This window comes from Mus musculus, chromosome 5, assembly GCF_000001635.26.
Source record: "Mus musculus strain C57BL/6J chromosome 5, GRCm38.p6 C57BL/6J".
NCBI classification, from domain to species: Eukaryota; Metazoa; Chordata; class Mammalia; order Rodentia; family Muridae; genus Mus; species Mus musculus.
In genome coordinates, this window is record NC_000071.6 from 104,130,590 (window position 1) to 104,191,322 (window position 60,733).

At 43.1% G+C, this 60,733-nt stretch overlaps 1 protein-coding gene and 1 pseudogene across 1 annotated transcript; one reads left to right on the plus strand and one right to left on the minus strand.

Annotated features, from left to right (window-relative positions):
• On the minus strand, nt 13,965-15,711 carry Gm3157 (predicted gene 3157; annotated as a pseudogene).
• Dspp (dentin sialophosphoprotein) lies at nt 40,114-49,538 on the plus strand. Its single transcript, NM_010080.3, has 5 exons — nt 40,114-40,179; nt 43,419-43,494; nt 44,307-44,393; nt 44,548-45,489; nt 46,270-49,538. The coding sequence occupies exons 2-5, from the start codon at nt 43,438-43,440 to the stop codon at nt 48,019-48,021; spliced, it is 2,838 nt and encodes a 945-aa protein (NP_034210.2). The 5' UTR covers nt 40,114-40,179; nt 43,419-43,437; the 3' UTR covers nt 48,022-49,538.
• Nucleotides 49,539-60,733: the final 11,195 nt, after the last annotated feature.

A 60,733-nucleotide genomic window follows, 5' to 3' on the forward strand; every position in this document is an offset into this window, starting at 1 on the left:
ATTACAAAAACAAAAAACAAAACAAAACAAAAAGCTGAGATTTCCTGCCTTCCTTCCTCAGCATGCAAGGGGTCATTGCTGCTACAGTTGCTGACTTAAGTTTCATTTAAAAAAAAAAAATCAAATCCCATTTAATTAGTGTATAAATTATCTCATCTTTACCACATGGTAAAATATGTATGTCAGAAATTATTTTAAGTTCTCTTATGATTTACTATTAAATGTTGGAATAATATATCTACTTTATTTTATTTTGTTACACAGTTTGTGTGTATGTTTTCAGGTGTGAGCGTGCATCCATCTGGTCAACCTCACGTCTTGATTTCCCAGGAGCCACCTACCTTGTGTTGCAAGACAAAGCCTCTTACTGAGATCTGGTGCTTACCAATTTAGGCTAGGCTGGCTGGCCACCAAGCCCCAGGGATCTTTCTGTATCTGCCTGGCTTTGTATGTGGGGGAATGAACTCAGGTCTTCAGGATTATTTGGCAAGTACTTTGTTGCATGATCCAACTCCCCGCTGTTCTATATACCCGGGCCAGGTAAAACTGTCTCATGTTGGAAGCAGCCCCAAGGAAGTTCAAATCCCTGTCTTAGGTAAGGGCTCCTCAACTCAGCACACCTGCCAATACTATTTCTACTAACGTGCTTAGAATACTTGGCACAGAGTAGGGCTACACCCATACCTGTCCTGCACTTGATGAATTGGCTCAGAAGAAGCAGGCCATCCATTGCCCCCTTGGTGTCCCACCCTGGGCTGGGTCCTGTATCTTAGCAGAATGCCATTTTCTTTTCTCCCTGGTTCCCCACTTTCTGTTCTGTGTTGTGATCATATGTACAGAGGAACTCTCTGACATACCAGGTGCTTTCAAATAGGGATTGTTTCTTACAGAATTCTGACCCCTCGCATTGGCAAACACTTAAATCTATCAAATTTTTTCTTCCCCCACATCATTTCTTCCTGATTAATGAAAATGTTCACGATCTTTGGTTAACTGTGTTACATATCACCAGATTTTTAAAACGATCTGAAATCATGAAAGGAGAAAGAATGCACAGTTCCCCTGCCTGGAGACTTAGGTAAACACACTTGCTTTCTCATTTGCTCCCATGTACAGGACACTGTTTGCAAGCAGCCACAAGAGGGAGGTATGAGCCTCTGTCAGCCCTAAGGAGTGAGTTGGACCTTGGCATCCCTGGCATCCTTTCATCAGAGTGAGTAGGGGAAGTTCAACCCTGAACCAAGAGCGTTCACTGTGTTGATCCCACCGTCTCTAGCTAAGGATGAGCAGGGTCTGAACTCTCCTCACTCACAGAGAATATGACCTCCCATTCTTCATTGTCCAGCAAGCCTATCCTGACTGGAAAGTTAATTTACAAAGAGCTTGAAGGACATGTGGTCCCAGCTTTTCTGTTATTTTCCGTTTGCATTAAGTCGGAATTCTGAAGAAGATCTCCTGTCTTTGGAACCTTAGAATTCCTCATTCTGAACTTTGACTTGGCATTCATCAATCCAGAATTGTGTGTGTGTGTGTGTGTGTGTGTGTGTGAGAGAGAGAGAGAGAGAGAGAGAGAGAGAGAGAGAGAGAGAGAGAGAAGACAGGATGTGTAAGTGAAGCTTTTGTATTCCAAGTTGCAGCACATGCAGACTGTACCTGAAACCAAATGAAGATACATTTCACACATCACCACTACCACCAGCACCAGCACTACCACCATCATCACCATCACCACCACCACTAGGCTCCCTCAGGCACATGGGTGTCATTCATGGCTGCAGGTATGCTGTTCTAGGCTGGTGAGTCCATGGACCCCTGAGGTCGCCTGGGCTTGCTCAGATGGAGGCTCTGGTCATTGTTTCTCCAGAGAATCAGCATCTTAAGAGAGTCTCTTTGCCAGGCGGTAGTGGCACACGCCTTTAATCCCAGCACTTGGGAGGTAGAGGCAGGCGGATTTCTGAGTTCGAGGCCAGCCTGGTCTACAGAGTAAGTTCCAGGACAGCCAGGGCTACACAGAGAAACCCTGTCTTGAAAAACAAACAAACAAACAACAAACAAAAAACAAAAAAGAGAGTCTCTTCAGAGAGAAGTTTACTGGTATTTAAAACTACAGCTCTGTCTTCTGGTCCTGTGAATGCTTCAAGCCAACAGCCTCTTTAAAAACCACATCAGGAATGAACAGGACTCGAGGCCAATGAGGCAGCACTTTGTGGTCTTACTGGGTCAGGAGGCTTTGTGCTGTGAGGTCTGCATGTGCTGGTAAGGGGCTACTGGAGGTGTGTCTGGGCTCACGAGTTCTGGCCCTCATCTGCTATCTCTGCTTTTGGCATTGAGTTGATTCCAGACCATAAAGGAAACAACTCACAGTGAGCTGATACCTCTTACCTTCCCGAGGTCTGGAAAGAGCCCAGAGTCCTTACGCACTGTGGCATCACAGTTTCTTTTACTAAAAGAGGGAAAAGGAGGAAAGCAGAAGTGAGCTGGAGATACCAGGTAGAAACTGATGGGTAGAGTTGCCAAAGTTTCCTTGTAGCGTGGGAAACACACCAGACACGTCTCAGCCATAGGACTCTCTACTCTTGAACTCTCTCTGTACTGTGTATGAATGCAACCCTGATTTTTCCATCTTTTTTTCCTGCCTTGGGGCAGAATTTTTTTTTCCTATGAGGCCCCAATAACCCTGTGCTTTTTCTTCTCTTATCTCAAGGGTGAGTGAACTGTGACCTAGAAACACCTGTATCTGCAACTAAAGGCTTCCCAGAACAAAACCACACTTCTATCTTTACATCTTGGACAAGACCGTGGAGTTGAAAGATTATTCGGTCCACAAAGTCTAAAATGTTTCCCATTCTCTATTCATAGTGAATTCCCAGTGTCTTTCTGTTCTGGTTTTAGTTTCACTCATGACTGTGCGCTGTAGACATTTATAATTGTAATCACATCCATCCACTTATCTATATATATATTTCTTGAGACAGGGTTTTAATGTATCCCAGTATCGCCTCAAACTTACTATGTACCCGAGGCTGGCCTTGACCCCAGATCCCCTGCCTCTGCGTCCCGAGGGTTGAGGTTATAGGAGGGTACTGCTATGTTTGGGTATTCTTATTTTTACTAAAGATTTCTTCAAGGTCAGAGATTTTGTTCATTCATCAGGATATTACAGGGGGTGACTGTGCCAGCTCCCCTCAAGTATCCACTGAATGTATAAATGCTGATCAAATGAGTATGCAGAGCTCCACAAACTCTGTAAGTTATGGTCACAGTCATGTCAGCTAAAACTTTCAGAAGGGGAAGGGTGTGCAGGACAGAAGTACACATCCTTGTCCCCATACGTGACTCACATGTGACTCACAAGCGACTGCTTGCACCCCACACTCAGCAGGAAGCACAGCCACAGCTTGGTCTCTGAGCCTTATATACCCACTTACCCCTGCTGGACACCTACGTAGTCCCAAAATTATCCCCAGAGGAAAGGACTTTTTCACAAAAGTAAACATCCTTTTAGCCGTGAAACTTTTGGCTTTTGTTAGGGAAGGTCTATTTTCATGTTCAGACTCAGGGGTACCTATTTTTACACTACAGCCAGACAAGACTTAATTACGGAGTCAAATAGGCAGGTGTGTCTCTGCACTATGACTCTATTTCACAAGAGACAGGAAGGAATAGCTTACCTTTTGTCTAAGGGTGGGGGAGGCATCCAGTCGGTTTGCACAGTAAGAATTGTCCCATAGGGGTTAGAACTCTTAATTATCGAGACCTGATTAATATTAAGTAGTTCCTTATCTGTGTAAAACATTTATGTGGTCGCTGCAAAAACATGGAAGGTGGAGAGTGGCTTATCAGAATTCTGAAACTTAGCTTTTATTTGTTCACTAGATCTTTTTTTTTAATTTTAATTTTTAAAAATTTTATTAGATATTTTCTTTATTTACATTTCAAATGTTATCCCCTTTCTTAGTTTCCCCTCTGAAAATCCCCTATACTCTTTCCCCTCCCCCTGCTCCCCAACCCACCCACTCCTGCTTCCTGGCCCAGACATTCCCCTATACTGGAGCATAGAGCCTTCACAGAACCAAGGGCTTCGCCTCCCATTGATGACTAGGCTATCCTCAGCTACATATGCAACTAGAGCCATTAGTCTCTCCGTGTGTTTTCTTTGATTGGTGGTTTAGTCCCAGGGAGCTCTGGGGTTACTGGTTAGTTCATGTTGTTCTTCCTAGGGGGCTGCAAACCCCTTCAGCTTCTTGGGTACTTTCTCTAACTCCTTCATTGGGGACCCTGTGCTCCATCTAATGGATGACTGTGAGCATCCACTTCTGTATTAGTCAGGCACTGGCAGAGCCTCTCAGGAGACAGCTATATCAGTCTCCTGTCAGCAAGCTCTTGTTGGCATCTGCAATAGTGTCTGGTTTTGATGGTTGTTTATGGGATGGATCCCCAGGTAAGGCAGTCTCTGGATGGTCATGCCTTCAGTCTCTGCTCCAAACTTTGTCTCTGTAACTCCTTCCATGGGTGTTTTATTCCCCTTTCTAAGAAGGATCAAAGTGTCCACACTTTGGTCTTCCTTCTTCTTGAGTTTCATGTGTTTTGCAAGTATCTTGTGTATTCTGACCTTCTGAGCTAATATCCACTTATCAGTGAGTGCATATCATGTGTGTTGTTTTGTGATTGGGTTACCTCAGTTAGGATGATACCATCCAGATCCATTTATTTGTCTAAGAATTTCATGAATTCATTGTTTTTAATAGCTGAGCAGTACTCTATTGTGTAAATGTATCATATTTTCTGTATTCATTCCTCTGTTGAGGGACATCTGGGTTCTTTCCAGCTTCTTGCTATTATAAGGCTGCTATGAACATAGTGGAGCATGCGTCCTTATTACATGTTGGGGCATCTTCTGGGAATACGCCCAGAAGTGGTATTGCTGGATCTTCCTGTAGAATTATGTCCAATTTTCTGAGGAACCGCCAAACTGATTTCCAGAGTGGTTGTACCAGCTTGCAAACCCACCAGCAATGCAAGAGTGTTCCTCTTTCGCCACATCCTCGCCAGCATCTGCTGTCACCTGAGTTTTTGTTTGTTTGTTTGTTTGTTGGTTGTTTTGATACAGGGTTTCTCTGTGTAGCCCTGGCTGTCCTGGAACTCACTCGGTAGACCAGGCTGGCCTCGAACTCAGAAATCCACGTGCCTCTGCCCCCCAAGTGCTGGGATTAAAGGCATGTGCCACCACTGCTGTGCTCTGAGTTTTTTTTTTTTTTAGTTAGGTATTTTCCTCATTTACATTTCAAATGCTATCCCAAAAGTCCCCCATACCCCCTCTCCCACTTCCCTACCCACCCACTCCCACTTCTTGGCCCTGGTGTTCCCCTGTACTGGGGCATATAAAGTTTGCACCACCAATGGGCCTCTCTTTCCACTGATGGCTGACTAGGCCATCTTCTGATACATATGCAGCTAGAGACACGAGCTCCGGGGGTACTGGTTAGTTCATATTGTTGTTCCACCTATAGGGTTGAGACCCCTTTAGCTCCTTGGGTACTTTCTCTAGCTCCTCCATTGGGGGCCCTGTGTTCCATCCAGTAGCTGACTGTGAGCATCCACTTCTGTGTTTGCCAAGCACTGGCATAGCCTCACAAGAGACAGCTATATCAGGGTCCTTTCAGCAAAATCTTGTTGGTGTATGCAAGGGTGTCTGCGTTTGGAGGCTGATTATGGGATGGATCCCCGAGTGCGGCAGTCTCTAGATGGTCCATCCTTTCGTCTCAGCTCCAAACTTTGTCTCTGTAACTCCTTCCATGAGTGTTTTGTTCCCAATTCTAAGAAGGGGCAATGTGACCATACTTTGGTCTTTGTTTTTGAGTTTCATGTGTTTCGCAACTTGTAACTTGGGTATTCTAAGTTTCTGGGTTAATATCCACTTATCAGTGAGTGCATATCATGTGAGTTATTTTGTGATTGGGTTACTCAGGATGATGCCCTCCAGGTCCATCCATTTGCCTAGGGATTTTATAAATTCATTCTTTTTAATAGCAGAGTAGTACTCCATTGTGTAGATGTACCACATTTTCTGTATCCATTCCTCTGTTGAGGGACATCTGGGTTCTTTCCAGCTTCTGGCTATTATAAATAAGGCTGCTATGAACATAGTAGAGCATGTGTCCTTCTTACCGGTTGGAACATCTGGATAAATGCCCAGGAGAGGTATTGCTGGATCCTCTGCTATGTCCAATTTTCTGAGGAATCGCCAGACTGATTTCCAGAGTAGTTGTACAAGCTTGCAATCCCACCCACAATGGAGGAGTGTTCCTCTTTCTCCACATCCTCACCAGCATCTGCTGTCACCTGAATTTTTGATCTTAGCCATTCTGACTGGTGTGAGGTGGAATCTCAGGGTTGTTTTGATTTGCATTTCCCTGATGATTAAGGATGTTGAACATTTTTTTTTCTGTATTCCTCAGTTGAGAATTCTTTGTTTCGCTCTGTACCCCATGTTTTAATAGGGTTATTTGATTTTCTGGAGTCCAACTTCTTGAGTTCTTTATATATATTGGATATTAGCCCCCTGTCTGATTTGGGATTGGTAAAGATCTTTTCCCAATCTGTTGGTTGACATTTTGTCTTATTGACAGAAGCTTTGCAATTTTATGAGGTCCCATTTGTCGATTCTTGATCTTACAGCACAAGTCATTAGCCATCCTACCCTTGATCACTAAGTGAGAAAATGCCTTACAGCCTGGAGGCATTTCCTCAACTGAAGCTCCTTTCTCTGTGATAACTCCAGCTTGTGTCAAGTTTACACAAAACCATCCAGTATAGAGACTATTAATGACTGTTTGTATTTCTTTAGGACTGTTTAGATCATTAATCTGATCCTGATTTATCTTTGGTACCTGTTATCTGTCTAGAAAATTGTCCATTTCATCCAGGTTTTCCAGTTGTGTTGAGTATAGGCTTTTGTAGCAGGATCTGATGATTTTTTTTTGGATTTCCTCAGATTCTGTTGTTATGTCTCCCTTGTCCACTAGATCTTGTTGCCAGTCTAGTTGTGGTTTCATGAGCTCAGATATGTCACCCTCCACAGAGTTCGTGTTTAAAAATTAATTGGATATCATTGGCTCTCCCTACAAAGTTATTGTTTCCTGTTTGTCATGTATTTATTTTTGTGTCTATGAATGTATAACTGTGGTGTATGTGGGTAGTATACACACACACACACACACACACACACACACACACACACACGTGGGTGCACATGCCTGTACACAAATGGGGAGGCCAGAGAAAGGTGTCCAGTGTCTTCCCCCATCACCCTCTGCCTGTTTACTCTGAGGGAGAGTCTTGCTGAACATGGAGATTGCTGTTGTCAGCTAGGCTGGCAGGCAGAGGCCCCCGTCAGTCTTTCTGTCTTTGCTGGAGTCAGAGGCATGCAGGGGTATAGCTGCTTGGTTATGTGGGTGCTGTGATCACTTGGATCTTCCTGCTTGTGCAGTAAGTGCTCTTAACCACTGAGCCAGCTCCCAGCCCCAGTTGGCTGCTTCTGAGATTGTGAATGAACTAAGGCCAGTGTGCTGTGCCGCAGCAGGGCCATCCGTGACTGTGGGGCCCCAACGAGGGTGACCTGTATTTATCAAAGTCTGGAGAATTTTTGGCTGGTTTTCCCAGGAAGATCTGGCAGCATCTATGTGGGTAGAGATGTTTATCCGTTTTTCCGGCTTGAGTACCCCTCACACAGCCCCACCCCAGCCCTAGGCTGAGAACCTTTGCCCCATGACTAAGCCAGCACTTTCCTCTCCAGCCCCTTGCTCGCTTGCTTGCTCCTTGCCTTGGTGAAGCCGTCATAGATGTCCCAGGATTCACGGGAAGAGACAGGGCCACAGAGCCATGTGAGACCCCGAAGCACTACTCAGCTGGCAGAAGAGTCTCATCCCTGTTTGTTACTTGGAACTGTGTCTACAAACTGCACAGTTGGATTTCTGAGCTGTTGCTTGTAAATGACACACATAGCACACGTGTGTCAGCTGCACTTCAGTAGCTCATAGAGGGTCTCAGAATGTAAGGCTGCAGGAATCCACTGTGCCACACTGGCTGTTCTTGGCCATTTTATTAGAGCGTGCCAGCTTCTCTCTATGGTTTGTTTCTCAGCATTTTTGGCTTATTCTTAAAGAATCCCTGTTTCATCTTCTGATTTTTTTTTTTTTTTTTGCCCCTGGAATTCATTACATTCAATGTTCTATCAGCTAACTTTTAATTAACCAATTAAAAAATTACCTATGTATTTGTCCGTGTGAGGGTATGATGCATGTATGGGCTCATGTTTGTAAGTGCATGTGCGCATGTGCACATATGGCTGCTACATAAATGGAAGATATAATTGATGACCGTAAAGAGTTGGATGCTCTTCTTATTAGCGTAAAGGCAAACACCATCTCACCCTGGCTGTATCTTGTTGTGCGGTTATATGCCCTTCTGTACAGGTGGTTAGTAGGTAAGGGGAGGTGAGATGTTAGGGCAGACTCTTCAGCTGTGGGGAAGTCATTTTAGGGGGGATACACTCTGTGTGATGAAAACACTTGAGATATCATTGGCCCTCCCTACAAAGTTATTGTTTAAACTGTATGTGCCTCTCCAGTATGTGTGTGTGTGTGCCCTGCCCCAACATAATACACAAACACTCTCACACACACTGACACACAATTGACACACACACTGACATACTCACACACACTGACACACATTCACACACATGCATACACTCACACACACACTCTGATGCACATACAAACTGACACATACACTGACACACACTGGCACACATATACACACTGACACACATTCACACACATGCATACACTCACATACTCATACACACATGCTGACACACATATACACTGGCACTCACACACACACACACTCCCCCAACACTAACACATACACACATACACACACACAAACACACACACTCTCCCCCCCACACTAACACATACACACATACACATACACACATACACTCACACACACAAACATTGATACACACCCACACACATATCACACACTGACACACACACACACTGATATACTCACACACACTGACACACATTCACACACATGTATACACTCACACACTCACACACACACACTGATGCACATTCAAACTGACACATACACTGACACACTGGCACACACACACAAACATTGACACACACCCACACACTGACACACACATAATGACAAACACTGACACACACACACTGACACACGCACATCCTTTCTACTGGCCTACAAGACACTGGTCCAGGGTCTTGCTGACCCCATCTTCAGCTATTCCCCACATTGCCACCACTCATTTGCTCTTGTGCACATGTTGCTTCCTCGTGGATCCTCAAACCCTTCACAGCCCCTCATCTAAGGCCTTTCTACAGCTCTCCCCCTCTGCTTCACCTCTTCTCTCAGCCACATGCACGTTAGCCTTTAGTCTTTCCCCAATATTGTTTTTTTAGTGACGTTCCTTCTGATTGCACTATTAAAGCTGCAAGACACGAATGTTCCTTCTCTCCTCGGCTCCTTCATTCTAAACTCTGTGCCCAACTCCACCCCATCTCTCTACATAGTACTAACGAGCTTCAAACACACTAGACAACGTAATCATTTGTACTGTATTGCTTACCTTCTGCCTGACCCCACTAGAATGTAAACTTCTCAAGATGAGGATTGTTGTCTGTTTCCTTTCTGATGTCTTAAGAACCTGATATACTGCCTAGGTCATCTTAAGCATTGAGAATAAGCAAATGAGCTGGTTGAGCTTAAGCAGGGACTGAGGCACGGGGACGACAACCATGAAGAGGAAAGCTTGTGGATGTCACCAAGCTGGTTCAGAAGGGACACAGTGATGGTGTTGACAGTACAGAATACACTTTATAATATTTTTCTAAGATTTGCCCCCCTGACAAGTGTCCAGAGTGTGGGAACATGCCTGGACATCGGGAGCTCCTTCTAAGTGATTGAGGATGTGTGCATATCACAGACATAGCAAGAAGACAGGCAGGTATTGTGATAGTTTGGCTAAGAAACTTCCCGCTACTCCTTATTTCTTATGCCTTCCACCTCCGCATACTCACCCCATGTGCCAGTACCTGCAGCATGGCATTTGGTTTTATTTTTATAGTCAGACAAAGATGACAGACTCAGGATATCTCTAGGTACAATCTTAAATACCTCTCAGGGCCACATGGAGACAAAACAACATTTTTACCAGACAGCGGACAAAGATGACTCACCAGACAGAACAAATGTAGTTCTGCAGCCTTCTCCCCACTCCAGAGCCCTCCACCCTCATCCCATGGTTCATGGTGGTTGAGTTGTTTTAATTTTATATTGCAGGGTGCTCTTGTTGAATTAGAAGGCAGAATAGAAAGATTGTTAGAAGATGAAACAGAATCTTGCTGGTTTATGCTGTTCTCCACTGTCTATAGTACTTTTTGTCTATATAGGTCTGGGCCTTGGCTCTGTTTTAGGCTGTGGGAAAGGCTTAAGACTGCCTGGGTTAAAAACTGCTCTTTATCCCTTACTGGCTGACTGTATGACTTAAGCAAAGTTATTGAATTTTAAAAATCCAATTTCCTGTCTGTGAATGTACCACAAGGCTGTTATGAGAATGAAGCAGGCTCACCCACATGGAAAGCCTCTAGTGGGAAGGGAGGTAATGACATGCTCCGCTCAGTAGGTACAGGAAGACCACATACACCAAAAGTGTGACCCTACTGTTTCCTTGCCGGACACTTCACTTCCCTGTTTTATTGTTGTTGCTGTTTTGTTTTGTTTTGAGGCAGGGTCTCATATCTCATCCTTCTTATTTTCCAAAGAGGTGAATGCCTTGCCACGTAGAGTTCTTACAAGTCTCCAGTAGAAAAGTTTAGATTTAAAACTCAGGAGAGACTTGGTGCCTGAAACTGAGCAACAGAAGAACATTATTTTTCTTTTCATTTTGGTAAAATATCCATAATATAAAATGTGCCATCTTAATCCCCCAGTATTGTTTTAAGTGTACACATTATAGTGTTGAGCCCCCAACAGCCTCGTTCAGGGCTCATGAAGTAGACTTTATCCACATAGTAAGCAGTGGCCCAGCCTTCCCACATGCCAGTCCCTGTTGTGTTGGCTACTCAATACACACTGTGTAGAAGCACCAGAGTGTATCTTCCTGTGTTGCTAATCTCATAGCTTAGTGTCCTTAAAGTTTATCTATGTCACAGTGTTTCTCAGATTCCCTCTCTTTAAGGCTAATAACTCCATTGTCTGCATAGACCACGTGTTGCTTGTCTACTCATCTGTTGAAGGATCCTTGGGTTGTTACCAGATTTAAACTGTTGTGAACAAGTCCACTACATACAAATTTTGAGAACTTATTTTCAAATACTTTGGTTATTTGTCTGGAAATGGAGTAGAGACACTACACAATGATTCAACTTTAACGTTTCAAGTGGCTATCACGTTTGCCACAGTGGCTGCACCTTTTCACACTCACACGAAAGATGTTCAACAATTCCAATTCTTCTTGACACTTGGCGTTTCCTGTTTGTTTGTTTGTTTTTAAATAACAGCCATGTTAATGAATATAACTCAGTAAGTTCTATCATGCTCACCCCCAACTGCAGTTGCTACCTTATAGCAGCCATGGCCACGTCCTGATGTCAGCTAGGCAGTGTGAGTGTCAAAAACACCAAGATCATGGCACCTGCTTCCTTTTCCTTCATCAGCCTCCCGTTCATGGCTGCACACTCTTCCCTCCTGTGGAGATTATTTTTCAGGTTCACTTGCAGCAAGCTATGCCTTCATAACCAGCAGTCGCCTTTTGAGCTATATCCTCATCCTTAAAAGAAATGTGAAATACACACTTCTGTCCCTTAGGGTATACTGCCTACGATGCAGTTGAGGTGGAGGGTGCTGGAGCCGATGTTTAAGACCCAGTCATGAAAGGGGCATGATGTGGATGGCAGGGGCACCTCATCAACCTCTCACCGCCGTTCCAGACTTCCTGCTCAGGATTAAAATAAAGCTCTGCCTTAATTATTAGTCACTGCACTTTGAGATCTCTTAGCCTGTAACATATGGGATTGAGTCAGTTCAATAAAAAATGCCATTTTTGTCAGCCACAAAAATAAAGGAAGAGGATTTCAGACGTCCTGAGTGTAGTGAAGGCATTTTCAGGAAGGAACACCGCCTTCCCAGGCAGATCTCTTGCATCAGGAGCCAGTTCAGGCTGGAACTTCTGAGCCTTTCCCGTCTTCCTCTTCTTTGTGCCACAGAGCAGGAGTGGCTTGCAGCTATACACAATGCTGTTAGTTGCTGGAGCTTTTTTTTTCCCGACACAGGGTTTCTCTGTGTAGCCCTGGCTTTCCTGGAACTCACTCTGTAGACCAGGGTGGCCTTGAACTCAGAAATCCACCTGTCTCTGTCTCCCAAGTGCTGAGATTAAAGGCATACGCACTACTGCCCGGCCGCTGGAGCTCTTTGGAGTTAGTGTTTAGGTACTATTTTTCACACTGTGATAACTTTAATAATTACCAGTGTGATTACTGATATATCTGTTCTCAGTTCACAGTGAGATGATGAAGACATCAAAGCATTAAAGACTCTAAAAAGATTGGAGTGAAAGCTATCTATGTAATCAACCCAGGAAGTGGCACGCTCAAGACCTGTGTATTGCTTTTGTTTGTTTGTTTTTAAACAAGGAATCTGTCTCTGTTTCTGCCCCCACCCCCTCTTCCTTTGGGCTATGAGACTACGGTACTGGTTAGTTATTTATAAGTTATCAGGTGGTATCCAGCTCCATCAGTATGGACCTAAAGCACCCTGTGTTGCTTTAAAATGCTGTTGATGGATATCAATTCACAGAAGTCGAAGGACAAAGGTTTGTGTTGCAATTCTATTTCCCAAAGGAAGGGAATTAAAGGTGAGTCTTTTTCTTCCCAGCAGTCATAGGCCAAGACTGAGTTCATCATCTGGACTAAGTAAGACTTTGACTCATCAAGGGAGTCTAAAGACAAGGATGCTCTCAGCAGGCCAGCCTTGCTTCATAAAGACTCCTGTGAGAAAACCACACACCCTACACTTTCCTTTGGTAAACATCCACCCTGCTGTTTGGGTTGTCAGGAAGACCGGGGAAGTCAGAGGAAATAGGTTCCCCTCTGTGGGCAGCTTTGTGCCATATTGTTATATTCGATGTTCTAGCTTAAAGAGCGGTCTCTTGGGAGTTTACAGTGGTTAATGCGCATGTATTCTTTGGTTCTTAGATCAATATATAAAATAGTTTATGAATTGTTAAAGCTGAAATCAGATCATTGGCCATTGATCATAATATAAGCCATGGGGGACATTCAATTTGAATTATACTATTTGTGAGTTTACATGAACCCTCTGTGAATCATGTTTTATAAGTACTGTTTTTAATGTCTACATGTGCTCATTTATATGCTTATATTCAGTAGCACATGTGTGCATGTGTATATACATGTGCGTAAGGACAACTGGATGACCTCTTTAGGAATTCTGTCCACCTTTTTTGAGATAGTGTCTTTTATTGACCTGGAGCTGATGAATTAGGCTAAGCTGGCTGGCCAGGGAGTCCCAGGGAGTCTCCTGTCTCTGCATCCCTAGCACGGGGACCGCAGGCACCTGGCACCATGCCTGGATTTGTTATGTGGCTTCTGGGGTTAGGTCTTCAAACAGTAAAGGCAAGTGCTTTACTGACTGGACCAGCCCCTCAGTTAGCACTGGAGAACAAAGGTCTTCGAACTAAAGTACAATGTGTGAGACTTGAATTTACAAATGCCTTTTGATGCATGGGATTCCAAAAGGGACATTGTGTCTCCAAGCTTAACGTTTTTCTCAGGGCTGAAGTTAACGTGTAACACCCACGTAACTTTCCCTGCTTCGGTTGCTTCTCTGCACTTGCAACACTGCATGGTTGAGATAGGAATCTCTGTATTTAGGAGGGAGTTCTAGGTTCTCCTGAGGGGAGACGGGTTGCTGCTAGTTGTACCTACTCTGTTGGTGACCAGGAGGAAAGTCAGCTCCCTGCCTAATGTGTCACAGCATCAGGACGCTTCAGTAGCACCCTGTCACAAACTCAGTGCTCCACCTCCTCACAGACATCCTTGTGTCTTTATCTTTCCTCGGGCTTCAGCTCTCTTACAAGCTCCAGCTGCTGCTTCTGTGTCTCTGACTTTAGGATTGAGAGTTACATCCTACCGAGGGCAGCAGGTCCTATACTTGTTCTGATCTCCCAACAACCAACTTTCTTCTTGAATATAAGCAACTTCTTGACGTCTAAGAAGACTGTTCTCCTAGTTGCCTATTAACATAGCATTCTTTCTCCTTTTATATGAGCAAAAAGACTTCATTAGAAGAAGAAAAAAATCCTCAGCTGGAATTCTGTGCTTCTTGCCCCCCACAGAATGGTTTACTGTTCTAAACAATATTCTCACTGTAGCCTGTATTGAGCAATTAATATGGTATTCTCCTTCTAGTTCCACCAAGGGCACTATGAGGAGGGACCTTCCATAGCCATTGGGAAATGTAAGAATGTATTGCTTGTCACTCTGACATAACCCTGTCCTGTGGTGTACACCCCAGTGACATCAAAGAAATTTTGATTTAGTCCACATAGGAGTGTTAAAATTGTTTTATTGTTAAATTGTATTTTTTATTAGATTGTATTTTAAAATATTGTATTTTATTATTAAATATTAAATTGCATGTTCTCGCTAAGACACTGGGCAAATAGGAATGATGGTGGAAACCCCCTCAGCCATAATGATACTGTTTGTGGGAACACAGAGATCCAGTCTTCCTGCGGCGTGCTATGCGTCTTTGTGTCGTGTGGTGATGTCCACTGACACTAAAAAGCATCCCTCAAATGGGACTTACGGCTTTTTGGTCACTGATCCTTTCCTCCCTGACAGTCTGAGAGGTTCCACTTTACAGACTGAACTCCGACTCTGGGGGGGTGCTTCTGGTCACTGATGCCCTGGAAGGAGTCCAGATGTCCAAAACATCAGCATGCCTTTCTACAAGAGCACTTTCAGAGTAAACGTGGAAGAACACCCATAGTGAGATGAATGCAGTGTCTACCGCACGACAAGAAGCCCGACTCATGAGGAGAACCCGTGAGGTGCTTGACTGTGCACTTGTCTTCCTCCCTGACCCCGCCTCCCCATAAACTCTGCTGCCCTGTGACTCGCTTGGTTCAGTGAACACAGGTGACTCCGTGACTCTGTGCTTTGTGGGTGACTTAGATTAATCCTAAACCACTGTCTGTCAAGACCTAAGAAGATCAGAAGAATCTAGGTAGCTCTTTAAGGATGAGCCACATCCACAGGACTTAGCATCATAGGAGCCTTCCCCATGGAAAGGGCAGAATTCTGGGCCTGGATTTGGAGATAGACTGACACAGCTGAGAGAATGATTTGGAGACAGAATGACCCTGCTGCAAAAAAAGACTGTTCTCCTGGGGTGAATGTCACTGTCTGAGCTGTTTGATGTTGGGGTCCATCCCCTGATGTCCTAAGGTAGTCAGTGTGGGGTGGGGCAGCTAGTTGCTGCCCTGACTTACACTGGCAAGTGTGTTTTAAGGTAGGAAAGTCAGGGAAGATATTGTGCTGACCACAGGTTCCAAGGGACCCAGCTGAAGAATTGTGTGTACAGGATTAATAGAATTTACAACTCCCATTTGCATGTTTTCTGCTTTCATTGTGGTTGTCAGCAGCCTTCAGCAGTGCAGTGCAGTACTTGATGGATTCTCTGATGCCATTTGTCTGAGAGGTTCAGTCTCTTCTTTCTTCTCCTCATCTCCATTGGTTTTTTTTTTCAAAAGATTTATTTATTTATTATATGTAAGTACACTGTAGCTGTCTTAAGACACTCCAGAAGAGGGCATCAGATCTCATTACGGGTGGTTATGAGCCACCATGTGGTTGCTGGGATTTGAACTTCGAACCTTCGGAAGAGCAGTCGGGTGCTCTTACCCACTGAGCCATCTCACCAGCCCATCTCCATAGTTTTGAGGCTTGTCCTCAGGAAGCTTTATTTGTTCCGTCAATATTTGCAGGTAAATATCATTCTCTGTAAGGTTATTATCAAGCCTGGTGCACTGGGAACAAATCTGGAATTCAAACCATGGAGGGCACTTGTTCTCCTGTGCAGGTGCAGCAGTGAATGGGGACCTGAAGGCTGGGAGCTGGGGGTGGGTGTGGTCAGGGCAGGGAGAGGCTCTTCCAGACCTTCGGCCTCCACCCCAAGCCCCTGCTCTCTGTGTCTTCTGGGGAGGGAGTAGGGGCAGCTTCAAAGTATCCCTTCTCCCTCAACTGCAGAGAAGGCCTAGTTAGCACTTTTTAAATTATTAAAAATAGTTCTCAGTCTTATACAGGACACACAAATAAGGGGAGAGAGCATCTTAACCAGGATTACCCCTCTAATGTGTATTAGCACATTTAAAATACCGAGAATTTTATTTTATTTTATTTTTTTTTTATTTTATTTTTTTTTCCATTTTTTATTAGGTATTTAACTCATTTACATTTCCAATGCTATACCAAAAGTCCCCCATATCCACCCACCCCCACTCCCCTGCCCACCCACTCCCCCTTTTTGGCCCTGGTGTTCCCCTGTACTGGGGCATATAAAGTTTGCAAGTCCAATGGGCCTCTCTTTCCAGTGATGGCCGACTAGGCCATCTTTTGATATATATGCAGCTAGAGTCAAGAGCTCCGGGGTACTAGTTAGTTCATAATGTTGTTCCACCTATAGGGTTGCAGATCCCTTTAGCTCCTTGGCTACTTTCTCTAGCTCCTCCATTGGGAGCCCTATGATCCATCCATTAGCTGACTGTGAGCATCCACTTCTGTGTTTGCTAGGCCCCGGCATAGTCTCACAAGAGACAGCTACATCTGGGTCCTTTCAATAAAATCTTGCTAGTGTATGCAATGGTGTCAGCGTTTGGATGCTGATTATGGGGTGGATCCCTGGATATGGCAGTCTCTACATGGTCCATCCTTTCATCTCAGCTCCAAACTTTGTCTCTGTAACTCCTTCCATGGGTGTTTTGTTCCCAAATCTAAGGAGGGGCATAGTGTCCACACTTCAGTCTTCATTCTTCTTGAGTTTCATGTGTTTAGCAAATTATATCTTTTATCTTGGGTATCCTAGGTTTGGGGCTAATATCCACTTATCAGTGAATACATATTGTGTGAGTTTCTTTGTGAATGTGTTACCTCACTCAGGATGATGCCCTCCAGGTCCATCCATTTGGCTAGGAATTTCATAAATTCATTCTTTTTAATAGCTGAGTAGTACTCCATTGTGTAGATGTACCACATTTTCTGTATCCATTCCTCTGTTGAGGGGCATCTAGGTTCTTTCCAGCTTCTGGCTATTATAAATAAGGCTGCTATGAACATAGTGGAGCATGTGTCCTTCTTACCTGTTGGGGCATCTTCTGGATATATGCCCAGGAGAGGTATTGCTGGATCCTCCGGTAGTACTATGTCCAGTTTTCTGAGGAACCGCCAGACTGATTTCCAGAGTAATACCGAGAATTTTAAATGCTGTCAGTCAAAGGCATTCTGTGTTTCTGGGTGAGATGTAGTATCTCATAATGTGGTATCTTCTAAGGAAATCAATTGTGTATAATTGCCAGATAGTATAGCAAGAAAAGTTTTGGGCATTTACCCTGGAGAAATGAAAGTTTATTTATGTTCAAAGAACAACTGGATAGTCTGTCAGCTTTATTTGTAACAGCCTGAGTCTTTCAAAAGGTAACTAAAGAAACTGTGGTAAATTTATACAATGTAATATTGTATGATTTATTTATTTATTTAAATGACTTATTTATTTTGATGAAGAGTTATAACATCTAAGGAAAGTGGTTATAGTTACTTATTTAATTTAAAAATTATAATTATCATCTATCAACTATTTATTTATTGATCTATCAATCAATCAATCTATCTATCATCTGTCTGTCTGCTATCTATCATTTATCAGTCTGTCTATCTATCTATCTATCTATCTATCTATCTATCTATCTATATATCTATCATCTGTCTGTCTACCCATCCTCTATCTATCTATCTATCTATCTATCTATCTATCTATCTATCTATCGACAGAATCTTTGTATGTAACCCAGGATGGCCTTAAATTCATAATCTTCTTGTCTTGCTTTCCAAGTGCTGGGATTACAGGCTCTGTCGCCATGACTGGCTTAGTCACAGTGTAGATGTGGTATCAGGATGGGCTTCTTTCTTATGAGGTTGCAATGCTAGCATATAGTTTGCTCCACTGCAAGAGAATGGAAATGTTGGGTTTGTCTTAGAAGTCACGGAGAAGCAGCAGTTTGCTCGGGCAGCAGGGACTCTTTTCTCCATGCCAGGGACCTTGGACATCCTGGTCCATGCAGGACATAGAGCTATGTGCTTGTCTAAGTATATTATTGTTATTAACATAATTATTTTTACCTGGGCTCTGGTAGAAAAAAGAAGTCATCCATGAAGCTATATAGTTTATCCCAGCTCCAGATCAGTGGCAAATGTACCACTTTTCCAAATACTCACACCTCTTCCTGCTTCCCAGACTCCACTCTATTCTGTTCTTCTGAGCCATTTTGAACCTGTTTTGGGGGTTGTCAGCCATCCTGTGTAGACACTTTCCTTTTGCAAACACTTTTCTGATCTGATGGGATCTGTGTTCATAGACAAGCAGTGTGAACCCCTTACTCTCTCCTAGCCAGCCAGCCTCTTTACCCAGAGCACAATAGGTCTCCTCTTCCGGTGACTGAGCCTCTGTGGTGTCTAGGCAGGGCCTCTGAGTAATTACAGCGTTGACCTGTGGTCTTCTTTCAGGAAATGCCAAGTACTACTTGCCCTAGTGTGTTCCAGCTGACTTTGTTCAAGGGACAACAGGAAACAGACGCCCAATAAGGACATCCGGGAGCCGCTGCTGCTAGCTTGGGACAACGTCAAGGTCAACAGAATACCTTTGAACACTTCCACTGCCCTCCATAAATCCTCTGGAAGTGCAGGGTCAGGAGAGACCTGGGCATGCACTGTGATGGGGCCCTACTGAATCAGCCCGCACAGGAGAGGGTTGGACTCCTCTACTGACTGTCCTCTGACTCCGCCGGTGTTTCTTCAGCTCTTTTGAGCTACTATCTTACTGCCAGTTCCCCTGCGAAATTCTTTAGAGAGAAAGAACTCTCTGCTTTTATAATTTATTTGAGAGAACAATAGCTTTGTTAGCTTCTGGCCAGCAATAGATTTCTAAAGCCACAACTCAATAGCTAGAATCCAACGTACTGGTTGCCGAAACTCAACTCTTCTTCGAAGTGTTAAATTCTGATGTGTAAGCAGAGCGAGAGGAGAGGAAGTGGGGGCAGGTGGGACAGGATCTTCTCAGGTGTCATGACGGGCTATTTCTCTTGGCATCTCCTCCTGTCTTCCCCTGGCAAGAGGAATTTTGCTACAGTGTGAAAGAAGCCATAGCCATGGAGCATTAAGTGACCATTAAAACCCCCGAAACTAGAGCTCATCCAAGTGATTTTTAGTGATTTTGATAAATTAATGTCATGTGAGGGAAAGAAATGGAAGAGAAGGTGATTGCTGAGCAAAGCATCCAAAGTCACTTCCTTTCATCTGCAAGGTCACCTTCAGCAGGGTCTTTAAGTATGTCAGCCGAGGCGAAAGGGAGCCCGTGCTTCACACATCTTCTCTGCCTGGCCCACGGCTACTCTATGGCCTTGGCTGGGTGCTACCATGAGTCACTGAGGGTAAAGGCTGACTGATGTCAACTTCTAAGTGGGTTTGTCTAGCTGGTTGCTTGGCACCCCAGTGTTTTGATGCTTCTAGTGGCTGTTGACCTGCATGGCAAGCACTTCCTACTTCCCATGTTCTTTTAACTCCTCTTTCCAATGTATCGTTTTTCCTGAGAGTGGGAACATTTCTTTTTATACCGGTGCTCTGCCCTCACCTCAGTTACTGTGTCCCAGAACCTTAGAATGTGATCTGCGGAGATAGTACCTTTGCAGACACAGTTGGCCCAATATCTAGAGAAGCACTAGAACACATTGAATATTGAAGAGCAGAGGACCCAAAAGGACACAGAGAAGTCACGTGATGGTAGAGAAAGAGATGAGTCCCTACATCAAGATTCTCAAGAATCACTAGAGTCCTGGAATGTCTCCATCTCAGGCTACAGTGAGAACCAACTCTTCTGCCCCCTTTGTTTCAGACATCTACGATCCTGGATATCACACTAGTAAAATCCAGGCCACACACCTGTTGACCATTTATGTGTCAGCTCTTGGAAGTGAGGGTGGTCTCTGCTCAGCTGGACAAGGGGCTGCTACTTCTGTTTGTGCATATTCCAGACAATATCACTTTCCTTGTCACACAAAGTGGGTATCAGACATTTACCCGGAGGAATTGCCCTCAATATTACCCTTAAAGGATCCCCCTGAACTTTTAACGAGGTCAACCCTACTGAGAAGAGGTGAGACTGAACAAGTTGATTTACAGACTAATAAGAAAAGTTTATAGAAACAAATGAAGACACAGACAAAAGCCATAAGGATAGCTGTATGAGAACTTTTGCTTCTTTAAAAAACACAGAGATAGGAATGGCTTTTTTTTTTAAATTCCAGGTGTGGCGACATGGGGCTGCTTCAGATTGACCACAGCAGCTGATTATGATTTGCCTCATGCTCTAACAGGGGTGTAATTTGGCCAGTTGCAAATACTTTCTGCAATTATGTGATATTTGGAATTCTGGGAACTTTTTAGAGGATATATAAATTCTAGGACCCCGAGAGGGGGGTTGGTTGGTTGTTGTTGCTGTTGGTTGCTGATGGCTGTTGTGTTGCTGTTGGGTGCTGATGGCTGCTGTTGGCCACAGTTTGTTCAGTAGTTGTGTGCAAAAAAGGAAAAGGTAGAGGAAGATGTTAGATACCCTGACAGTGAAGCTTGAACTTGCCCCAAAGAACTTGATGCCCTAATCAACAGGAAGTAGTTTAGTAATAATGTCAGTCCCTTTCTCATCTTTCTTCCCTCTCCCATCTAGAGTTAGAGGGTTAAAAGGGTGAAAAAAAATGGACAAGGGTGGAATAAAGGAGAACCGACAAAGTATCAAAAGACTAGCCACAGATTGCTGCTTCACAGAAGAGGTAAGACATGGCCAGCCAACTTGGAGAGAGACATACAGTGTCACCAGCGACCAGGAAATGAAGACATCAATCAGTATCACAGTGAAACACTATTTCAAACCCAACCACACGTTGCAAATGCCTAGTATGGCCAGCTGCAGAGGCAACTCAGCACTTAAGAAATCTGTCACTCTTGCAGAGGACCTGGGATTCAATTCCCAGCAATCACATGGTTTTGGCAGCCATCTGTAACTCCAGTTCTACGGGATCCAGTGCTCGCTTCTGATCTGTGGGGCTCCATGCACACACATAGTTCACAGACATACATGCAGGGAGAATACTTATACATATAAAATAAATACATCTAAATATTTAAAAAGCATCTATTCCCATGGAATATTGAAAAGACGGTAGATTGATGGATTAACATACTTCTGGCAGGGTTCAAACCTTTTAAAAATAATTTGGTAGTGTTTCATAAACTGGAAGTTGATTATTTACTGTATAGTAAGTAATTCTATGTTTAAGTGTGTATTGTGCTGGAGGTGGTGAGAAAGAAAGAAGGGAAAGAATAAAGAAAGAAGGAAGAAGGAAAGAAAGAAGAAAATCTCCAGCTTTTTATGCACCATTACACTAGGAAGCATACACAAAAATTTCCATAGAGATGTTCTTTTTTATTTGAAATAGCAACAATTTTGAAAAAGTAAGTCCAGTTGCATAGTGCCAAGGGAGCAGATAAATTACAGAAGATTTATATAATGAGTTATCTTACTGTAAAGACAATAGGCAAATATAATTAAATATTAAGAATATAATTTGAGTGAAGTAAAGCATCCAGGAGTTAGGGAGATGGCTCAGGAGATAAAACACACACTATGTAAATGTGAAGACTAGAGTGTGGGACCCCAGAACCCACATAGAAGGTGGGTGTGGTGTTCTGCTTGCTGTCCCGGGAAAGCAGAACAAGATGGTTAGCCAGACCAGTCCAAGCAGAAAGTTCTAGTTCAGTGTGAGACTCTGTCTCAATATAAGGTGAAGAGAAGAGAAGAGAAGAGAAGAGAAGAGAAGGGAAGGGAAGGGAAGGGAAGGGAAGGGAAGGGAAGGGAAGGGAAGGGAAGAGAAGAGAAGAGATCCTTGGGCCTGTACACGCACCTGCACTAACATGCACCCACACACACGTGAACAGGATATGCACACACCCCATACACATACATGTATACAAAAGGTACAACCTCAAAATTACATACACCACTTCTGTAAGAAATCTATAGGTACTCAAACTATCCAATATACTTTCTGAAATTGTTATACAATGCCAAAATAGTATTTTTAAAAAGCAAAGAGAAGAGTAAGACAAATTGTGGGATAGTGGTCACTTTTAGTTGCAAGAGGCTGGACATAAGGCAGTGAAGACAATTTGGGCAGATGTTAAAAATTGCCAACATTTCCTGTTGTGTGCATGGATATTTGCTATTGAAAGAATGATATAAAAGGTATTAAATTAGAGATAAAAGAAAACCATGGGCAAACAAAAAACGAGGTTGTGTTTTTTGGTTGGTGACCCAGCATTGTGATTAATCAGAATGTAGGCACTAGGCAGGAGAAACACGATTATTGGGGTTTTGATTATACAAAGGAGTTTCTTGATGAATCAGTACCAGGAGGAAGGCAGGGTCAGGTTGTACAATAGAGAGAGACAGACTTGGGGGTGAGAGGAAGAGACAGGAATGCTAGGGAGTTACACAACTGGTCTGTGAAGAAAAGCTTATTCCCTTTGTGGGGTCCAGGAGCCTGGGGGCTGGACTGTTTCCTGTTCTGAGCTCTGATGTAGACAGCTTCTGGTGTCCAAAAATCCCACGCTAAAACTTCAGCCTGAGAATAAGACAGTGGATTGCATAAATACAAACAACAGCAGTTTGTCCACTCAATCCTGTGGCCATTACACACCCAATTAGTGAGCATCTGTACCGTGAAAGAGCAGCACCAGTGGAAGGTTAGCAGGAAGCAACAACAAAGATGATCTGCGTGGAAATAAAATATAACCTTGAAGATGAGCCTGAAGGTCATGGTCAAAAGTGAAGCCAGGAAGAGGAGACAGAGACAGCCATGTCATGTGACCTTGGTTTGGGTCTGCAGTGGAGAGAGGTAGTGTATGCTCAGGGGAGCCTGTGCTCCATTTCCACCCTCTTCTGGGACAGAGACATTTGGGGCAGCACACTTTAGCAGTCTGGAACAGTGGCAGTGACCCTTGTGGTGATAAGGAAAAACATCTGATTTTCTATACCACACTATGTATCCAGGATTCTTGGGATGTAGTACATTATATGGGACAGAATAGTCTACCCTTTCTCATTGTCTCAGTCAGGGTTTCTACTGCTGCACAAAACATCATGACCAAGAAGCAAGTTGGGGAGGAAAGGGTTTATTCAGCTTACACTTTCCACATTCCTGTTTATCACCAAAGGAAGTCAGGACTGGAACTCAAGCAGGACCGGAAGCAGGAGCTGATGCAGAGGCCATGGAGGGATGTTACTTACTGGCTTGCTTCCCCTGGCTTGCTCAGCATGCTCTCTTACAGAACCAAGACTGCCAGCCCAGAGATGGTACTATCCACAAGGGGACCTCACCCTTGATCACTGATTGAGAAAATGTCTTACAGCTGGACCTCATGGAGGCATTTCCCCAACTGAAGCTCTTTTCTCTGTGATAACTCCATCACTAATGTTTCCGGTTAAAGTGCTTTGGATTTCAAGGTCATCCATGTTAATGATAATCAGGTCATGGGTGCTAGAAGAAAAGATAATTCACTGTGACTTAAAAGGAGATACAGAAGGTCTGGACCCAACTAGCCCAGGTTTAATTATGGCTGAATCTAAATGCCATATAGAACGTGTCCTTGTGTTTCCAGATGATCCAGGGAACAAAGACCTCCAAGTAGGGGCTCATCCACTCTTGGAGGAGTTACCAGAAAGCTGAACTTAAGCGTTCCGGGAACACTTAAGAAGAATTTGGTCCCACAACACTGTTGTCCTTGTGACAGTTCCTTGTGACAGTTCCTTCTGAAAGTTCAAACTATTTCCAGTGAAACAATGCAGGGTTTTTTTTTTTTTTTTTAATCTTAAGTCGCTCCTCCTCTTTCTAAAACTATTTTAGTATTTCCAGGATTTGACCTTCCTCCAACATCATTTCTTGAAAGCAGGGAGGGAGGAAGGGAGGGAGGGAGGGAGAGAGGGCTCATGAAACATACAATTTCTCTATGGGGACATTTTCTCTTCAAGTCCCATAACAACCTTAAGGGCACCAGCAAGGAGTCTGTTCACAAGAAACACTTTACTCTCCTTCCACTCAAACTGGTTTGCCTGGTGTCCTCGGTTTTGACACTTGGAAGCTGCTCATGACTACAGGGACGCCTGGGGATGCATGCTAACCTAGTGTATACAATTAAAATAGTGCCACCCAGGGCCACTTAATCAATTTGATTCACTGTGTGTGATGATGTAGCCTTGGAACGTATGTGGCCCCAGGTCAACATCTCTGGCCTCATAGGTGATGGCTTTCAGCATGGATCATGGAGCTTTGCAATCGGATGCGTGCCTTGCTCCCACACAGACACTTGAAATCATAATACTTGGTGTTCCAGGAGTACTATCATTCTGCCAAGGTAACAGATCAATAAAATGATTCGTACTAAAATTCTGCTATATCCATAGATCAGTGTCTCACTCAGCCATCCTCCAAGAAACTTCCTTTTGCAGTATGTGGGGACTAACACAGAGACCCACAAGGGGACAATGTGCAGAGAACGAGTGACTTTGGAACATTCAGTTTTAAATAGGACGTCTCCATCAAACCCTGCCTGCAGAAGAGGAGGAAAAAAGATGGTAAGAGCCAAAGGGGGTGAATGACCCCAAGGAAACACCCTCGTCCAGACACAATAAGACTGATACACACATGAGCTCACAGAGACTGTGGAAGCACGCACAGGGCCTGTGCAGGCTCAAGTCAGGATGGGGTCCCAGTGTTGAGACAGGAAAGTGGACATGGGCTCCCATCCCTAAAAATGAAACCATCCTCAATTGACATCCAATTGCAAAGAAGAGTTAGTGGTCTCCAGTGGACAGTGGAGTCTCACTGGGTATATTAACCACATTTAAGGGGTGGCCCCATGCCCAGAAGAGGATGGCCAACACAAAGCAAACTCTACGACACTTTTGTGAATGTTTTGTGTCATATTGTCTTCTCTGGGCATTGTTGTCTTACTGATATTTTGCCTGGTACAATGGTTTCTGCTATTATAACTTCTGCTCTTGTGTTTTATGGGCTTTTTCTTCTTCTCCCCCTCCTCTTCTTTTTTCTTCTTCTTCCCCCTCCTCCTCTTCTTTCCCCCTTCCTTCTCTTTCTCCCCTCTTCTTCCTTCCTTCCTTTTCCTCCTCCTTCTCCGCCCCCTCCTCCCCTTCTCCTTCCCCTCCTCTCCCTCTTCCCCCTCCTCTCCCCTCCTTCTCCTCCTCCTCATCTTCCTCCCCCTCCTCTTCCTCAAGCTCACGTCAAAGCAGAAAGTTAACCAGTGATAGAGTTGGAATCAAAGCCCTCTGTGCTAGTCCAGCTTTCAGAATATCCTCACTTCTATCCTTAATCAGAATTAGTATTATACCTCAACCCCAAAGCACACCCAGATTTAAAATGCCCTTACTGTGTGTGATGCTCTGCTATGAGAAAAGTACACTTTAGGACCTGGAATATGGTGAGAAAACTGAAAAAGCTATATTCTTTAGTTCTATTTTATTCTTTTAACTTTTTATCCTATTGAAAATAGGTTTTTTTTCATGCAATATATTCTGATTAGTGTCCCCTCCTCCAGCTCTTTCCAGTTCTTTCCCACCTGCACTCCCCTCCCCTCCTGATACACATCCTTTCTGTCTCTCACTAGAAAACAAGCAGGCATCTAAGGAATAATAAGAAAATAAGATAACATTGATAACCTCTGATGATGACTGGTCACTGCCCTAACCTATAAGTGTGGTTCCGTGTTTCTGCCTCACCATGGGGTGCGCTCAGGGAGGAAAAACACAGAGGTGGTAAACTATATTCCATTCTCTCTGTTGGGATGCCAGGCTCATGGGACACCAACTCACCACTCAAGGGAGACAAAACACAGCCTAAGGTAGGGGCCCCAGCCCATGTTTCTCTGGGTGAGAAGTTGCACGGGTTGTGGTGGAGACTGTGGTTCAAGCTCCTGGGTACCCAGACGCTGCTGGGAACCAGGAAGAGTTGAGAATGGGGCTCAGGACCTGAGATGAGCCGGGGCAGCATGAGTTCAGCTTACCTCAGGGTGAGTGTCAGGAATGAGAAGAGGCCTTTTGCAGGAGACTTAGGCTTCCCCTGACAGCAGTGGTCAGAGAGAGAGAGAGAGAGAGAGAGAGAGAGAGAGAGAGAGAGAGAGAGAGAGAGAGAATGGGAGATAGAAAGAGAGAGAGAGAGAGCTTGCTTGTCCAAACTGTTTATTCATGGCAGAAAAGATGCATATACTTGACTCAGGGTGAACCCCCTTGGGGGCCATCTAGAAACCTCATTAGCATGGAGAACTCTAAGTTTCTATGCTACATGACAAGTTGTCATGGCCCTCTTAGTGGGGTGTTGTGGTCACATACTCCAGGACAGGAATCTGGTCAGGAGCTATTAAATTCCTGCTGGGGTTCTGAACATTTGCTTCTACCTTAACCAGCTCTTCTGTCTGGTGGCACGGTCCACTGCCCCACATATAACTATAGCAGATGTTCTTCAGAGTCACTTTATTGCTATGTTCCTTCATCAAAACAGACGTATTTGGTTTCTCCTAGGTTCCCTAGGCTATCTAATCTCAGGTGCTTGGTTACTTAAGCAGTTGGTGGAGTGCACCGTAAGTCAGATCAGATGTTGGTTGGTTACTCCCCAAAGCTTTGCTCTACCATTGCGCTAGCATATCCTGCAGGCAGGATGCCATTATAGATAACGGGTTTGTGTAGTGGGGTTGGCGTTTGCCTTTCTCTTGTGTAGTGTGCAGATAGAGTACTCTCGGTACCATGAGTACTAACTAGCTTGAAGGGATGAAGGCCCTAGAGAGGCATCACTTCGGCTGCTCTATGTTCCATGAGCTGTGTAACTGTTGCATTCAGCAATAGGGCCTTATCGGTTTGTGGAAAGCAGCCAACAGTTTTGGAACTAGCCTGGGTGGTTTGAGGTTTCCCATGGAACTTGATTAGATTTGATCCATTCCCTCTGCTGGGAACTTCATTTGGCGATGAGAGATGTCCAGGTGGGGCTCTGTTTCCCCTGTTAATTTCACTTAGTAAACCTCATAGGTGTATATTTTAGGAAGCGTCTTCTGTATTAGATTTCCAGATGACCTCTCAAAATGGCTGCTGGTTTTGTCTAATCCTCCCTGTAGCCTCTCTCCTATTTTATTCTTCCCCCTTCCTCCTTGTCTTATCCTCCTGTTCTAGGCCCTACCTCTAATCAATCCATAACTATATATTCTATTTCCCCTTCCTGCAGAGATCCCTCCCCCCCTCTCCATTATATTCTTTAAAATCCACTAACATTGATTTTATAGCTTATTCATGGCTTGTGACTCAGTTTGAAAAACTCCGGATGTTCTGTTCCCCTTGCTTTGCTGCTTCTGGCTCGCTGTGGAGGGAACCGTCTTTTCATTGCTGTCCAAAAGTCCTCTTCCTTGTTCTGCCAAGACCTTGCATGCCAAATTCAAGGAGACTTTGTCCTGGTTAGCTCTGCTTATTTAAATTTATAATGGCTCAAACAGAAGTCTGTGACCTGATTTCTACCGTGGTCTTAAGTCATTCAAGGTCCTCTTTCCCCATCTTTCTTCCTGACCACATCCCCAGGAGTAGGGAGATAGACCTGTTACATCGAAGCCTGTCATTTTCTGAACTGATGGGTGGTTTGCTGTCTGACAAGACTCCAAGGCCATGCCTGTAAGAGGCAAATGTAGATGAGTGATCCACTGATTTGCATTTGGCTTAGGACCTACTCTGAGTGGGTGTGTTGTGTGGGAGAAGTGGTGGAGTTGGGCTCTGTATCATTTACCCTGGCAGTGCTCCAGAGTGAGCCTGGGTGGGCTGCCATTGCTAACTCACTGGGGGATGTCATGACATTGCCATAGAGACCATCTGTGTCGCCTATCCACGGTCTTCTTTGGGTAGTGGTACATAAGTACTTCAAGTTCCTAGCCCACAGTGCTGTTACCTCTTGAGCTCAGAAATCCCATGGGTCTGTTAGTGGTGGTGGTAGCATTTGCTAGCTGTCATCACAGATTTAGTCTTTTAGGTTAATGGTATCACATGCTTTCTCTTATTGTATTCTCACAGCAGCCCAGGCAATGCTGTTGATAACATTTCACCCTGGCTGGCTTGCAGGTGTCTTTTATTTAGTATGTTCTTTATAAGGGTATGAGAATTAGAGAACAAGAGAAGAAAGGAAGTGGTAGAGATGAAATTCACAGACAGACAGACTGACAGACACACACTCATACACACACATACTTACACACACACATACTTAAACACACTCATACACACATACAACACACTCACTCATGCACTCACACACTACACAAACATAAACACTCACACATACTTACAGCCCCCACATATACACTTACACACTCATAAACATACCGCACACAATCACATACACTTACACACACCCCACACATTCACACATACTTACTTACACATTACACAAACACAGACACTCACACATACTTACACACACAGTCACATGCATACTCACACATACACCACACACACACATGCACACACTTGTACATACACCATTCACACAGTTAAACATACTCAATCATACATACACAGTCACACACACATACGTACACACTTGCACATACACTCACACACTACACAAACTCAGACACACACATACACTTACACACACTGACACACACTTACACACATAGAAACAACACTCCCCCCCCACCACCACCACCACGGGAGTTTCAGTGTCCAAGTCACAGCTGCCCTGTTTCCTTCTGTTTTGGGATTTGATTGTCTTGGTGCTGTCAACCTCTGTTGTAGCCCAAATTATGACAACTTTAAATTATAGAATCATGTCTTTGCTTTTTCCCTTTCAAAAGATGACTGAGTTTGGGCTTCAGATCTGGGCTTGTTCTGTGAAAACAGGAGGACTCGGATTCTGGATACAAAGTCTTTTATTTCTTGTTGGGTAACTGGGTCTTAAGATTAGTGCACACACAAAACACCTAGGAAGCATTTTAAAGTGAGATTTCCTGGCCATCAGGAAAAATGTATTTAATATGTCAACAGACTAGTCTTGAACTCATGACCTTCCTCTTTCAGACTCCCGAGTGTTGATATTATAGGTGCACGACACCACACCTTGCCCTGAAGTCATATTTTTTAACACATTTATATCTAGTGGTTTGAGTAAAGTAAGTCATGTTACAAAAATGCTCACCGAAGGGATTATAAGGTATATGGAAAAGTAGCCCACAGACGCAATGTTCATACTCAGGAGACTGGAGCAGGAGGATCATGGATGACAGCAGCCCGATATGTATTGATTTCTGTTCCAGCCTGGGATACATAATGGAAACTCTGTCTTAAGAAGGAAAGGCAACAGTGTAATAAATAACCTTAGGTGATGAATCGAACAGGGTTAGAAAGGGATGGCCACAGTGATGATGCAATCAAGATAGAAGTTCTTTGCTTTTGTGTGCTGATGAACATATAGGCTTGGAGCCTTTTGGGAGGACATGTTCTCTTACTTGAGGGCTCCCTGAGGTTTCTTTACTTCCTCTGGTGTGGGGTTGACATGTGACTAGGTTCAGATCAATGGGATGTAACAAAAGCCCTTCTAGAATGATTGCAAGAGTTCTTACTACAGTGTTTCATGAGACGTGTCTTCCTCTCTCTTTCTTCTAGACAGATGAAGCCAGGAGGCGGTGAAGCTCGAAGATTGTGAAACCAAGTGAAGATAGCCTGGGGGTTTGAACCACTGCCTAGAGAAGAGCAACTTGGCTTGCACTGAATTGTAACATGAGCAACAATCAGTCCCCTTATGCTAAGCCACTGAAAACTGAGGAGTTATTTATTTTGGTTACAAAGTTTATCCTATGTCCATAAATACAATGTTATGGCTGTGATGGGAATTTCCCATTTGCTACAGTAGAAGACCTGAATTGTTACTTCAACCCACCTGTAGCCAGACTCTGGGCAGTCAGGCCATTTCTTCTTTAAACAAATAGTGGAGGAGAACTTCCTAATCAAAGGCCTCTTGAAAAGTTTTAAAAATCTATGAAACCTTCCCCCACACCCCCCCCCTTTTTTTTTTTCTAAATCTAAAAAAGGTTTCTGGCCTTATTGCCTCAAGCTTAATCACAAATCAAGAGTTTTAATTTCTAGGATCTGAAGTCTCTCAAATGTTAGGAAGAGAAACGATGTCCAGGAACTGATTTGAATATTCACTAGCTTTGTGCATTTGATGAGAAAAACAAGGTTGGAAGATAATGGAAACCTCAAGAACTGTAGCTGACACTGAGAAAATTCCTTAAGATGGTAACCATTAAGCTGTTCCCCATCCCCTCACACAAACATCTAGCTCTGACTTTTTTTTTTCCACCATTAAAAAACCCGATTTTCTATATATAGTGGAGTAGATTATTCCAGTGTTTCCCAGTTGCCTGCTATGACTGATCACAAGACCAGGGTCAGGAGGGGAAACCATGATGGCCAGAATCCAACAGATGAAGTAGACACTGCCAAAGTCAACAAGCAAAGCTCTCCCATCTCATAAGTGTCATTTCTGGTGTGCAAACACCCAGCATTTGTTCTTGTTATTGAAATAATCATGTTCTGTAGAGCCCATTGGACACTGAATCATTGCACCAAGAAGAAATACAGTCAAGTTCATGCTAGTTTATGCTTGTGATGATCTGCATTAATCAATCAAGATAACACTTGTTTATGTGCATTTCTGTTTATTATGTACTATTGATCCATTAACATTGAACTCGAACCCAAAACTCCATAACTCACTCAAGCCTGAATGGATTTTATCCAATACATATACTTCTCTGTAATTATAGCACAATCTTCTCATGTTTTTGAGTCAGTGGATAATACTCCAGCTCTATGCGTGGGCCTGTTAGACAGTCAACTCACCAGAGAAGTTCAAACCTCCACACCCACCGACCCACACACTTAAAAAGTGGTACTTAGTAGACAGACACAACAAAGGGACATTGGGCCCCACCGACAATGCTGACGTACTGTTTAGTATGGCTGTGAGTCCCGTGGAGAAGTAGCTGTATTAGGTAAGATTAGAATTCATGTAAGAGATCTGAAATAAGCTGGTGTTTTCCTCCTTTAGGATCATCGGTGTTGGGAGCCCAATATCTGACCGCTCTGTGTGTAGGCATGTTCTCAGTCAATGGTACATCATGACATGTACTCTAAACTTGCACTTAAAAAAGTAACAAGTATTCAAAACATAGCACTTCTGACAATGGGAACATAAGTGTGCCTATGACATGTCTATATATAAGTAGTATCAGATTGTGGTATTCAACTCATTTCTTATTGTGGCTTATGACTCTAGTGCATGCTGGGAAAGTACTGTACCAACTGAGGCGAGTCCCCAGCCTACTCGGGCTTATGATTTATTTACAAAAGGAAGTTGGAAAGACCCTGCTGTAATGTCTCTATATTTATTCTGGTTTTATAAATCACTTTTTTTGTTTAATATTCATCATGTATTACTGTTGTTCCCTGTATGTGTGAGGCTGATAATAAAATCTCTTTTCCTGATTTTGGAAAAAAGGATAAAAGCAAGTTTTCCAATTGCTGCGTCAGAGCTGATTTCATGTATGTGTTTAGATCACATGCCTTGTTAATGCCAGCTGAAAGTCAGCGAGAATATGAGATTATTTTCTTTTAATGTCTTTCCTATCTTTCCTATCAAACAGATTGGAGACTGAGATGTGGCCATGGTTAAAAGCAGAAAGGTTTATGGCTTTTAGCAAATATACACATTGACACTTAACAGAAGTAAAGAAAAATCTTGCAAACTATGTAAAGTCTGTCAAAACAGAGGTAATGAGTATATAACATGGAGGGATTGGGGATTCAGCTCCATGGTGGAGTGCATACATAAGACTCTGGCTTCTCTATAACGAGAGAGAGAGAGAGAGAGAGAGAGAGAGAGAGAGAGAGAGAGAGAAGTAGTGAAGAAAAGATGATGAATGGCAGGGATTTCTTTAAGAGCAAAGACAAGGTGGATTTAACCTTAATCTTTGTCCTTCATGGAGTCTAGCATAAATTTTGGCCATGCATTTGCTGATTAGATAATGGTTTACAATGCGTGGTATAACCAGGCTCACGAGAGTTCCACTATAACCTAGAGCAGCAGCTCAGGTGACGTCCAGCGATGCTCATACCAAGCACAAGACCACTGGTGATCTTCAGATGTATCACTGTCATTTCCTCACAGAAAAAAAATCACCCAAGGACCACCTAAAAGCTGCCTCATATCTGCTGACAGAACCCAGCACTCAACCACCATGTTTAGCAAATAAAAACACCAAATGCCCAGTTAAATGTGGACAGCTTCTAATTGCCTATGCTTATAAACACTGAAGTAAAAGAAAAATATTTCATGAGATGCAGTTAAGTGAAAATTTTATATATATATATATATATATATATTACATCTATATTACATATATACATACATACACACATATATAAACCTATACATACATATATGTACATATATTATAAATACTGAATTATGTAACTACTCCTTTAGCTCCATTTCCCTAATGATTTGGTTCTCCTTGCATCTACTTGTTTTACAGAATTCACTCAGAAATTCTGTGGCAGTCACATGTGTATTTAATTTGTAGTATAGTATGCTTTGAACGGTGTCAGAGCTGATTCTTTTGTCTGTTGAATATGCGCTAATGAAAACCAGCTCTCAGTATTAGCATCCACAGTGACCAGGAATCTATACGAAGTCAACAACTCTAAGGGCCCTTCCAGTTTGGTTTGTCGGAGAGCATCATTCACAGTTCACAGCATCACCTGCTCTCCTGCTCTGCATAACTGTTTCTCTTTGCTTGCTCTGTGACTTCAGAGTATATGCACTGACCAGAGCCTCGTTATCTCTGTTATTTCCAACACATGATGGTCTTGGTGTTTATAGCATGAAGGTGAAAGACGAATCTTCCAAAAGCTGAAACAGCTCTACCAGGTGTAGCTAGGACGGTAAGAGTCACCACTGCTCTTTTTGTGAGCCAGGGTGTCCATTAACAATATACTTGACACTGAAAAATATTTTTTCTCCCTAAATTTTTTTGTTAAAGCTTTTGGTCACGGTTGTTAAAGACTCGAGCATTTCTGCCATGATTCTGATCTGTTTATTATAGCGTTGCTCTGAGTTACTCCATATAAGCAAAGCTTTTTTTCCAGGCACGTCCTGCCCAGAGAGGCTACATGTCACAATCAGCGTTTGGCTCCATTCTGAGCATTACACAGAAGCAGGATGCTCTGCACTTTGCTAAACATGTAAAGAACACCACGTGTCCAGCACTGCCCATGAGCAACGTGCTGATCAATTCCCTTATTACTAAAAGTAAAAAGGGTCTTGTCCTATAAATTTATCAGAGGAGACTGGGATCAGATGAGGGCACAGCCACATTAAAACCATAGCAAGGAAACCAGGCCCAAGAAAACTTACTGAACATACAGACTGTGAAGGGTGAAACACCCTAAGACTATGAGCATACATGGAGGGTGTAACACCCTCAGACTATGAACATACAGGATTCCAGAAACACTGTTACCTGGACACCATAAAGAGGGGATGCTGAACATTGCTATTTGGAAGGCTCCACTGCTCTGTAATCTGAGTACCTGTTGCATACTTCAAGAGACTGAACCCAGAGACCTTGCAACTGCACCAGGGGCTTCTGCTTGCCTCAGTTTGTGCTGATGATATGGCCATTTGAATAGATGTCCGACGGTCTACCTGCCACACACTGTGAAGCCCGCTTGACAAGCCGAGAAGCCTAAAAGCCACCCATGAGGCAAAGAATTTCACAGAAACTCACCTCCTGGAGTTTTGGCGTTATCATTTACCCATATACTCATACCCTATTCCCAAGTTAGTCTGGTGTATGGAAAAATTCTGTTATAGTTAAGTCTCCCTGGTGTTCCAAGGTCCCAGAAGCTGAGCTTAAAATCCTGTAAGAATGCAGTAAGGAAGTTACCTATTCAGTAACTAATTGAGCATTACAAAAGACAGAGCCAGTAGCTCAGAGCTGGTCTGCAAAATATTTACCAAGGACAGTAGCAAATCTCACCCAAACAAGGGAATAATAGAGCTAGGGAATCCCACTGAGACAGAGATCTTCTCTACAGCTAGGTATAGCAAGCTTCACATTAGAAGCAAGTTGGTAAATTCTTCTGACAAATGGAGATTCTCCAGATACTTAAAAGTTACACTCATAGAAGAATTTAGCAAGGCCTAGGAGATAGGGGGTGTGTGATATTGCATTATTCATGAGGCCTGCCAAGAGCAGAACCCCCTGGTGCTAGCCTTCACAAGGTTCAAAGGTATAGCACTAGAGTGTGAAATCCTTACCTGTCACTAAGCTGACCCTAGGCAGGACTGCTTTATCTTTACTGTAAACATTTACCTGGTTCCTGTAAGTCCCTTTGTAGTCATTCCTTTGTTTTGTATCAGGTAACTTCAATGTACCTTGCCTGCTGTGACTTCCGACCCTTGTATGTTCTGTACTATATAAGACTGGTGTTCACTTTGTGAGAATACATTCAGATTCTACACAATCTCGCATGCTTATCTGTCTGTCACCTGCCGATGCCTTGTCCACCTGCCCCAGAGACTCGTTCCATGCAGACAAAGGGACCCAGAGGGTCTGCGGCTTATTTAAAGAACTGCCAACCTTCATCATTGAGACTAGAAAGCCCTAAATCTGCAGATGAATGGCAGATTAGGGATGAAGTTCACTAATGCTGTGGAAGAAAGTCTACTTTGAATTTGGATTTATATTTCTCTTTAGCAATGCTTTTTAAAACCTTAGTTTTGACTTCTCAGTTTTCAAGATTTGAAATGGGGTGGTCTTGGATAAATGGTAATTATTGTCTTCCAGGAACTTTATTGAAGAATAATGAACATAGCAAAGTGTATAAGCTGATATGTCACACACACAGACACACATACCTTCCCCCCCACATGCACATATGCACACATGCATGCACATATGCACACACATATGTACACATATACATATGCACACACAATGCACATATGCACACACACATGTACACATATATGCACACGTATGCACACACATACACATATGCACACACATACACATATGCACACACACACATCAGCAAAATGAAGATAATGATAAAACACTTCTGGTGGTCCTTAAAATTCTTTTCCTCCTCACTATACTTGACACTAGACAACCACTGATCTTCTTTCTGTCATTATGTATGTAAGGTGCAGTGGGTGGAATTTTTAAGATATCTGAGTGGCCCTTACCCTTGGATAACACTGCATTTGAGTATGAGAGGCACTTGTAAAAATGATGTGTTCTTTCCACAGTTCATCACATTAAATGGCAAAGTTTGCAGGTATAATTGAACTTTAAATAAGGAATTAATTGGGTGAGTTTCATTCATCCAAACAAACCATGAAATACCTTCCCCTTGTTTCTTCTGAAAAGCTGCCTTGCTATTCCTTTAAAATTACAGGAATTACAGAAAAATTACAGAAAAATTTTTGTAGTCATTTTTTCATATCTTCCTAGATTTTAATCACCACTGTATGGAATCTAAAGATAAGTTTCGGGAGAGTTGACTTCACAACGTCAAGTCTTGCAGCCCATTCTCCTGTGTAGGCAGTCTTTAATTTACCTCAGCAGCATTTGTAGTTTTCAGCGTTTAAGTTCTCAATTTTCTCACTATATCTTTTATTAATTTGGAATTGAAAATGTATTGAAAACCAGACAGAGATGGCTCATTCCTTTAACCCCACACCTAGGAGGCAGAGGCAGGTGGATCTCTGTGAATTTGAGGGCCGTCTGATTGACAGCGCAAGGTCCAGGACAGCCAGGGATACACAATCCTGTCTCAAAAAACAAAACAAACCAAAACAAAAAAACCCACCACCACCAACAAAAAAAAACCAAGACAAAATAAAAGAGTATTTAATTTTTCGATTACTCATTGTTAGCACATAGCAATAAAATACTGTTTTCCTACAGAATTGCACCCTGCAAAGTGTTATTATTGTTACTATATAGGGACTCTTGTCTCTTGTAGATCCCATGGGGTTTTCCTCATAGTTACTGTGTTGCCACAGAGCGAAGGCAGTTTTCCTGTCTTTCCAAGAAGAGCCCTTTTTATTTTTTTTCTTGCCTCAGAAGCTGGCGAGTTATTAGTCAATATTATTGAATAATATTGACTATTCAGATTCAATAACAGATACCCTTGTCCTAGGGGGAAGGCATCCCATACTTCAGCATGAAGTGTAATGTTTGTTTGTGCCATAGTGTTATTTGTTTGTAATTGGATCTTGCTATGTACAACCTAGGCTGTCTTTGAACTCACAATCTTCCTGATTGGTCATCTCTGTGTTGGGATTATAGGCATGCATCACCAAACTTGGCTTATTTATTGATTTATTTGGAAAGTTGTCCCTGGGTCTGTTTAGATCCCTTTGTTTTCTGTGTCCATTCACTGATACTCTTTTAGTTCACCACAAATTACATTATTTTCTAAATGTTAAGCTTATGTTGCATGATCAGAATAAATTAGTTTGCCCATTGGGAATTAATTTACTAAAAGTTTGTTTAAAATTTGACATTTATGATGACATTGGTCAAGAGTACTTTGATCTGTGACGTTGCAGTAGGCAGTCGTAGAATGACTGTGTGCTCTCCCTTTCTGTCTCCAGGATCTCTTTATGTCATTCAGTCTGTGTTTGGAGTTTTTAGAACTGTGTTGTGGAAGTGTTTTTTATCATTGTCTTCACCATGACATTTTCTCTGTGAGAAGGTTTAGGATGCTGCATTCAAATCCTTTCACAGACATTGGCAGTGTACAACACCCATTTTTCTTGAGTGAGCTTGGTGTTTGGGGCATTAATCTGTTCCTTTTGTCAACAGGAAGGTGTCTATAGCTGTCCATCATGGGCTCTGCCACGATGCCCGATGCCACCTCTCTCCCCTTGATGTCTCTCATTCAAATCTTCTCTTCTTTCCCCGAGTCTGCATGAAGTAATCTCCATTTCCTTCAGCTTTTCAAAAACCATCCTTTGGCTTCAAGATCTCCTGTTGAATTAACTGGGCATTGCTATTTCCTTTCTTTTGCTTTTCCCTTTGTCCTTTCTTTAAGTGAACATCGGTGTCTTAGTCAAAGTTCTTTGGCTGTGAAGAGACACCACGACCACAGCAACTCTTAGAAAGGAAGATAAATAATTGAGGCTGGCTTACAATTCAGAGGTTTAGTCTTTTACCATCATGGTGGAAAGCACAGTGGCACGCAGGCAGACATGATGTAAGCTGAGAGTTCTACATATGTCTGGATCCTATGGAATCAGAAAAAGAGAGACACTGAAAGACACTGGTCTGGCTTGGACATTTGAAACCTCTCAGCCCACCCCTAGGGACATACTTCCTCCAACAAGACCATACCTCCTAAATACCTCCTAATCCTGTATGGGGGGGGGGGGCATTTTCACTCAAATTTCCATAACAGGAAATTGTTTCACATCTATTTTTCCCTTTTCTTTTCTTTTCTTTTCTCTTCTCTTCTCTTCTCTTCTCTTCTCTTCTCTTCTCTTCTCTTCTCTTCTCTTCTCTTCTCTTCTCTTCTCTTCTCTTTTCTCTCCTTCGTTCTTTCTTTCTTTCCAAGATTTATTTATTTATTATGTATACAGTGTTCTGTCTGCATGTACTCCTGCAGGCCTGGAGAGGGAACCAGATCTTATTACAGATGGTTGTGAGCCACCATCTGTTTGCTGGGAATTGAACTCAGGACCTCTGGAAGAGTAGCCAGTGCTCTTAACCACTGAGCCATCTCTCCAGTCCCTATTTTTTTCTTTTCAAGCACAGTCATTTAGCACTTTAAATGTCTTGCTAAGTGTTTACTACTTTATTGATACCCCGAAAAATTTGCTATGTAATGCTTTTATTTTTATTCAATTTGATACATTTTGAGATTTTCTTTTAGTGAATTCTTTTCCCATTGGTAACGTAGAAGACCACTACTTAATTGAGTTAGCTTAGGCTCAACAAACAGACTTTATACAACTTAACTTCCTTCACATTTATGAAAAATTAATCAGTATCGGCACTGAAAAGGCAGAAACAGGTAGAACTCCATGAGTTTCAGGCCAGCCTGATCTACATAGTGAATTCTAGGACAAGCAGGGCTAGGTAGAGATACCCTATCTCAAAAAACCAAAACCCAAAAACATTACGTTTAAGCAGATTTAGTTTTGACCCTAAATGTTTGTCTTAGTGAAGGTCCCAAATGCTCTTAGCAAATGTTTCTTTGTGTAGTTGGAGAGTGTTGTGTGCTAATACAGCTATCAAGCACTTCTGTTTAGACACCGAAGATCTTCTTAACTCTCCATCAGGTCTGGAGAGCTGTTCAAATCTGCTATTACAACCAAGTTAGGAAGAGGAAGGCAATTCCTGAGGAAAGTGGCATTCTTAAATATGATTGGCCCTTTAAGATGCTCAAAGAACCAAGAACCATGCAGTGTAAATAATAGCAAAGTGTTTACTATGGAAGTGCAGCTTCGAGGAAACTCCCTTCCTATCACTGGAACCTGTCCAATCCCTACCTACATGAATATGTTGTTTAATTCTCTCAGTATAAAGCTCTGAAGATGCTGTTGCTGGATAGTGATTTAATATTTCTGATCATATGTGTTTGACATCTTTCAGTAGTGTGACATAAAAACATGGACACATCCCTAAGCTGGTACACAGAGACTCCAATTGCCTAGTGTGGAGCTCATAAGCTAGAGAAATGGCTCAGGGATCATCTTGTATATCCAGGGCTCGAGAGAATGATGGGTTCAGGCAAGTACTTTTTCCTTTCTGGAAGCACAGCCTGTTTTCCTATTCTGTACTCTATAGTTTACACATATAGTGGAGCAAAGAATGAAAGCTGTGTCTGTGGTGTGTGTGTGTGTGCACTCTGTACTTACGCATAGATACCTTACACCATGTTTCACCTTTGGAACAGCTATTTTTAAATTTAGTTTGTATTAAATTAATAGATTATAAAGAAAAACCCAAAACCTTTATGTCAGTGTTTAGATTAAATCAGAAAGGTTTCCTGAAGTTACTGTTTATAAATTCTTTTAAAGATCCCTTAGGCAGTGTCAAGACTGTTGCATGCGGACAGCCGCTTGAATTATAGCGCACCAACTTTAATATGTACCTCAGGAATGATAGGGGTCTTAAATAGCCAGTCGTATTTACTAGAGAAACCTAGAGTTTTCTTAGATTGCCGACCTAAGCAAGAGGAGAAATGCAGGGTGACAGAGTCTAAGTGGCTCTTTTCAGATATATCACACTGATTATCTATATTTAAGACACAAAACAGTCTTCCAGGAGCTATTTAATTAAGTGAAAGTAAGTCTAGTCCTTTTGGAACCAAAGGTCTCAGTGAGCCAACGTACCGGCGAGCGAGGGAGTGGGGCGTTATTACAGCCTCATAGGCACACTGACTCTTTAAACCCCCACATCAGGGATCCTAAGCAGTGATTGGTTGAGAAAATTATCAAACTGAATTTAAATTTCAGCAGGTACAAAATTGTCACGCAAAAAGCCCAGGACAGTGTGCCACTCTCAGCCTGGAAAGAGAGATAAGGAAATCTGGATTTTCAAAGTCCCCTCGGAGGCTTTGAAGGTAAGATGGACTCCCTCCTGCCAGGAGCCAACTGTCTCCTGTTGAGAGAATCTCCAGCTGCAGAGATGAGGGTGACTTGGGATAAAGTTTTTAACTCTTCAGGTCTACACTATATATTAAAGATAATGTGTGATTCAGGAAGGGGTGCTAAGCCATCTGATGAGACCATCTGATAAGACGACGAATCACTGGGGAGCAGAACTGATTTTGCCCCAGTATATTGTTGAGACTTTATCTCCTATAGGAAAAACCTAAGATGAAACAAACATTCTAATTGTATTAATTAAAAAAAAACAGTACCTGAAGGGTTTTATGTATAGTTCTCTATAGCTCTATTTTTGTTATTTTCATTCAGGAAAATACTTTTAAGAGCTATAAACCTAGTCAAAGGTGTTTTACAGCCTTGTCCTTGGAATGTTGGGAGTGTTGGGATTTAACAAATGAGAATCACACACTGTCTTCCTCTTCGAGACAGAGACATGGATGATGCAGTGTCCAAACACCAGCTCTTCCTGAGAGATAAGCTGGGTTTGGGGGTTTGATTTAATCATGGCTCTTCATGATTTCAAGGTCTGCCTAGTGTTTATGATTAAAGCTCTATGGCGAAAAGAATTGTGGTTCCTCCCAGGGCTCAGTATCTGCCTGATATTAATCTTCCGATGTTCACTGACTGGACCTAATAAATAAATCTCCATTTAAACTTAGTATCTTGACTCAGAGTCAACTTAGGATCTGGGAGCGTAATTTTCTGGCATGTGATGTGAAGTTTCTAAAAGTAGACGCTCAAACAGTTTTATGTAGAAAACACACAGATCTGTCAAGCTGATTTTTCAGCTCCAAATTTCATGATAATAGGTTTAGGAAAACAAAGACATATTGCCTCAAGTTGGCAAAAATTGAGGTGGAAATTTGAATGTGGTCACTTTGAATGGTTTTGATTTAAGAAAAAATAGATAACTTGTATTGTAAATATCTTTAAAATATTTTTATTCATTCCCTGAGAAATTTGTGTGGTATGTTCTGATTGCTCTCCCCAGATCTGCCTTTGTTCTTTACTCACACAACTTTGTGCTCTTTTTGTAAAGAAACAAAACAAGAGCCATGCACACCAGTTTGTGCTCCTCAAATGTACTCAGCTGTGTGGCCATCTGCTGGGTTCTGGTTGCCTTACCAGGGGCTACATTCTTGGAGAACACTGCCTTTCCTTTTTTCCCACCACCTATTGTTAATTGTTCTTCATGTCCAGCTTTCCTCTCCTTGCTGGGATTTGGTCTGACTTGGGCTTGCACGGTCGGGTGCAGGCTGTCAGAAGCGCTGTGAAGATAGCTCGGGTAGTTTAAGTCTACCTCAGGCATTCCAACAAGGCCCTCACAATGAGGCTTTGCGTTTCCTGGTCTTCTTAGTGAGTGATATATTCATTCTAACTGGCTATTCATACATTTCATCTAGTGTGGGGCAATAAATGGGACAATTTAAAGGAGCCTCAATTCTAATGACTGGTTATTTCCACCAGGGTCTTTGATATGGTTGACCTGCCTTGCCAACAGGTGCAAGTATCATATATGTCAGTGCTGGAGTGGAAATGTGGTGTGTGTGTGTGTGTGTGTGTGTGTGTGTGTGTGTGTGTGTGTGTGTGTGTAAGGAGGGATGGAAGGTGGATGGTGGGAGACAGGAAGTCTCAGATGGTCAGATTTCAGTTTAGAAATTATATGTGTGTGTGTGTGTGTCTGTCTGTCTGTCTGGACTTTATTGCAGGTACCTTTCCAGGACCAGGGATCCCCAGTTCACACTCGGTTTAGAGTTGCCAAGCTCAAGTATAAGCTTGGCTTGGTAGACAGATGGCCTTCACCTCAACTCCTGGCCCTGGGGCTTTGTCTCAAGGCACCTCATTTTAGTTTGTAGAATAATTGAAGGGACCCCAGCTTTTCTTAGCTTTCTCTTGACAGCTATAAGGAAGGGTGAAGCATCTTTTTCAGAGATCCTAGAATTGTGTTCTCACTTCTGTCAAGTAATAAACAATATATATTCATTGATGTTTTATTCTATTCCCCTATTAACCTTGGATTTTAATCAAGGACATTTTATGATGTGCAAGATGGTAATCATTAATTCTTGTGGAAGGTCACAAGATAGGAGAAAACAATTCTTTCTATAGTAAAACACCATGATACAAATAAATTTAGTTTTAGAAAATGGGAACCTGAAGTTTTGATTCACATAGATTTTTATAGTTTTACAGGCTCCATTCCAATGTATGAAAAATATGTATCTGATTCTGTGAATTTGCATTGCAAAGGGTGAAAGATTTCACTCTTGAAGCCTCTCTCCTTCAGCTCCTCCCTCAGTCCGAGACTGCATAGTGCCCGGGTAAGGGTGGGGTGTCCTTTGTCCTCAGGAGTGCTTGTTCAGCAGCAGGCTCTGCAAGGTGACCTTTGCTTTGCTCAGAAGACACTGATGATCAAGATGCTGGCCTGGGCTCCGGGACCTGATGCCAGTGAGGAGGAAGATGGGGTAGCTAGGCAACTTCAAAACAGTGCAATGTGCTGCCAGCATCGAGCGAGCGGAGGGTGCACAAGCTGCTGCTGTGTGAGGAAGGGAGCTAAAGATGCCTTCAGAAAGCTTCTCAGGGGTGATTCTTCTGCCAACCCCTAGGATATTCTGAGCTACAGAGTTATTATTCCAGACTGAGGAAACAAAAGCCCAATAAAGCTATTGAAAGTGCCCAAGCTCAGAGAGCAGATAGCAGGGGAAGGATTTGAATTCAGGGATCTGAAACCAAATCCTGTGTTCTCTCTCCTAGCCTAAACTCTCTCTTCCTTAAACACTGTAAGAGGAAGATTTCTTCCTCTTACTGGGATAACGCCCAATTCTATATAGACCAGGTGGGAAATTACAAGTGCTTTATCATTTAAATCTACTTTTAGTTAATGATGCTTAAAGCTAGCCCAGGAGAGACGTTACCCTCATGGATAACAGCATAGGGCCAGAGCCACGAGCTATGTACTCTGTATCTTCATGGCTGTTGCTTCCACAGGCAGGTAAAGTCAGAAGCCATGACAGTCCTGAGCATGCTGAGGCCCCCACATACCAGGTTTATTCTGGAACCTGGGGTGTTTTCTCACATTAGTACTTTCTCCTTGTCCTAGAAAAGGGCCAAATGTAAGACCAAAATATTGGGGTACTGTGGCTGTCATCTTTCATCTTATGACCCGTTTTGTGGTGTTCTTTGTTCTAAACAGACATTGATTACTACTCATAATGAAAATGAAGATAATTATATATATATGCATTTGGGCAACTGCCTGGGCCATTCCGGTAAGTGCATCTTCCCAATCAAGCCTTCTTACTTTGCTGTATCTTTCAACCCAATGTTGAAATGTACATATTTCCTTATGGTTTTACAGAGAAGTTGAGTCTAAACACTTAATAGAAATGTTAAGATTTGCATTGCAGCTATTATGTGATATCATATGGGGTCTCGATGAAGGCAAACACATGCACCAATGCATGCTCCCTCCATTCCTGTTGAAACATCCTAATGAAAGAATGACCCTTTTTTTTTAAAGTTTATCCAAATTAATTCAGTGCTCCAAAGTCATGAAGCTTGTCTGCTTCATTCCACACGAATTCCACTGTAATGTCAACACACTGTATTCTGTTTGGGAAAAAACTGAAGAAAGAACAGGAGCTAAAAGTCAGATCTTTCAATGTTTCATGTGTGCATTTGTGTGTTCACTGTGGGAAATCTGGAGCATCAGAACAAGTACAAAGGCAGAAACATTAAGAAAGTCGATCTGTTTGTCATTTCATCAGCTGGCTTCCACATCTAACATTGTCACAGGGCGTCACATAACCAGATTCTGGGTTGTTCCTGTACTTGAGAAGTTTTGTAAGCACTCCGAGCTCACTCTTGCAGGGTGAGAATTATCAGCTACCGGGGCTGCTTCTCCAGTGGTCCACTCTCATGTTGCTTTAGGGGTTTGGGGCTGATCGACAACAACATTATAAAAATCCTCACTTTCTCTGCCTGAAACCCCACATAAGCACCGCAGCAGGCTCCTTCTCTTCTCTACACGATCAGAGTGCGATCTGACCTTCATATAATATCTGTGTCTCAACCTCTGCAGGTTCCCCAGTTAGTACCACTGGAAAGAGACATTGTTGAAAACTCTGTGGCTGTGCCTCTTCTAACACATCCAGGAACTGCAGCACAGGTAAAAGACAGAAATACGAATGGTCCTTTCTTTTTCTGTTTTCAAGGCCCTTTTACACTTTACCACTTTCTCTAAAATATCCACCCTTTTTTTTCAGTTGGCCTTATTTGAAAATGATAGCCACAACTGACTTTCAATTGTGTCTCCTTTTCAGAATGAGTTATCTATCAACAGCACCACTAGCAACAGCAACGACTCCCCAGATGGCAGTGAGATAGGAGAGCAGGTACTTAGCGAGGATGGTTACAAAAGAGATGGGAATGGCTCCGAGTCAATACATGTAGGAGGGAAGGATTTTCCTACTCAGCCCATTTTAGTAAACGAACAGGGGAACACTGCTGAAGAACACAATGACATAGAAACATACGGTCATGATGGGGTACATGCGAGAGGAGAGAACAGCACAGCAAATGGCATCAGGAGCCAGGTAGGCATCGTTGAAAATGCGGAGGAAGCAGAGAGCAGTGTCCACGGACAGGCTGGTCAGAATACAAAATCTGGAGGTGCTAGTGATGTAAGCCAGAATGGAGATGCGACCCTTGTCCAGGAAAATGAGCCTCCAGAAGCTAGCATCAAGAATAGCACCAACCATGAGGCTGGAATACACGGGAGTGGGGTTGCTACACATGAAACGACGCCTCAGAGAGAAGGGCTGGGGAGTGAGAACCAGGGGACTGAGGTGACACCAAGCATCGGGGAAGATGCAGGTTTGGATGATACTGATGGGAGTCCTAGCGGGAACGGGGTAGAGGAGGATGAAGATACAGGCTCTGGTGATGGTGAGGGTGCAGAAGCAGGAGATGGAAGGGAGAGCCATGATGGCACTAAGGGCCAGGGGGGCCAATCTCATGGGGGAAACACTGACCACAGAGGTCAGAGTTCAGTTAGTACTGAAGATGATGATTCTAAAGAACAAGAAGGCTTCCCAAATGGACACAATGGAGACAACAGCAGTGAGGAAAACGGTGTTGAAGAAGGCGACAGTACCCAGGCAACGCAGGACAACCAAAAGCTCAGCCCCAAAGACACCCGAGATGCAGAGGGTGGGATCATCAGCCAGTCAGAAGCATGTCCTTCTGGGAAGAGCCAAGATCAGGTAAGTTTAGAGGGCGGCGACTTCCATTCTTCCCTCCATACTGTGATGGCTGTACCAAATAACTCCAGACAAACACGAGAGATAAAACCCCAAACAAGCATAAAAGTACTATGCTAAGCATCTGGGTTCTATTTTAGTTACATTGAGTATTCTAATGAAAAGGCTGGAATTCTTATAGACTTTCATGTAGGACAATTTAAAAATATATATTTATTTTATTTTATGTATAGATGAGTATACTGTAGCTGTCTTAAGACACACCAAAAGAAGGCATCAGATCCCATTCTAGATGACTGTGAGATACTATGTGATTGCTGGGAATTGAACTCAGGGCCTCTGGAAGAACAGTCAGTGCTCTTAACCCCTGAGCCACCTCTCCAATATGTCTCTGATATAGGACAATTTTTAAAAATTCACAAACTTCTGTAAAATTAGTCAGAATGCTAGAAGTCAAGCTGCATAACGGTTCCATGATGTCTTTGTAAGACATTTTATTAGTTTACATTCATCACACAGAATGACCAGCTTCACTATGACACTTTCATTATTATGCTTCAAGCCCTTATGAGTTAGAAACCTGGATGGCTTATTAGAGGATCCAAACCCTGATACAGAGCACATTTGCATTCAAGTACTAGATCAGCAGGCGTGCATGAATCACTGCACTGACAGCCTATACTCCTGTTCCTAAGGTCACTTCCTGAGACAGTTCTCCTCAGACCATGATGTTTTGTAGCAAATATTCACTAATTATCCATTCTTCTTTATATCGTTCCACAGGGAATAGAAACTGAAGGTCCCAACAAAGGCAACAAAAGTATTATTACCAAAGAATCTGGGAAACTCAGTGGAAGTAAAGATAGCAATGGACACCAAGGAGTGGAGCTGGACAAAAGGAATAGCCCAAAGCAAGGGGAGTCTGACAAGCCTCAAGGCACTGCTGAGAAATCAGCTGCCCACAGTAACCTGGGACACAGCAGGATAGGTAGCAGCAGCAATAGTGATGGGCATGACAGTTACGAGTTCGATGACGAGTCCATGCAAGGAGATGATCCCAAGAGCAGCGACGAATCTAACGGAAGTGACGAAAGTGACACTAACTCTGAAAGCGCCAATGAGAGTGGCAGCCGTGGAGATGCTTCTTACACATCTGATGAATCAAGTGATGATGACAATGACAGTGACTCACATGCGGGAGAAGACGATAGCAGTGATGACTCATCTGATACAGATGACAGTGACAGTAATGGTGATGGTGACAGTGACAGTAATGGTGATGGTGACAGCGAGAGTGAGGACAAGGACGAATCTGACAGCAGTGACCATGACAACAGCAGTGACAGTGAGAGCAAATCAGACAGCAGTGACAGTAGTGACGACAGCAGTGACAGCAGCGACAGTAGTGACAGCAGTGACAGCAGTGACAGTAGTGACAGTAGTGACAGCAGCGACAGCAGTGACAGCAGCGACAGCAACAGTAGTAGTGACAGCAGCGACAGCAGCAGTAGTAGTGACAGCAGCGACAGCAGTGACAGCAGTGACAGCAGTGACAGCAGCGATAGCAGTGACAGCAGTGACAGCAGTGACAGCAGCGATAGCAGTGACAGCAGTGACAGTAGTGACAGCAGTGACAGCAGCGACAGCAGCAGTAGTAGTGACAGCAGCGACAGCAGCAGTAGTAGTGACAGCAGCGACAGCAGTGACAGCAGTGACAGCAGCGATAGCAGTGACAGCAGTGACAGCAGCAGCAGCGACAGCAGCAGCAGTAGCAACAGCAGTGACAGTAGTGACAGCAGTGACAGCAGCAGCAGCAGCGACAGCAGCAACAGCAGCGACAGCAGTGACAGTAGTGACAGCAGTGACAGTAGTGACAGCAGTGACAGCAGCAACAGTAGTGACAGCAGCGACAGCAGCAGTAGTAGTGACAGCAGCGACAGCAGCAGTAGTAGTGACAGCAGTGACAGTAGTGACAGTAGTGACAGCAGTGAGAGCAGTGAGAGCAGCGACAGCAGCAACAGCAGTGACAGCAGCGACAGTAGTGACAGCAGTGACAGTAGCGACAGCAGCGACAGTAGTGACAGTAGCGACAGCAGTGACAGTAGCAACAGTAGCGACAGCAGTGACAGCAGTGACAGCAGCGACAGTAGTGACAGCAGCAACAGTAGTGACAGCAGTGACAGTAGCGACAGTAGTGACAGCAGTGACAGCAGTGACAGCAGCGACAGTAGTGACAGCAGTGACAGTAGTGACAGCAGCGACAGTAGTGACAGCAGTGACAGCAGTGACAGCAGTGACAGCAGCGACAGCAGCGACAGCAGTGACAGCAGCGACAGCAGCGACAGCAGTGACAGCAGCGACAGCAGCAACAGCAGTGACAGCAGTGACAGTGACAGCAAGGATAGCAGTTCTGACAGCAGTGATGGTGACAGCAAGTCTGGTAATGGCAACAGTGACAGCAACAGTGACAGCAACAGTGACAGTGACAGTGACAGTGAAGGCAGTGACAGTAACCACTCAACCAGTGATGATTAGATCAGAGAGAACCCATGATATCCTCTGTGTGACCTCTTGGTGAGTGATGGGAAGGCAGTGAAGGTTCCTAACCCAATGATGACAGGAGAGATGTGCAGACTGTGTGGAACCCATGGAGCTCATAGGGAGTGGAGCCGAGCTCCAGCTCTCTCAGAGAGAATCTGGGTGTACCACCTTTGGTACATGTGTGTTAAAATATATTCATGTTCAGAAAATATTTTTAAAAGGATAAATCTAAACAATACTTTAACAGGAACTGAAGAAATCACTAAGACACATAGCTTCGATTTGAATGGCGGGTGCTTTAAAGAGCAGAGCTAGCAATGTCACAGCCTGCTGCAGCCTCCTCCCTCAGTGCTCCGGGCACCAGAGAGCTAGTCTTCATGTTGTGCAGTGAGTAATGCTGTTCTGTGACATTCAACTCAACTACTCTGTCATTTATTTATTCCGGGGAAAATTACATTTAGGGCATAATCAAAACACCGCTGCAACTACTGGCCCTATCCAAGGTGCTGAGATAATCTTTGTGATGAGACAATAGCTATACATTATGAAAATTCCGAAGAATGAATGAGAAAAGAGCCCCAAGGATGGCTTGGGCAGGATCTGACACATGCGGTTAAATTTCTGCATGGGATGGATATGTACTAAGTCCCCAACCCCTGCACTTTGAACAGTGTCTCCCTTCCAGCAGTGGCCCTCAAACCTTAAATAAACGAGCAACACGGATGGATGATTTCGGGAGGTGGGATCATATTCTGAGCTCTCCATGTACCACTGTGTTATTAGTTTTCTTCGAATCACAGCTCAAACAGTTTAATCAAGAGTTGTAAGGCTGTGCGTGACAAGAGTGGGACCCTGTTTGGGCTCTAGGGCTCCTCTGAAAGCAAGAGAGGTAATGAGAATAAACCACACCAAGACAGGAGGTGTGAACTGGGATTGTCTCAAGAAAACCTTAACCCTCAAGCCTTAAGGATATTTTTGAAGATTTAGGGTTTTCCTTTGTCATTTCCCTATTTCCCCACATAGGCAGTTATGCCAAATTTGGGTTAAATAGAAACTATTAAATACATTATAATGATAATCTACTCTATTCTCATTTTAGGCTTATTTTACCCAGAGTTTCAGAAGAGTTTCTTTTCTCAGGTGCTCACCTCCTTTTGTGAGAGTTTCTGAGTTAAGGAATATTGCTGAGGCTTTCACACGCTGCTATCTGTAAACGCGTTGTAACGCCCACACTGTAAAGCTCCAGGCTTCTGAGCTGCCACAGCTGTGACGTGACTCCAGACCCCTCACCAGAAAGTAAAGGTTCAGTCTTTGCCTTCTACTAGACCCCAAACTCTCCTTTGTTTGCTGTAACTTATGAAGCACCTGCCTCTAGTAACCCGCCACACCCACTCATCGAGGTTGTGATCACTAAAGCCATGGGTAGAAAACTCATCGTAAACTGTGTAAGAAATGTAAAGGAAGAGATAATGAACTTCAGTATTATAATAAACATCTATTTATACAATTGCTCACTGAGTAAATTCTTCATTCATAGTCTGCAAACATTGTCCCCTCCCCCATTGTAAAATCTGGTGTGTAAGATTATACTTCTTACACATATTTAGCCATTCTTATTAAAATAGGTATTTGTGAACACAAAATACAAACTTCAAATACTACTTAAAAACAGTACACATAATACTAAACCTTTGTCATCCAACCCACAATTTCTTTTTCCTAGAGGCAATTCCTCTTACTAATGTTTTACAGATATTCCAGAAATATTGTATGACTATGTTCACCTTTAAGAAGTCTGTGGTATTGTACCACACACAATGCACTCATTTTACATGTCAACTTAGCAGTATGCCTTGAACATTGGCTCATAGCACGTAGATCAACTTCATTTCTTTGTAGTTCTGCTCATTTCATGAACCAGTATAAGATATTTATCCTGTGCTCATGATATCTAGATAATAGCCCAAGTAAGTGTCATGGTCACTGTTTTATTTCTGTGAAGAGACACCATGACCACAGAAACTCTTATAAAGGAAAGCATTTAATTGGGGCTTGTTTACAGGTTCAGAGGTTTAGTCCATTATTGACACAGTGGGGAGCATGGTAGCTGAAAGTTCTACATCTGAATCCGTAGGCAGAGGAGAAGGAGCTACTGTGTTGGGGTTGATCGTGTGCTGCTGTGTATTCAAATACTGGCCCCTGAGATCTGATTGCCCCATGAGATCCTCACATACACCAAGTGATGCAATCTAAACCTTGCTTCCCAAGAATTGGTCAATAAAAGACTAAAGTCTGAAATTGGGCAGTAGAGAGAAAAAGGTGGGAGACTTGAGGATCAAATAGAGTGAGGGGTCTCAGGAGAGACCAAAGATGGAGGAGAGAAGGAGGCGACAAAGAAAGGAGGTAGCTGCCATAATAGGAGATGGATCATGAGCACGTGGACAGGAGCAACTGACAAGGGACATATGGTCTGGATGTAAGTTACAATAGCTCAAAAACTACCCAATATAGGCTTACAGCTTGTAAATAAAATACCAGGACCGTGTGTCTTATATGGGCTAGCTGGAATATATAATTCCTTTTCCAAATTGGCGCCCAACATGGGACAATAAGAGCCCAAGCTTACAGCCTGAGAAGGGTAGGGGTGGGGTGGGGTGATGAGGTGGGAGGGTGGGGTGAGGTGGGATGGGGATAGTCAGACTAACTGGACAAGAGGCATGGTCTCTTTTAAAAAAGAACGAAAGCAGACAAAAGCCTCAGATACACTAGAAAAAACTAGGCCTGGAGCTATGGGTGAAGGCCTGAAACAACGCAGAAGCATGGAAGATTGGGGAGGCCTGGTCAGGACTCAGTTGAGCGGGCAAAGCTGGTTGCCATAGACACGTGCTGGCCCAAGGAGTCCTTAGACACACAGCAGTTTATAATAGAGTACTTCTCCCTAACTGCAATAAGACTAAAAGGCCCCAAACTTCTGAACTGGTAAGGTCTTAAGTTTAAAATTGGTAAATTGATATCTTTAAGGAAAGAGTCAGAGATAAAATGGAAAAATACTTTCCATGTTAAAAAAAAAAAAAAGGAAAACAGGACAGCAGAAGGCCCTTGGATTCTTGTATCATTTCATTTTAGTTGTCATGGAGCTAGTTACAATACGTTCACTAATGATCACAATTTTATGTCCTCTCTCTAAGAATGTTCAAAATAAAACAGACTTACATAAGGAGAGAACTGAGAGGTGGGGTGGTGAATTACAAGCAATATAGATAGAGAAAGAAAAAAGGCCCTTCCGGATAGAAAAAAGGACATTGGCGGGGCAGCTGGAACTCAGAGCTCTCTGGCTGTGAGATGCTTGTCTGCTCTTTCTGCTAAGGGCTCACTGATACAATGTTGCAACACCTTAATTCCGAGGAGTAACATACAAGGTTTTGCTGCTACATATAGAGTCAATAAATTTTATTATTTTATTGGCTACAAAATCTTTAAAACTTTTCATGCTATTATCTTGAATGGCATAGATAAAAATTTATATCGAAGCTTGGTTACAGTCCAAACTAGTTTAAGAAAGATAGTTGTCTTTCACCTGCTCAAACAATCAACAAAAATCTTCATTGACTGACCTGTGCACCTTGCATAGCCCATACATTGTTGGTACAGAACTGTATATTACTTGTGAGAACTTACTTGTTCACTTAAAATAACAACCAAAGAAGCAGCCCCAACAAGATATAGCCTTGGGGATGCTGGGATGCCTGCTCCTGCCTCAGATTGCCTTGATGATGTTTCCTTGGGAGACTTGTTTCCAGAATAGCTTCAGGGAGGGCTGCTGACCCCAGATGACCTCAGTTTGTTCAGTCTTGCAGATGGGTCCAGCAAGGGAGTCAATTAAGCCCTGCAATTTCCTATCCCACAGAGACTGGACAGCAAATGATACAGTTATTTCTCCCAGGATTTGGCCAGTATCCTAATTTTCTTAGGCTCTCCAAGAGATGTCATCAACCCTAAACAGCAGAAAGCAATTTAAAGAGAACATGTCACCCCATTCCAAAGAGATAGGGTATATGATTTTTAGTTATTCTATTGGGTGATGGATGCTTGTTGTTATAAAGGGGTTGGTTGCAAGTTTTTAAATGGTCTTGATCAGGGAAAAAAACAAGGTATAGCAGGTTAGACTCAAGGATTTCCCTTTTTTCTTTCCTCTATCCTTCTTTCTTATATAGGGAAAGAAGGGTTCAAAACAAACAGGGAGATACAGGAAAATATAGAAATAATAAGTAGATTATTAAATCTACTCTTAGAGCTACTACTAGCCAAAAATCTTACATTCTTATAGATCTTCGTATATTGATACAAAATTGAGGTTATATTTTGTTATATTGCTATAGATCTTTATATATTGATACAAGATTTGAAGTACTCATATTGGCATTGGACAGATGTAACTCATTTGAAGATTTTGTGTAAAGTTCTAGTCTCTTCTAAAGCTGGTATTACAAACTCTTTAGGATAATTAAGAAATACAAGTTGATAGACAGTCAAACACATGGTAATATTAGATACTAGAATAGTTTATTACAGTAAAATACTTCTAGCTAAAAACAAGTTTACCTATTCAGATATTCTGATTAGATAGATGATCTTCAAAATCCTTGGAGACCTACAGAATATGACATTTTAAGGTTTTTTTTAAATTAAATTAAGACTTTTCTTGACATTGAGACATGTCAGCTCCTCGCAGTACCCCATTCAACTTGGAAAAATATGATGAGCATTGGAGGACCTTCATTTGAAGATGGATTCTGCTGGAGTCCAACTCTGAGTGAGGACCAGGGCTCTCATGCTCATTAATGCTACTTAAGTAATAGGTTCTATGGAAGACTCAATTTCTGCATAGCTGACTCTCCCAGGGAACTACCATGAATTTTATTCTTAATAACACCAGATTTTGTAAGAATTGTTACATTATCGCAGCCCCAGCCTTCCATGAGGGGCCCTTAGAAGCAAGAAATTCAAATATTAATCAGAAACACAAGCATACGTTGTGTAGCAAATTTCCACCAAGAGCAGCAATGGGTCAGTTCTGGTTGTCCCAGCACTGGAACATTGTCAAGCAATGCCTGCAAGAGCTTGGCATGACCAGGCTTTCATTATGGCAAGCTAGTCACTGGGCAAAGAGAATGTTCTAACTTCATTTGCAGACAGAATGCTCTTCAAAATGGAGAAAATTTGGATGCAGGCAAAGTCGACTGCCAAGCCCTGCCAAGACAGGGTAAGAATATCCTTCATAGTTCCTGCTCCACAAACATGCCTGTCAGATATACTGGGGCAGAGGCCTGAAGACAGATGTTCCAGTGTTATAGAGAATTTTGGGGATTCTCCAGTCAGCTAGATGCTTGCCAATTCTATAGTTTTGGAAGCTGCTTGCCTACACTTCCTACAAACTCAGTTAATTATCCCTTCCCAAGTCTCTGATGGGGTTGAAGATTATATAGTCATAGTCTCACAATGAAACATAACAAAGAATCTAAGAAAGTGCTTTAGGGTCTAAGGAGGTGTTTTAAGGTTGGTAAATGAAGATCATAGGATTAGATGGTGTTTTATGAAGGTTGGAGGAAATTGTAAATGGGTGTTTTAGGTTGGTAAATGCAAATTATGAAAGTTAGAGGATTTAAATGCTTAAGATGGTAATGGAAAAAGTAATTTAAATACAGAACTCTGAACTCACCAAGATACAATAGATAAAAAATATCTTCTCCTAAGTTGCCAAATACAGATGGACTGGACATTGTGAATATATTTATTACACCATGGATTTCATAATTGCTCTTACTGTATATAGTTCCTTATTGTAAGAGAAAGATCCTTTTTTATTTAGACAAAAAAGGGGAAATGTTGGGGTTGGTCTGGTGCTGCTGTGTACTCAAATACTAAATACTGGGTCCCAAGATCTGATTGCTCTCAATGAGCAGCAGATCTTTACACACCAAGTGATGCCATGTAAACCTTGCTCCCCAAGTTATTGGTCGATAAAAGGCTAAAGTCTGGGATTGGGCAGTAGAGAGAGAAAGGTGGAAGACTTGAGGATCAAATGAGGGTGTCTCAGGAGAGATCAGGGGAGGAGATAAGAAGGAAGTGACAAAGAGAGGAGGAGGGTGCCATGAGAGGAGATGGATCATGAGCACATGGCCAGGAGAAACAGCAACTGACAAGGGACATATGGCTGGGATATAAGTTACAATAGCTCAAAAAGTTGCCCAATATAGGCTTACAGCTTATAAATAAAATACCAGAATCATGCATCTTTAATGTGGCTTAGCTAGAATATGTAATTCCTTTTATACCACTGGGCTTAGAATGTCACCCCCAGTGACACACTTCCTCCAAAAGGCCACATATCCTAATCCTTCTCAAGTAGTGCCACTTTCTGATGACTAAGTATTAATGTATTGGGGCCATTCTTATCCAAACTACCACAGTCATAATACATCTAGCAGGTTCTTAGAAAGCTTTCTCCCTAAAGAGTATTTTTATGAGGTTAGATGCTTAGGACCTAGCATTATACTGGAACTCATGAAGGAAGATTATGACCTTGTTTTTCTTGTATAAACATTTATATCTGAATTTGGAATTTCAGGGCAAAAATGGAGGAGACACAATTAAAAATGTCTCAAGGTTCAATCCTTTGAATGCCAGAAAAGTATTATTAGGGAAAACCTTACGTTATTTACCAGAATAAAGATTAATAAGCAATTTCCTCATACTGTTCATCAGGGCAATGGTGTTTAGGTTCTATTTCTAATGACATGTCTCTTTGTTAGGGAATTCCCATGAGCACTCAGGTGTTCATGGAGACCAGAAGAGGATGTCAGATCTCCTGGAGCTGGAGTGAAGCCACTTGTAAGCTGCCTGATGTGGATGCTGGAAATCAAACTTGAAACCTTTATTAGCCCTTATACTCTTAATTGCTGAGTCATCTCTCCAGTTTCTGACAGCAGTGTTCCCTAAATCCCAGGTTGCTAATCAACTAGTCACTTATTATAATTATATCAATTTAATGAGTTACAAAAATACTTAAGATGAAAGAGTAAGGTAAAATCATAACAGTGTGTTGTGAAACTATATACATATACATATTGTCTTAGTTAGGATTTACTGTGGGAACAGACACCATGACCAATACAAGTCTTATAAAGGGTAACATTTAATTGAGATAGCTTACAGGTTCAGAGGTTCAGTCCATTATCATCAAGGCATGGCAGCATCCAGGTAGGCATGGTGCAAGAGGAGCTGAGAGTTCTACATCTTCACCTGAAGGTTGCTAGAAGAATACTGACTTCCAGGTAGCTAGGATGAGGGTCTTAAAGCCTACACCCACATTTACACACCTACTCCAACAAGACTATACCAACTCCAACAGGGTCACACCCTCTAATAGTGCCACTCCCTGGGCTGAGCATATGCAAACCATCACACACAGATATGTTGAAGTGCGCCTATGCTAGAGATGCATGCAATGTCTTTTTAACTGTTGGTTGTGGTTAGGAAAATTAGAGAACCATTGGTTTAGGAAGACATTACTGCCCTGGTAATTTGATACTGATTTTCAACATTCACCTTTCTCCTTACAAACCTCTAACTTGCTTGCCCAACTTTGAAGATGGAAATTTAAAAGAAAGCACAAGAATATTGGGGGTGTATCTGAATGGGTAGAAGGGATCTATCTCTAGCATGCATGGAGCCAGCATTTGGTCCCTGGCACCTCAAGCAACCCCAAACCAGACAGAGTCCCATCCTTGTCATCTCAGCACTATGGAGGCGGAACCAGAAGTTCAAGGTTGTTCTCAGCAACACAGGGAATTCAGGGTAGTGTGGATAGCATGGTGTCCTCAAGACCTTGGGGAGGGAGGGGGAAGGAGAGAGGCTGAAAGCTAGAGGGACAGGAGAGAAGGCCAGAGGGAGAGAAAGGAGGGTGGGGGGAGGGGAGAAAGAGTGAGAGAGTTGGGAGGAAGTGAGAGAGGGAGAAAAATGAGGGCATGGGGAGAGAAAGAGAGACAGACAGATATGGAGGCAGAGAGGAAGGTGGAGGGAAGGAGAAAAAGAGGGATGGGTGGAGGGAGGGAGTCAGAAAGAGACATAGACAGTGATAGAGTCAGAGTCAGACAGAGAGAAACAGAGAGACAGAGAAATGGCTACATTCTCTGGGTTTACTTATGTCATGGAGGAAGGGTCAAAGTTAACAATTGTCATTCTTGAGTCTCCTATATGTTCTGGAATTCGTTGGGAAATTAAGCTATCTTCTCAGTTGCATACATAAGCTGTTCCCTGTATGACCAAAGACACAAGTCGTAAAACAGTCCATCACAGATTGTCCCTCCCTACTAGACCTGGTAATTCCTCCTATACTTGGTCAGAACATTGGTTAGGAAACAGTGAGGGTTTTCTGTTGTGATAGTTGATACTTTCATTTCAAAATCTAGTTCCCACACAGCAGGATAGCATTTAGAAAAGTCATACTTCATCGTATAAATACATTTACAACTATTAACCAGACTGGAATTTCCCAGACGTCAACCCTGCTTTAAGGTTTGCCATGGAAGTTTTGAAAAGCCATAGATCAAAATAACCAGGAACAATTTTCCTCTCCCTAAAAGGAGCAGAAACAGAATAGATTTGAACAGTCACAGATGAAAAACACCATCGTGGTCTCCCAGGGTTCTGTTCTCGACTGCTTGGGAGCAAATCCTCCAGGGAAGGAAACAAATCCTACAATGTTCCCTGAAAAAAGATCCCAAGCTTCTAACGCCAGGAGAGAAGGGAGAGAGGAGCAGGCAGTGCCTGTGTGCAGTCACACACCCAGGCACTAGTTCAAAGTCTAAATGCTTTTCCTCTGAATGCTTTCTCTGTTGTTTATAAGCCATTCAGTCTATGATACTTTACTATAGCAACCAAGACTAGGACAGATGGTCTGTCAAAAGCAATAAAGACATTGAATAGTTGGATCAGTTCTCCCCTCTCAATACCCAAAGTATCCCAAGACTCTGTGTTGTCATCACTACCTCTTGTTATGACAAGAAGTCTATGTCCCTGCTTAACTCACCAAAGAACAGACCCTCCTCTCAGGTTTGTATTCCCACCATGGTGCCTAGAAACCAACTTGATCAATAAACACAGGCTACAGACTGAGTGAAGGCAGGCAGTAGTTGAGACAGAGTCTGCTGAGGGCACCAGTAGGGTGTTTCCAATATTGTAAATCCCTCATTAGAAGCAGAGTCTACCTAGGGGTGAATTGCCAGTTCAGCAAGACCTGAATGCAAATTCAAAGAGAAATTAAGAGAAGGACGATGAGCTGGGCAGTGATGGCGCACACCTTTAATCCCAGCACTCGGGAGGCAGAGGCAGGTGGATTTCTGAGTTTGAGGCCAGCCTGGTCTACAGAGTGAGTTCCAGGACAGCAAGAGCTACACAGAGAAACCCTGTCTCGAAGAAGCAAAAGAAGAGAGAGGGAGGGAGGGAGGGAGGGAGGGAGGGAGAGAGGGAGAGAGAGAGAGAGAGAGAGAGAGAGAGAGAGAGAGAGAGAGAGAGAGAAGGAAGATGAGGTAGGGAGTTAAGAGGAACTAACATATTGTACTCGTCACATCTCAACGTCTCAAGTGTTATATTCTTAACTTAAAAAACAAAAATGTCATGTAATATGCTGTAAAGTCTTACACGCGTTCTCGCGACCGGCCAGGAAAGACGCAACAAACCGGAATCTTCTGCGGCAAAAGCTTTATTGCTTACATCTTCAGGAGCAAGAAAGAGAATGGCGAAGCCCCGTCCCTTTTAAGGAGAATTATCCTCCACCTAGGACGTGTCCCTCCCTGATTGGCTGCAGCCCATCGGCCGAGTTGTCGTCACGGGGAAGGCAGAGCACATGGAGTGGAGAACTACCCTTGGCACATGCACAGATTATTTGTTTACCACTTAGAACACAGGATGTCAGCACCATCTTGTAACGGCGAATGTGAGGGCGGCTCCCCACATATCCCCCTTTCCTTTTAATAAGAGCAATAGGCCACCCATATTAATGAGAGTGGAGATAGAGGTCAAATCCCCAGTGTGCAGGTAAAGGAGCCGTACACATAACCTCCTCCCAGGCTCATCACCCAGAGGAGTCCTGGTCTGGTCCTGTGTCGTTTTTCCTGGGGAGAAGGACACTTGGACACTCAACCTTCTTGAAAGATGACATGTCTCCTTAGAATAGGCTCATACATGCCGCAGAGCCCTTCTACTGCAGTGCTTAGCCGTGCAACTCTCTCGGGCTGCTGAAGCACACTCACTCTATCCCGTGCAATGAGACTAGCCTCGTGGGGTGCAAGAGCTGAGTGGCCAGCGACCTATTGCTTAAGCATAGATATATCAGGGGAAGCACCATGTTCTAGAGCTGCAAGCGCCTGGGCAATAACCACCTTGTCTCTCCTAGTTTGGGCCTTAAGCTTACAGACCAACCAAAGAAGCAACACTAATCCACAGCAAAGTGTATCTCCAAATAATCCCACTCATTCTTTAAAGAAGGAAAATGCTGAGGAGATCCAATTGGGTAATCCTTTGATCAGGGACAGGTCCAAGCGCGTGGAGTTGACCTGAATGATGGCAATTCTCAATTCCCGAAGGGTCTGTTCAAATTCAGCCGTCCAATTCTGTAACATATACTGAGACAGACTTTTTGACAAATTAGCTGCCCTAGTAAATTTCTCATACTGAATGGAAGTAACGGACAATCCCGGAAACTTTTGTTCACATCCCAGCTGAGCTATTTGCCATAATACATCTAGTTGTTCCTGGACAAGATCTATGCGTTGATTAACCAGCATGAGACCTCCCTGTATCTTGACATTAGCTGAGGCCTGTTTATCTATGGCTGTGGTCACTGAGGCTGACAATGTGTTAATGGTGTCAGTCGTCTGGACCTGTCCAGACAGAGCCAAGGCTGTCTGAACCAAGGCCAAACCCAGTTCCTTGCTAGTGGTAAAAAAGCAGGGGAATACTTGAGCATTATACATCACCAACATTGGGAGTGGAAATGTCGACATTATCCCTCAACGCTGCTCTCTCTTTGTTATTGTCACCCTGGACATCACTAAGATGAGGGACATCAGTATTCCCTTGGTCAGTCTGGATTTTTCGGGTGAGTCTTTCTGGTATCCAAAATGGGTTGTCTTCATTCTGTGGAAAAACACAAACAGCTCCCCTGGATCTTATCAAAATAGGATCCGGTCCTTTCCATTTGTTACATAAAACATCTTTCCATTTAACCATCTCATTGGGCCTATCTGGCTCTGAACAATGACGTTCAGCCGCAGTATGGCCATGAGCATCAAGATTTTAAAAATTGAGTGTAAAGAGTGCCATAGACACAGATACTCTTGGTACTCGGGGTAGAGCCTCGACTCCCCCTTTCTGTTTTAATAGATAGGATTTGAGGGTGCGATGCGCACACTCAACAATACCCTGTCCTTGAGGGTTGTATGGAAGTCCAGTCAGGTGGGTCACGTCCATCTGACGGCAGAACTGCTGGAATTTTTTGAGATGTATAAGCTGGTCCATTATCAGTCTTAAGGAGTTTGGGTTTCCCCCAAGCACTCCATGCCTCAAGGCAATGTTGAATCACATGTGAGGCCTTTTCTCCGGTTAAAGGAGAGGCAAACATGATGCCAGAACAGGTGTCAATAGAGACATTTAAATATTGATTTCTCCCAAAGGAGGAAATATGCGTGACATCCATTTGCCAGACCTGTAATGGCCTGACGCCACGAGGGTTTACCCCTACATGAGGAGTAGATAAAATTTGACAACAATCTAAAGGCATTATTAAGTAATCAGAATCATTTCTAGTAGAACCAATCCCTCTGGCAGCTCGAGGAATACTAGAGGAAGGAAAAACAGCCATGTAGGCTTGGCAAAATTATTAGTTGAGCTATTCTGTCTCCTTGTGATATAGAAAAGACAACTTGAGGACGAGAACAGAGAACCTGAAGTTCCCCTTTATAATCCTGATCTACAACTCCAGGGTGGACAATAAGACCTTGTAGGCTGCAAGAGCCTGCCTCTGTCTCCCAAGTGCTGGGATTAACGGCGTATGCCACCACTGCTCGGCTCCTTCAAAGACCGGAAATGCCTGTTGCATTTTCCTTTGTTCCTCTCTGGGAATGAACGAGTCTGCGCATTGCCTCTCTGTCCATTGCCTCTCTGCGCAGGGCTGGCACACTATGCAGGGCGGGGCCTCCGCATAGGGCAGAGGTGCACTATGACCTTGAAGCCGACTGCCCGGAGGCCAAGCAGCATGCTGGCCTTCGCCAGCCGCTTTTGGCTTTTTCCTTAACTGATTAGCTAGCATTTTATCTGGCTGGTACCCTTTTCTCTCATAATGAGCTGCTTCCTCCTCCTCCAAGTCTGTTTCTTCAGAGGAGAATTCTTCATCTGATTCAGATCTACTAAGAGCTGGCTCCTTGAGCTCATCTAGTGATGAGTATAGGCTCCTTCTCCTAGAAACCTGCTGATTGATCTTTTTTCTTTTCTTTTTCCTTCTCCTTCCTTCCAATCTCTCCCCAGGTATTCTTACCTGACCTTAACTTTTCCTCAGGTTCAAGACCCTTGGAAAGGCCTGTATACTTATTTTGTGCACCATGTTTCCTCTTTGCTCCTATTCTCTTTCCCTGCTTTACTTCTGATA

Bases quoted from the DNA above. Each gene is read 5' to 3' on its own strand.
- Dspp (NM_010080.3), top strand. From the start codon at position 43,438: ATGAAAATGAAGATAATTATATATATATGCATTTGGGCAACTGCCTGG. The intron at 43,495-44,306 runs GTAAGTGCATCT...CAACCTCTGCAG, and splicing joins CAACTGCCTGGGCCATTCCG to GTTCCCCAGTTAGTACCACT. The intron at 44,394-44,547 runs GTAAAAGACAGA...TCTCCTTTTCAG, and splicing joins ATCCAGGAACTGCAGCACAG to AATGAGTTATCTATCAACAG.